Source organism: Pteronotus mesoamericanus, unplaced genomic scaffold (assembly GCF_021234165.1).
Source record: "Pteronotus mesoamericanus isolate MK-2021 breed Mesoamerican mustached bat unplaced genomic scaffold, CSHL_Meso_final contig_25, whole genome shotgun sequence".
Lineage (NCBI taxonomy): Eukaryota > Metazoa > Chordata > Mammalia > Chiroptera > Mormoopidae > Pteronotus > Pteronotus mesoamericanus.
This window is the reverse complement of record NW_026555105.1, coordinates 35,742,192-35,814,280: the sequence shown is the minus strand read 5'-3', so window position 1 is coordinate 35,814,280 and position 72,089 is coordinate 35,742,192. Positions and strand designations below refer to the sequence as shown.

Sequence of the window (72,089 nt, the reverse complement as noted above, 5' to 3'; positions counted from 1 at the left end):
GGTCCCACAGTGCTAATTCATTATAATGAAGTAGGGGTCAGGTAGCATCTTCTGCGCAGGTGCAGTCCTGATTAACTAGGATTCAATGCTTCTCCAGATGCAGAAACGACCAGACTTAGGGACAAGGTCTTTGCCCTTTATCCATGTTCTTTATCTCCTGGGGCACCTTTGGAGTTTCCTCCTTCCTATCTCCTGCCTCATTTTGGTTTTGCTTTTTTGTTTATTTTTATTAAACCTGTCTTTTTTTCCTTGAGCCACATGAAATCCCCTCTCCTTTTTTCTTTTTTTTAAAGAGGTAGGATTTTAATATATTTATTGATTTTAATGAAGAAAGAGAAATTACCTGTAAATTTTATATTTCATTTTGGAGAAAAAAAAAAGATGAGGTGCAGAAGCAGGTAGCAATTCTTTCCCAGGAATGTAAATACACAAAAAAATTACTTTTGCTCCTAGGCTTTGAGAGTATGAGATGTGATAAAGTGTCAGAAATGACTGTGAACGTTTGCATTTTCAAAGATTTTATATTTTGTTTGTAAATTCTGAGAAGAGCAGATTTTAGAAATCTGATATAGAAACAAGTGTCTGAAAGGATTTTTTCCTTAATATTAACTGAATATTGGAAAACCATAATATGGAGAACAAAGAGGAGTGCTCTTTTGAATTGGAATTCCTCAATGCCATAGTTTTCAAAGGAGAGGTATTATAAAGAAGCTGGGAATTAAAAATCCCAGGCTTTCTTCCTCCCCATTAATCTATTTACCCTGGGGTCCATGCTCTAGATTCAAGGTACATGAAAAGGAAAAAGCTAAACTAGCCAGGCACAAGGCAGGTATCTTGCAACACAATATAATTGACTGGCTTGTTTTATTATTGTATATTTATTATATTTATAAGCCTCCTTTAGATTTGCAATTTTCTGAAAGTGGATATGCTGAAAGCTAATTAAATTTTGAAGGAGCTGAAACTAGCATACAGAACTAATATGTATATTAGAAAACTAATATATATATGAATGCTAAATATATTAATATTTTCTATATTCCCTTTTATTTTTCTTTTTCCCATATTAATTAAAAGAGAAAATAGATAAATATAAAAAATTACACACATGAACAAATGCTATGAAAATGAAATCAATTTCTAAATTATCTACCCGTTTTCATTTTACCTAAATAAAATGTAAGTAGGTATTCTGTCATTAAAAAATTACTTTGCATTGATATATAACAAACTACACTGAAGTACAGTGGCATAAAACAGCCATTTTATTAGGCTCATGGGCTCTGTGGGCCAGGAATTTGGGAAGGGCATACTGGAGATGGCTTACATCTGTTCTAGAATGCCTCAGCTGAAATGACAAAGATGAGGTGTGTCTTGATGGCTGGGACAGGAATCATCTAAAGGTGTCTCCACTCATGTGTCTGATGGTGACACTGGCTCTTGGCTGCAATATCTACACAGGGCCACTCCATGTGATTTCCCTGATGGTGCTGGTTTTTTGGGTTTCCTCACAGCATGGTGTTTGGATTCTGGCAGGCGCTTTCCAGGAGAACCAACAAAACTATATCACGTTGTATGAGCTAGTCTTGTAAGGAACATAGTGGAACCTCTGCTGTGGTCACAAAACCTAGTGAGAATCTAGGAGAGGGCTATAGACCCTATCTCTCCATAAACAAAGTGTTAAAACATTTAAAAGGAGTATATGAAAGGGAAATACTGATGTGGCCTTTTTTGGAAAATGCTGTCTATGACACAGCTATATAGTTCATTGTGACATTTTTTTCAGTAGTTCTTTGGAACCAAACTAACTATTTAAGCTTTTATACTTTTTTGTTTGTTTTAAGGATAATCTACTCTGTAGGTAAGTGAAGTGGACAAGTAGGTCAGCCATAAAATCAATGTTTCCACAGCCCACAGAGTGTTGGAAACCAGAAAATAAGAAACACACACTTAACTGGGTTTTGTTGTTTTTTTGTTTGTTTCTTTTGTTTTTTTAATGAAAGATAACATTGTTCCTTCATTTTGACTTCTTCAATGTTGGTGTAAGAAATGCTTAAACCTGTAAGAATTGTATACAAACCTGAGAATATTTGTTGTAGGAAGGTTCCTGGTGTCTTGTAAGAGAATGAAAAATGGTGAGTTGAGGCTTGTGATCACTCTGAGTGAGTTAGCTATTATTCATCACAGTGTGAGGATACCGCAGAACATTAAGCCAAACCTGGGTTTGATGCTGGGAATAATGGCAGTATTTCTTAGAGAGTTTTTTTTGGAGGATGGGGTTAAATAATAGAATAAATATAAAATTCTCAATACAAGACAAGTATATGTTATCCAAAGGTGAAATGTTTTTGTTTCTATAGGATTATGCTGGGAGTGGGACACCTCTGGTTCACATTGGCTTTCTCAAGAGCAACCCAGTGACTTATATATAGTAAATGTTCAACAAATTCTTTTTAAATGTTCAAATTTCTGAGTGATTTCTGCTCTTGATTTGCTAAAAAGAATTGAATCACACATTTGTGCAAATCTTTTTGCTTGTTTGAAGCTTGATAATAAGCTCTAATTCAGTCATTCTAAGAGCTATATTAAGTTCAACATTTCTAATTTTTAGTGTGAAATTTAGATAGTCAATTTGCTCTTTGCATTCCTAAAGATTCTCTCTACAGATGGTTACTTTTTCTTCATCTCTCCTCCACACTAGGCCTCTCAGCTCATCAAGGAGGTGAATATTCACACTGTTGAAACCTGTTACCAAATAAGCTCTTTGCCCAGCACAGCATCTAGCTCTCAACCCTCGTGCTCTTTATAGAACCCCAGGAGCTGAGGTTGAGGGATCTGGGTAAGAATAACACAGGGCCTCCCTTCTCAAATGAATGTCTTTTTAGGCTTTTAAATTCTCTACAGGTGATTAAATATGTAGGGCACGTCCTGTGGGAATAATTCAGTTGTGATATGGGCTATTTGAAGGACTCTTAATCACAGACTAATGTAAGGGAAGAGAAGAGACTGGAGAAGCCTGGAGAACCACTCTGAGGACAGAAAACAAACAACATATTTTACCAGAAATTCACAGACAGGGTGCCTCAATGTAAACGTGCCTTATCAGGGTGCAATCTAACACATCGCCTTCCAGAGACGTGAATGTGGTTCTCAGCCTTGGGTACAGAGTGGAATCAACTGGAAATAAATCAAAATCCCTCAGGGTGAGACCCAGGCCTCACCATTTTTCAAGCTGTTGTGATTGCAAGTGTAGTGAAGGTTGAGAACCAATGCTAGAGGGGGGTTTCCTCATTTCATATTTTTTAAAACCTGGCTTTGCAAAGTGCTTGCCTTGTTAGCTTCAGCATCACCTGGGAGCTTGTAAGAAATGCAGAAGTTTATGCCTCACTGCAGACCTACTGAATTAGAATCTGTATTTCACAGTATTTGCAGGAGATGTTGTATATGCTAAAGTTTGAGAAATGCTGTTCTAGGGCAGTTGTCTTCAAATATGGCATAATATTAGAATTAGCTGGAGCAATTTTAAAAATTCAGAGGCTCATGTCTCACCAGGCATAGACCAACTAAATCAGAATCTTTGGGCATAAGATCTAAGAAGAATTCTACAAAGGGATCAGTCTACAATTGTCAGTGCTTACGACTGGTTAGTGTTTCTTGCATAAACTGTATCCTGACTCACCGATTAGTTATAATTTTTGATTTGTTTAAAGAAGAGCAAGAATTAAATTACAATGACAACAGAAGGAATAACAACAGGGAAATAATCTGAGAGTGGTCTCTTTCTACTTTTGACATTTTTTTCCCCCAATCTTTTATAGTCATACCACTTTCAATTTTTAAGTTATTTAACTTTTTGAGATTTTTCCAAAGTATTCACTTAGTTTTCTTTTTAAAAATAAATTTCTTTGCATTCGCATTTTATTGTTTTACAGTACTTTAAATAGATCACATAACTTCAGAAATTGGGAAATGGGACATAAGCAAGTTTAGGAATAAACAACTGGCTTTTGGTAAGGATAGGACTCAACTCTTGAAGCAAAAGGAAACAGGCTACTTAGAATTACTTATGTTGACCTACAAGAATAGAAAGAAAAACAATTCTCCAGGCAAATCAGCTCAGCATTTTTTTCTCCATCTATGAACTGCCTACAGACAAAGGCAGGAACTATCAGAAATGTTGCTGTCTATCATGTGAGGACAAATGATTGCCCGCTCACATTTTGTGTACAATTGTAACGGGATGCAGAAGAAGGGTCCCTGAAAAAAGAGCATAAACCCCCAGAAGCCTCAGTTGGGGGAAGGGGAAAGTGAATGATACAGCAGTTAAGATACTTTGCATAACAATGGCAAGTTAATAGTTGTGCTGCCCCCTGGGTAAAATGTGTACATGGCTTTAAGGGCATATTGTGACTGTGACATAGCCAGAGGAGGCAGATGACCACCCTGGATGTCCATGTGCCATGGGGAACTCTTGCCCTGACTAAAGATGGCAGCTGAAAAAAGGTAAAAGATGTGGGGGTACTACCAAAAGTAGGAGGGGCCAGATATGAAGTCAAATAGGAAGTTTTGGGCTGAGCATTTAAAATAAGGATGGGCTGAGAGAGAAGGTAAAAGAAGCCATGCAAGCTGAGAAATAGGAAACAGCCATGCAGTCTGTAGTGAAGCAGCAGGCATGTGGTCTGGGGTGTAGGGATTCCGTCATGCTGTCTGTAGTGAGAGAAGAGCTACTTCTCCTCTGAGGGATTCTGCCATGTGGCCTGGTGTAGTAAGGGAGGAGGCATATGATCTGCAGTGGAGGAAGAAGCCATGTGGGAGGAAAGGGTGTAAGGAGACAGCTGATGGAGCTGTGCAGGGACCTGCCTAACCAAGCAGATTTTTGGGATATGCTTGGAGTTGAACTAGAACTGGTGAGCAACAGACTTCTGATTCTCTGAAGGACGTACAGAGAAGCTGCCCTCTTGGGATGTGTGCCTCCCTGGACTCCACCATGACCCAGTGTAACATGGCGCATGTTTTCCTGAACTATTACATGGAAGCTGAAGACAACATACCCCAGATCCTGAAGGAGAGACCTGCTGCGAGAGGATGGCAACTCTGAAACCCACAAGAGCATTTTCCAGAGGGGATAGTGGCCTGTTTGCACAACTGGCTTAAGAACAGATAAGGATATGGGGAACTTCTGGGTATGGTTGTGGCTTATAGCCTTTTGGTGAGCAATGGAAGTGCTGGGCCTCACGGGAGAACAGGGCTCTGAGCAGGAGTGCCCTCAGCCCCACCAAGGTTGGAATCCTGTAAATAAAAACCTGTTTTCTTCAACACTAATTTTTGTGTCATGCATCAAGGTGCCACATGGACAAGCCCTGTTTTGCTTGGTTACATAAATATGTTGATGTTTTTGATCATTAGCTCTCCCAGAATACAAGGGCTCCAAATTCCCAGTTTTCTTATAAGCCACTTGCAAGAAAATGCACCTTTCAAATAATAAAAATGAGCATTTAGGTAGAAATGTGAGGAGTAAGAAAAGGAGTTGGGGAGGACTAATCAGGTGTTATTGGATACAGACTCCTTGGAATCTGGTTTAAATGTGCACTTGGATATTTTCAGGCCTAATTTGTTCCCCAAGCATAATTTAGGCAAAATTCTAAATTCCTCCCCAAGCTTCTTTGTAAAGAAAACATGAGCACATGTCCTTTTGTCTGCAGTCCAAACCAACAATGATGCTTCTGCCATTTGCTCAGGTTTAAGCTATTATAGTGAGCAAATGACATAGTGACAAAAATAGAAACTCCAATTAAAAGATACTGCTATCCAGATCATTCTTATTCCACATTTACTCTCCATCCATAAGCTCTGTGATACCCAAGGAACACTGAGTAAGAATGCACTGCACATATTAAGCCCTGCTGAGGCTCCCTCCTCTCTCATCAAATGCATCACATTAGCAGTTAAATTTCTTCCTTATGGGATTTAGGAAGAACTGATGTCAATGAAGCATATAGTTATATTGTAGTGACTCTAAAGTATATTTAAATAAGCATGCAGACTGGAAATCTATATGTATTATTGCAACTTGCAGCCACAATGTGTGTATCAAATATTGATAAGCAATCTATTTTAACAGAACTTCAAAAGAGAATAGTTAATAATTCACCAAATTCTTAAGCACATTTTCCTATTGTCTGAGAAAATGCTCACAAATTTTAATTTTATATCTAAATATTTGCCTGCATTCAGTGTATAATCACTGAATAAAAGGAACACATGTTAAATTTTGAGAATAAAAATAGGACCATTTGTAAATGGCCTGGCTCATCAGTATCTTTAAAACATTGTCATAAACATATCCACATGCAAAAACTGCCTAATTCAGAATTGAAAACAAATTATAGTTAATATAAAAATATTCTTGCTTAATTTTCTAGCAGTAAATGCAAGCACAGTTATGTGGATTTAAAAACCTCATATTTGTGAGAGAAGTATATTTCATTTTAATGAAAACATCATTTTTGTTAGGTAAAAATATTTAATGTAAAAAAATTAGAGCATATAGAAAAACATAAAGTAAAATGAAAATCACCTATAATGCTATCACTCAAAAATGATCCTCTTAATATGGAGTTGTTTATCATTTCACATAATTTTTTATGAGTACACACTTGCACATGCACACATATATACTTATTAAAGGATATCATACAATAAGAACTGTTTAATTTAAAAATATAATGGTATAGCAGGAACAAAATTTTTCAGTCAATAAATGTAGATCGAGATTATTTGTAGCTTAGAATACACTGTTTAAAACTTCAAAGAAGTACTTAAAATGGAACTGTTACTTTTTTTCTGAGTCATGATTTTTTTCATGTTTGTATAAGTCTTTTTTTTTTTACCATTATATATACAGAGAGAATCAGATCAGTATAGCATCAGAGAAAAACATTACATAGTGCTAGGTATGTTCAATTTCTGGCTTTTTTTCCTTAGAGTAAAGGTTTACTAGTATTTTTGCCTTCTGACTGTGTCTTATTCTAAGAGGATCTTAAAACTGAAGTTCCCAATGCAAACCAAGGTACAATAGAAATGAAATTCCAAAGTGAAGTACCAGATCAATGTAGCATCATTTACAAGGAAAATAGAAAAAAAATCACTTTCAAAACTTTTGGGCTCCTCATTCTAGAGGCTGAAGAGAGTGCAGGTGTACATAGAGGATTTTGGGATGAGAATTTTGTAGAGAAAACTGTGCTACTCGGAGGTACAGAGAGATTATTTCTTCCCTTATTTCAAGTCTAGTTGTTTGGTGAAAGGACTCAATGGGACCAACTCAGAGAACATAAGATGCATCCCCTGATCTTTGGAAGCCCAGAAGATGGAAATCTGTCTCCTACCTCAGGAAATCCAGAAGACAGGGGAAGGGCCAGTGAGATCCTTTGGTGGTGGTCTTGGAATGACTGTTGCATGTAAATGCACTCCCTGTTCTCCATGAGTTATATTATGTATGAGTGTCTCTCAGGGTCCCGCTGTTGACCCTGGAAGAAACAATGTTCCCTTGGAACCATTTCAGGTCCTGCGTAAGAGGACTGCCATAAATTAATGTTGAAACCCCCAACAGTAAGCATAGGAAACACGGACTAGATATGACATGGCATGGCATGGCTGACTGCTCAAAGGAGAATCAGGGTCTACATTCTAGAACCTGCATCCAGAAGAACCTGTAAAGGGGTATTGGCAATTGTACACCTACACCAGAGTCCTGACATAACGTGAAAAATACATGCAGTGTATCAGAACATGGCTTTTTCCTAAGCCCAGCTCTGCCTGGGCTAATCCCAAGCAGGGCCAACTCCACAGCACATTCAGGAGGCAGGAACCATGGGGAAAGAATGGACTGCCCTAACCTCAATTGCTGAAAGTGACAGGCCATAGTGGGCCTGGTTGGGAGGTAGAGGATCTGAATACTAAATCATATTCAGATATTTCATTACCACCAAAGACTGGTCATTGTAACGTTTAAGTTGAGGCTTTGTATGTTTAAAGTGGTCTATTAATAATGCTGTCTATTGCCTAACTCACTGGTCCTATCCAAGTTTTTAACCAGGGGCAGGAAATTTACATTAAAAGAAAGTGGTAGGAAAAAAATCAAATCATATTTTGAGTATCTCCTGTGAACATTAAATATTCACAGGAGCTGGTTACCTAGTTTTTAGTGATTTCTAACCAAAAATATTGCAGCTCTGTATCAAGATCTAGCTGGTAACAACACTGTCAAATGCAGGATGGGAGGAAATAGGTATTTGGAACCTTGCATGTATCATTAAAAAGGGTCTTAAAGGCAAATGTAGAACTTCAGAAAAAGCTAGAGTACATGGTATACCCCACTTGGATATTCATAGTGAAGTATAGTTTATGTAACAGGATTGAAAAATAATATTTCCCGTCAAAGGATAATTCAGAGACATTTGCTAGTTATTTTTGCATCAGACTTATTAGTTTATTTTGCAGGTAGATTGTTTACTCACATAAGAAGGAGTCAGTTGGCAGAACAAGCCAAGGAGTTAAGGCAAAAACAAAAGTCATAGGATAGAAAGGAGAAAAACTCTTGACTGTCTGGGAATAGTAAATCTTGTTTGCACAATTTTTGTATAAACTGATTATCTGGGAGCTAGCAGAGAGAGGTCTATCTGGGAAGACTGTTTCTGAGTAGGCCAACTGGAGTATCAAAAATAACAATTTCCATTATATTTTCCATTCTCCAGAAGGCCTTGGAAGTTAGACAAACAGACTTTCTGGAGGGTCAGCTGTTTTCCTTTTGTCAGCACCTCTTTCTTGTTTCAGCCACACCTACACTCCTTACCTCAGTATATTTCTCAGTATTTGCAACTTTCACTACCCTTCTTTTTTGTAGGGTAAATGGAGGCAGGCTGGCGTCCTCACCCAGGTGTCTGGGTAACTAAGGGAAGCAGTTTCACACAGCCTTGAAGGGGTCTGATAAAGTAGTGTTCTCACAGCCTTGAGACTGGGTCTCATAGCCTTGAGTCTTGGTCCCATAAACGGTTCCCATAGCAGGAAGTGGGCTTGCATTGCTGCTCATGCTACGTTACCTAACAATTTGGCCTGTAGCTGGCTTTGTTCCTTTTGGCAAAGAAGTTAGGGGCTTCCCACTAGGGGCAGACATAGACACAGGCTTGTGGCCTGCGTGGTTCCCTTGAATAAAGGCATGTCAAACATCCCAACAGCTCCATGAATATTCTTCCATATGCACGGATCACATGAACCTGTCTGGTCATGATTGGTTGCAACACACTTTTTGTACATTCTAAGATGGTTTGTATGTTTGCATTAGTGAGAAAGTTAGGGATGTTTCTAAACACTGAATTTTTCTACATTAGAAAGAGCAGTAGCCATCCAGCTCTCCCAAAACCATTTGTTGAAGAGGCTATTATTGCTCCATTTTATGCTTCTGCCCCCTTTGTCAAATATTAGATGCCCATATTGACCTGGGCTTATTTCTGGGCTTTCTATTCTGCTCCACTGGTCTATAGGTCTGTTCTCGTGCCAGTACCAGATTGTTTGAGAGACAAATGCATTTGAAAAATTAAATAAATTAATTTTTTTTAAAAAGCAGTGAATTTAAGAAGGTAGAAGGGGAGGAAGAAAGAAGAAACAAAAATGGCTCAAATTTTATTTTAGGGAAAAGGCTTGAGAAGGTTTATTTAATACAAGGTCCGTACACAAGTTATCCAGCCATGTAATATGAAAAATAGGGACATTTATTAGGGAGAATACAAGATGATACAAGAAACATTGTACATAAGACAATGATGCCTCAGTCCTCGTCAAGGTAGGCACCTTGGGACCTCATGCAGTTCTCCTAATCACCATCAGCTGTCCTGTCATATTTTACTGAATCTCACCAATAGTCTGAAATCACTTCTCTTTCAAAGGTGATTTTAGTTTTGGGAAAAGCCAGAAGTTGCAGGGTGCAAAATCTGGGCTGTAGTGTGGCTGAGTCACCTGGGTGATTTAACATTTTGCCAAAAATCTCTGCATGAGACGTGATGCATGAGATGTGATGCATGAGTTAGAGCATTGTCATGATGAAGCTGTCAATCATCAGTTGCCCATAGCTGCAACCTTCTGGATTATCCAAATAGTTTCTGTGGAGGAATGTTCAAGCTTATCACAAAATTTGATGCAGATTCATTGCTTTATTCAATCATTCATTTTGAATGTGACAGCCACACAGTTCACATGCTCACTCAATGGCATCTGCCACTTCCACTGGTACAGTGAAGTCTTCATTGGCTGCCAGGTTACACTGATGTTGCAAAAATTGTTCTCATTATATTAACAATGGCTGTACTTTTTCTGGAAAGACCTTGTAGAATGACTCTATAATTTGGGGACAGCTGCTATGAAGTGATCAGTAGGCTTTGGGGAAGTGAGTGAGGATTACGGGGACATTTTTTACTGTATATAATGCAGTACATTTCTCCTGCGGTGTTTTTCAAGATTTCTTCAATAAAGATTTAAATTATTATACAATTTTTTGCAACTCTTCTGAAAGTGATGCTGTGCTGAGAAAGACAATGAAAGGAGCCAAGTTTATTCTAGTTATACATGTTGAAGATTTGATAAGACTTCAATAAAGCACTTTTTTCCCTTAAAACCCAGCATTCACCAAACTTTTTTTTTACCACATTATCATGTTTTTAGAGAATGTGTTTTTGTATGTAATTATTTGGGAATCACTTTGAGAAATGTGATTCCCATCTCATGTTATCTCTGGATAGATCAAGAATCTTAAAAAAAATTTACTCTCTCTTCCTTATTTACTTTAACAGAATTATATAAAATTTAATGGTTGGATAGTGTCTCCCCCAAGTTCATGTCATTCTTGGAAACTCAGAATGTGAACTTATTTGGAAATAGAATCATTGCCATTGTGATTAGTTAAAATGAGATCATACTGGAGTAGGGTAAACCCTTAATCCAGTATGACTACTGTCCTTATAAGAAGAGAGGCACAAAGACGAATGGGAGGATGCCATGTGAAGACAGAGGCAGACATGGAAGTGATGTAACTAGAAGCCAAGGAACACCAAAGATTGTGGGCAACACCAAAAGTCTAAGAGAAGGGAATGGAATAAGAGCATAGCCCTGCTAACACTTTGATTTCAAATTCTAGCCTCCAGAACTTTGAGAAAATAGATTTCTATTGTTTAAAGCCAACCAGTGTGTAGTAATTTGTAAAGTGGCTAAGGAAACTAATACAATGAACATGTCTCAAAAATTAAAGAAATATCTAATTTTGCAAACTTGAAAACTTAAAGACCACTCATAAATAAAAAATAATGAATTACTGATACATTAAGAAGAACATAGAGATGAATCTCAAAATAATTATGGTGAATGAAAGAAGCCAGATAAAAAAGAATACATACTGCATATTTACATTAGTATAAAATCCTAACAACGATAACTAACCTGGAGTGGCAGAGAACAGGTGGTTGGTGCAGGCATGCCATTAGGGATAGGAGGAGACTCAGGGAGGAGTTTCAAAATGCACAAAGAACATTTTGGGTAATGGGTAGGTTCAGTTTCTTGGTCTTATAGTAGTGATTTCATCATGTATGTGTATATTGAAACTTATCAAAACTATATTTTAATTATGAGCAATTTACTGTATGTTAATTATATCTTAATAAAGCCATTTAAAACAAAACAGCTTAGGGATTCATTAGTTTAAATAATCAAGAAAATATCATGCAAGTTTGCATGAAGGAATGGGGTGACACAGAAAAGTATTCTTCCCTTGTGCACATGCACACTGTCTCTTTCACTATATTCTTGTCCTTAATTGAAAGTGGTAAAACAAACACATTAATGAAACAACTCTAATTATTTTCTCTGGTCCAGTCTACAGCAAATTAAGAAGGAGCTGAAAAAGTCATTTCAGCCCTGAAATAACACCCTTAGGACCCTTTCTCTGAGGCAATCTCAGCATTCAGCAAGCCCAAGCTCTTCAACAGCGTTCTTCACATGATCAGGGGACATCCCCAAGGCCATGTTTATAATGTACCTTCAGAGATGCCCCTTGCCCTCACATGTTGACACGTTCACTTTTCTCTTTCACTTTCCTCCTAGCTTTAATTAAACATCACAGCTGAAAGAGGTTACCAAAGCAAATTTTGAGTAGAATTCTGTTAATTCCTACCCATCTTTTAAAAAACAGCAAGATACCATCTTTCTCCATTTTAAAGGCTTTTCTCACTTCTACCTCTTCAACTCCCCACAACACTTACTCTCATTTATGTCACGTAAATGAGCTCTTCTTATATGCTGGTTTCTAATGCTGTTGTTTATGTGATAGCCTTGACTCCCTAGTTACAGTGAACCCTGTATCTTTCAACTTTAAGAACTTTTCTGCTTCTAAATTCATCCCTCTGCTGATTTTAAAAAATAATTTTTTCTCTAAAGAGATTAGGGCTCAAGAAAACCATGCATGCTTTTTTTCTAAGCTCCCCTTTCATTTTACCTGGGCCCCCATTTGTCTGGCTGAAACTCTACTTATGTCAGTGTGCAGCTGATGACTTAAAATGATTTCTCTTGCATCTCTGTGATGGGACATTTTAAATAGCTATTCTGCTCTCACAAACTATAAGTGCCTAGGTATTAAATGACCCCCAGGAGGACACTCAACAGATGAGTGACAGGAGAGGGTGTACAAATGCTCACTCCCTTGTACCTCAGGTGAGGTAGCTCTGAGGTGGATTCCAGTTTCCTCAGGCTGGCCCATGGCACGAAATTTCAGTTGCCCATTATATAGCTGACTTAACAACACATATTTTATAGGCTCGCTTCCCTTCTTTATATTGTGTCCCCATTTTCTTGCTAGTATTGAAGGAACTGTCCAGGTAATTAACTTGCCTTCAAATTCTCATCTCCCCTTCTGTGGAAGCCCAACTGAGACAAGATGTAGTCTTAGGCCTCATTGGGTACTTGACTTGCTGATTCCTCCACACTCTTAATTGCTGTCTCCAACTTTTCACAGAATCCCATTTCATACTGTTGAATCTCCAGTCAGACCTCCACCTACCACCATATGCTTGAGCCTTGAAAGCTGACTTCTTTTATTCCTTCCCATCATAGGCAGCTCAGAAAAGTGGAGAGAGTACAATGTTTCTCATGGACCAAGCAGGTCATGAGAGAAAGAGATCTGTGTGTGGCTGAAGTGGTAAGGAGATCTCAGCAGAAATATGCTGGACACACTCTGCTGAATGTCCACACACCAAAAGAGGGGTGCACTTGACCACCTTAATAAAGATGTACTTTCCTTTCTCTAGAGGGCTGTAGGAGAGAGAGATCCTATAGGGTATCACTAAAGAACCCATAAAAGAGCTCTTTAAATATTGGTCAGGTCAGTGAATGCAAAAACCCATAGCCCAGTAAAGAATACTCTATCTTTCTGGCTTTTCCTCAACCCAGGGTTTGGACCCCAAAGCTGGGGAGTGGGAGATAGAGAAAAAAGGAAAAGAGTGCGGAATAGAACCACGTTCCTACTTTTTTCCCAGAAGGGCTCCCAGATCAATAAAGGACTTTTCTGCAGTTTCAAGTGTCAATGTGGTCTCCAAATGGTGTGATCTAAAATGTGCTAGAACCATCCCTTTATCTTACTTTGGTTAGCAAAATAAAGGTCTTTCAAAGATGTCCCCACTTTAATCCCCAGAATTTGTGAATATGTTACCTTACCTGGATGGAAAAAGAAAATTTACAGGTATGATTAAGATTATGAATCCTGAGAAAGGAGAGAGCCCTAGATTATTGAGGTGGCCCCAATTTAGCCTCATAAGTTACTAAAGGTAGAGAACATTTTCCAGCTGGAGAGAGAGAGAGAGAAAATAGAAGGAGTAGAGATTTGTAGGCTCTGAAGATGGAGCAAGGAGACCATGTGCTAACAATCTGGGCACAGGTCTCAGCTGACAGGTAGCAAGAAATCTTAGTCCTACTATCAAAAGGAACTGAATTGTCAACCAAATGCTCAAGGAGAAGGAATGCTCCCTTGGAACCACCAGAAAGGAACACAGCACTTAATTCTAGCTGTGAACCCGTGTTGAACTTCTGACTAAAAAAAAGTTTAACCTAATAAATTTGTGTTCTATAAGAAGTTATTTCTTATGGAAAACTAATATACTGACCTCTGAAGAGTCTCCATGTTTGGAAGTCCTCTAAAAGAAGACAGCAAACCCTTTGTAAGTGGCTCACTGTTGGGTTGCAAAATGACTAATACTTTGCCAGATCTTCTATTGTGCTTTGCTTATTAGAGAAAAGAGGGAGAGAACCAGGGCATGTGATCTGAAACCAGTGGATCTGTTCTCACCTTGGCCTCTAAATGGACACTGGAACATACACCCCCCTCTCCATGTTATCTCATTTTTCTCTTTTACTTAAGTTTTTGACCTCTAACAGCCTCATGCATATCCAGACTTTTGCTCAAGGAGGGGTTTTGGAAAGTTCCAATTAATAAAAACAGTATTTGTTCAGTTATTATCCTGCTCTTAAATTCACCCTCTAATTAGATAGAAGAAAACCATCTCTTTATTGTATCCTGTAACCTTAGCTAATACATTGACCTGGCTTATTTCCTGTACAATTTCAAACCAGTGATTTTCCAGGCATCAAAGCAGAGTGGAGAGGTCTAATTAAATAATAGGTCTGTGGTCACCTGCACTGGGTTTGATAATGTATGTAATCTTTTCAATACAGACTTATTAAAAACACTTCCTGCCTTAGAGTCGAAATTAAGGAGTCTAAGGAAGAGCAAATGGCTAACAGTGCATTTACTATACCTTGTAATTTTATTTACACTTATTGCATTGATTTTGGAATCAGAAAAGAAATCCACAGGGTGTTTTAAAAAATTATTTATTTTTATTGTTGTTCAAGGATAGTTGTCTCCATTTTCCCACCACTGCCTTCCACCACCCCCTCCTCCCTCCCTCAATCCTACTGCTCTTTGGTTTTGTCCATGGGTCTTTTATAACTATTCCTTGATGACCCTTCCATTTCTTTCCTCCATTATCCTCCTCCCCTCTGCTACTGTCACTTTCTTCTTTTTTTTCAATGACTCTGGTTATATTTTGCTTACTTGTTTGTTTTGTTGATTAGGTTACACTTATAAGTGAGATCAGTAGTCAAGTGCTGGGAGCAACCTCAGTACCCATCAGTAAATGAGTGGATCAAAAAACTATGGTACATTTACACAGTGGAATACTACACACCAGAAAGAAAGAAGGAACTCCTACCCTTCACAACAGCATGGATGGAACTGGAAAGCATTATGCTAAGTGAAATAAATCAGGTGGATGAAAGACAAATACTATCTAATCTCACCTATAAGTGGTTTCTTTTGTTTTAAAAGACTATTCTAAACAAGTTCATCCAGAGATATCTAGGTGTTCTTGTTGTCTTCTCAGGTATAGAAATCATGTTTTAAAAAGGTTTTTGTTTCTTCCAAGGGTGGTATATTTTTTAAGAGGAAGTTTCTGTGCTTGCTGTTATTCAAACCTGTTTTATCCTATGCTTTCCACCCCTCTCTTCTTGACCATTAAATTATAGGGAAAAGAGAGTTAAACATCTTCCATTAGTATGGTAGATTTGCTCATTTCTTTCAGTCTTTTGACAAATGTATTTCTTTTAGAGCTATTTTATTAATATCATATAAATTTAGAAATCCTGTAATGCTTTTGTGAATTGATACTTTTACCAACTTCCAGTGCCCCATTTTTACCTCTGAATAATACTTTGTCAAGAAAGTCTATTTCATGTAATATTAATATATCTATACCAAGTTTCCTTTAGTTAGTAATTGCATATGTCATTTGTTTTAGGTATGTTTATAAATGCCATTGGCTTGACATTTTAAAAGATCATATGGTGGTCTGTAAATTTTTGTCTTTTAACAAAATTTATATTGATTATGATTATAGATATATTTGAATTCTCTTTTATTATACTGTTTTACATTTTCTTTTTAACTTTACCATTTCATGTTTCTTTTTATTTGGCTTTTCTTTTTACCTTGTCTTCTTTTGGATTGTGTGTATGTTCCTCTAATTCACTTTTCTCCTCTTTTGGTTGGGCAATTATATGTCCTATTAAATATATTTTATTTCTGTTACTTCCATGGTTACCCTAGATAGTTCCCTCCCTATAGTTTAAATTTTTAATGCTATATTATTTACATATAAGTTAATGCACGTATCACAAGAGCACATTTACTGGTTTTCCTCAAAATGAACACACTCATGTAACCAGAATCTAGATTCAGAAACAGAGTCTCCTCATGCCTGGAAGAGCTCTTCATGTAACCCAGAAAATCAAGTGTACTTATCTAATATAGCTTAATAAAGTTGAAAACTGAGCATAATCTTTTCATTTCTCCAAAACAAAATAAGACTTTCCTTTAGAATATTTTACATCCAATCTCTTCCTGATTTCTATACTATTGTTGCCAAGGATTTTCATTCAATTTTATTTTTTAACTTCAATAATATCCCATGACATGTTTATCATTTTCTTTGCTTACCATTCTTTCTTACATCTTAGATTTTTCAGTCATCACTTTTTTATTTTTAAAATTTATCTTTTGACATTTCTGTAGTTAAAGCCTATTGGTAGAAATTTCTTCATTTTGTTCGTAAATTTTTTTAGTTAATAACTTTTTTCTTTCAAATTTATTTTTACTGGCTGTATAATTCTATGCTGACAAATTTTTTTTAGCACTTTGAAAAACTTTATTTCACAGTGTGTACCTTCTATTGTCATTGATATAGCAGCTCTCTTTGTAATCATGATATATTTGTCTTTTTCCCTGGCTATTTAGATTTTTTAAAGAAAAATATAGAATTATATGGTTACTAGGATATATTTACATACAGGTTTCTTTTTATTTATCCTGCTCAGGATCAATGTACTTTCTAAATGTGAGAATTAATGTAATTTTTCATTAGTTCTAAAAATTTCTCAGGTATTATTTCTTCAGATGTTGGTTGTTAATTTTCTTTAAAGAAACTTGATCGCACATTAGACCTTTCACCTTATCCTTTATCAACTGTCTCTCTGTGCTACGTTTGCACATTGTTGGGTACCCTTGTTCAGATGCATTTTCCCATTCACAAAGTCTTAGCTCAGATGTGTCTATTCTGCTGTTTTCCGTTTCAAATGAATTCCTTATTTTAATTATGACAGTTTTCTTCAGAAGTTCATTTGATTCTTTTCTTACTCAGTTTTGAATGTCTTTTATTTTTTTTATCATATTTCCTTCTGTCTCATATCTGCACATTTATTAAACGTATTTATGTCATGTTCTGTTTCTGTTAATTCTATTATCTCAGGTCAGTATCAGTCTGATTATCTTGTTTATTGTTTTTCTTCATGCTCACTCATGATAGCTTGTGTCCCATATGTGCTTTGATATTTGATTTAACCTCATTTCTTTTTTCATTATTATTATTTTTAATCCTCACCCAAGGACATGCTTATTAATTTTAGAGAGAGAGGAAGGAAGAGAGAGAGGGAGAGAAACATTGATGTGAGACAGAAACATTGATTGATTGCCTCTCATATATGCTCTGACCCGGGACTGAACCCGCAATCTAGGTATGTGCCCTTACAGAGAATTGAACCCATGACTTTCAGTTTACAGGTCGATGCTCCAGCCAGCTGAACCACACTGGCCAGGGAAAGCTCATTTCTTTTAGAATTTCATCTCTGGGAGTGCTTTGGATATTTGAGTTAACAGTCCTCTGAAAAAGAGGTATCTTTGTTTCTACCAACTGATTAAGATACTATGAACCCAGAAACACTTTACATCAGGCTTTGGATTATTTCAGGACACATGGGTTACATAAATTCTGGCAAGTGATGGTGGCTTATGACCACATATTTCTAAGCAAGTTTCTTTTAAAAATTATTATTTTTAATCTATTTTTAATTATGTCTTTTATTATTATTCTATTATACTTGTTCCAATTTTTCCCCTTATGCCACTCTCAGCCCATTACACTACCTGCTCCCAAAGTCAATTCCCACACTGCTGTCCATGTCCATGGGTCATTCATACGTGTTCTTTGTCTAGTCCCTTCCCTTCTTTCTACCATTACTCCCCTCCCCCTTCCCTTCTTGTCACTGTCAGTCTGTTTTCGTTTCCATGCTTGTGGTTCTGTTTTGTTCATTAGTTTATTTTGTTCATTAGATTCCTTTTATAGGTGAGATTGTATGGAATTTATCTTTCACTGACTGGTTTATTTCACTTAGCATAATATTTTCCAGCTCCATCCATGTTGTTGCAAAAGGTAGGAATTTCTTTCTTTCTTTTTTCTTTCTTCTGTATAGTTATTATTAATGTTCCTTCACTGACAAGACCAAGACATGAGTAGATTACCACTCTCCCTTCTGTTAGCAAAGTTTTTTTTTGCCCCTAGTCTATACTCAAGAGTATTTGACATCAGAGATAACCACAGAGAAAATGTTGGCACAAACATTGCTTGCTTCTTAGATTTGACTCTTCAAAGAATTCTCTTATTTTTTCACCAGCTATGTTCTTCATGAATTTAAATTTCTTTTGTTTTTAAAAAAGATCCAGTATTAGATGATATGTACTATTAACTAGGATTATTCCTAGTACTATATCACATCACTGCTGCATTTGATCAAGCAAGTTACCTCTTTGGCCAACTGGAGTGTAGTGCAGCCAGGGAACTTACCTAAGGTATCACAAGGAAAGTTGAGAAAACTGAGATTTTAAGTGACCAGATCCCCATTCATCATTGGTTAAAGATGATTCCAGAGATATTGACTCTGGTGCTTTTGACTTTCTCTGAACATAGCTAAGAAATGAGCCTGCAGGAAGAGAATCACTGGTATTTGCTTTCATAGTATAGAGGTGAGTACTGAGAGGTTATGGAAGGGATCTTGACAGTATTTTCCATAAGACATCAGAAGGTTAAGGCAAATCTGAATCTTGAAGCACTTGGGCTTTGAGTTTCTTGCCCTTAGCAAGAAGGATAAAAAAATACGTTAAAGACCAAACAAGATAAACTTTAAGAACACTAAAGCTCTGAAAAGCTGGCTGAGCCATCTCATGGTGTTGTCTGTCTCTCCAGCTCTCCTAGTGGAATGTAGAAATATGCAGAAGACATTGCAGTCTGTGCACAAGAAGGATAATGTAAATGGAGGAAACAATGCTATAGTAATTGGAGGACAGTGGCAGGCCTGGGGCTCTAACTCAAGGGCCAGTCTTTTGCAGAACAGAGCTGATAGTAATTGGCTGTGGATGGTTGGACTCTCTTGTAACAGAAGACTATGGCTTTCCTCTTTAAAGGTCAGAGACATCTTGGAAAATGTGTGTGTGACCACAAAAGGCATCAGCGAAGTCACTTTCCTATTCTCTAAGGTAAAACCAGGTTTTAAGTCTAGGCTTCCCTGCCTCAGTTGCTCAGTCTCCATTTGTAGGATACCTCCTCTTTCTGAATCATTAATACCCAATAATGAGCAGCAGTTAAGATTCTGACAGTGCTTTCTGTTTATTTTCAACCTTTTTATTTGTTTAGAGACCTATGAGCTAATTTAGGACTCATGTCACAGAGTTTGTTTATAAAAGACCAAAGACAAGCATTGATTTAGAGAATCAAACTATTATCCTAATACAGAAACTACCTTTTTCTAGCCTTAAACACTATTAAATTTGCCCAGTCTCCTTGATGAGAAAAGCAGACATCTGTAGTAGTTCTTTTTCTTTTTTTTTCTTTCTGCTGAGTAGTATTACATTGTGTAAACGTACCGTAAGCCAGGGGGTGAAAGACAAATACCATATGATCTCACCTATAAGTGGAACCTAACCAACAAAACAAAGATGCAAGGAAAATATGACCAGCGACATTGAAAGAAAAATGAAACTAACAGAGTCAAGAGGGAAGGATGGAGGGGTGGGCAGGGAAAGGGAAGGGAAAGGTCAAATCAAGGAACATATATCAAGGACTCGTGGATAAAACCAAAGTGGGGAAAGATTGAGAGAGGGAGGTGGGTGGGGGGCCAGGGGAAAGTGGTGGTGGGAAGGTGGAGACAAATGTATTTGAACAATAAATAAATAAATAAATAAATAAATCAGACATCGGTAGGGAAAAAGTAAAAAACTAACTGGTGTGTAAACAACGCAGGTGACATGAGAAGCAGAACTTGTATGTTGCTAATTTATGGAGATTGCCACAACTTGGACCCAAGTTGCTATCTGTTCAAGGGTGTCAGTTTCCATGGCACTCAAGATTCTGAATGACAAAAGATCTCTAGTATTCTTGAGAAAGTCAATATATTTTTAACCTTACACAAATGGCAACACATTCTATGTATTATCCTGTTGTTTGCTTTTCTCATTTAACCAGAATTCTTGGAGCTTGCTCACATCAGTACACAGAAGGCTTCCTCATCTTCTTTGTGGCCACGTGGTTTGGTATTCAATGGATAAACCACCAATTCCCTCATTATGGATATTTAAGAGGTTTCCAGTATTTCTTGATTAGAAACTGTGCTGCAATTATTAAATGCAAGCACATATTGCATTTGGAAAGATAAAATATGAACACTATTTTCTAGAGTTAGAAAGGTATTGCTAAATTGAAAGATGTGTATACTTGTGATTTTAACAAATTTTGCCAAATTTCTTTATATTGAGCAACAGATGAGAGTTAAATTGATCTCTTCCAATTTAACAAATGAAAAGGGGTAATTATGATTTAATACACATTTCTCTTATAAACAACACTGAGCATCTTTCCTGATGTCTAAGAACTGTGACCTTTGGCTTCTTTTAATTACACTGTGACTAAGGTGGTTTTTTACTTTTTAGTCCAGAGACTCAGTAGAATTGTGTCTGGAGCAAATTGAGGCTGACCTATTAGGCAGGAAAAATTCAGGACAGAACAAATTTGAGAGTCAAGGTTATTGAGCCTCTGTGTACAAAAGCCACAGGGAGATAAGGATGCTGATAAGATGGTGCTGTAGGTGCACATTTAATGACACAGAACCTATATTTTCAATACAGTACTAAAAGGAAAAAAGAACCTATATTTTCAATACAGTACTAAAGGGAAAAAAGTACTAAAAGGGAGTTAAAAATAATACAGTGAAACCAACAGTAAAAAGAAGAAAGAAGGGAGAGGGGTAACAGGGAAAAGGGGAAGGGTCAACTCAAGGAACATGTGTAAAGGACCCATGAACAAAAAGGACCCATTTCCTGGTAGGAAAGTGGTGGTGGGAAAATGGAGACAAATGTATTTGAACAATAAAAAAAATTTAAAAAAATAAGTGTTATGTCTCTGTCTTTTAAAAATACAGTATATGCCTATAGAAAGGTGATTAGAAGGATATATATAAATTAGCAATGATCACTTCTGTATGAAAAGATTACATGATAATTTACCCTAATTTGTGCTTCACTATATTTTTGAATTGTTGTCAATTATTGATTGCTACCTTAAAAATTAAGAACATTATATTTTAAAAATACATTCTGGCAGATGGCTGTTAAAAATACACAGTGATGAAAAATTGGAATAGTACCAGAAAACCCAATTTTTAGTCCCTGTTCTGTCTTTAATAAGCTTTGAGACAGTGAACTGATAGTTTAATTTTTTCTGGGCCTCAGTTTTGTCATTTGTGAAATGAGGAACAGGACAAGCTTATTTTTCAAAACCTTTATACTAAATTCCTACCATATATTGAAATGAAACACTTTTAGCTAATGCTGACTAAGTATTTTTATAGATGTGTGTTTGTATTTTGAATAGTGTATTTGCACTTCAAAAAACAAGGGGATTCTATGTGTGCCTCTTGTTTCTTATATAAATGTATTATCTGTGAACTGTATTGGTGTGCAATGCAAAACAAGCATTCACACAAATTATCTTTTTAAGGCTTACTGAAAGAGGTTACATTGGTAACAAGAAACCAAACCCACCCACTTGATCTTAGGGGCCAGATTAAGGTTCTCCAAGTAATCATCATTTCTGTTCTTCAGATACAAACTAGGAAGAAGCCTCAGTGAGAATACTCAAATATTAGTAACAAGTACTTTTGCATTCAAAGTCACAGCATTTTGAATTATTCTTTCATAATTTCATATGAGGAGGGTTATTCACAAAATTGGAGTGTGGGTAAGTCCTAGTGGGCTCAGACATCATTTTTACTTCTTTAATAAGAGTGATCCACCTCACAGGATTATAATAGCTACCATCTATTGACTATTTTCTATATGCCGGTATAGTACTGAGTGCTTTATTTGTGGACCATCTCTCTAGTTTGTTTGTTTTTTGGGTTTTTTTTTTTTATAACAACATGAGGACTATCAGTTAGCACTTGCTGTGTAACAAACATTCCAAACTTGTTGATCTCATGATTCTGCATGTTAACAATTCAGGATAGGCTCAGTCAAAAATATATTCTGGTCTCAAAATGTGCTCACTTCTGTGTCTGAAATCAGCAGAGTCTGACTGTCCTAAAATGACCTAATCTGGAATAGATCTGTTCTGTGCTGTCTCTAATTATTCAGCAGGCTGACATGAGGTCATTTGCATCAGAACTGCAAAGTCCTAGAAGTGACAAGTTTGTGCCCTAATGTGTAAGCAATTTTCAATCTTCTGTCTGCAGTATGCTTGTTAATGTTCCATTGGCCAAAGCAAGTCACATGGCCTAGCTTAGAGTCAGTGTATGGGGAGACTAATTCAGGCTCAGATAAAGGAGCTATTGTTGCAGAAACAACCTGCTGCACAAATTGTTTGATTCTAGGTGCTTGATAAAGAGTAAACTAATAAGGGCCACAGGACTAACCCTGTAATGGTAGGGAGCAGGAAGAGGAGTGAAGCACTCACCAGGGTAAGCTTAGCCAAGGAGTGCGGATTTCTCTAAGTGACTGCTTGTTCCAGTTTAGGTCTGTTGTTCTGGTGGAAACATTAAGAGCACTTTCATTCATCTTTAGAAGTTTCCTACTTTGCATGAAAGATTACTCAAATCCCTCTATCTTCTCAGCACTTTGGATAGCTTCTATTTAAGATAGAAACATCTATCTATGTAGATGTTTCTTCCTTGGCCTATACTTGTTAACTCCACTGATCAAGAAAACTATTAGCTTAACAATTAGGGGAACACCTCAAGGAACCTCAGACCTGTAATATTCAATAGGATAAGATAACTCCCCTCCACAATTTCATAAATGAGAAAGCTATAAGATTAGAACCAGAGTTTCTGAGTCCAGGGGTCTTCTCTTGCTAGCATTTTTGCTGAGGGAAATTCAAGCCCAGAGTGCTCACTTAAATGTGATCTCTGCCTTCCCTTCACATAGTAATCAAGGATTGGCTTTAAAATCATTGGAGAACCATACAGGACCTCTTCTTTCTCTTTTCTTTCCTTTATACAAGGAGCCCACAGTGTTCACCGTGTAGCCTCCCACTCACTTCACAGAATTGACAAGGGAAAACAGTGTGCCAGAGCACAGCACAGGAAAGTGACTTAAGCAGGGGTAAAGCCTGGGACAAGATTTTACTGGGAATCTTCCTGCTTTCCCTTTAGGTTCTTTGCCCACAAACTCCCAAAGCTCAAGGCCAGAGCTAGCAACACTTGTCTTGGGGCACTCAAGCCACAGGCTCCCACCTGCACCAGGGAACCCTGATGAATCAAGCAATAGAATGCTAAACATTTGCAGGCTGTTGCTGAATAGCCCCATCAACAATCCAGGGATCCCCTCTAGGGGCCTGGGGAAAACAAAGCCAAGAGAAGCAGATTGTATTCAAGACACTGTGTAGGTGTCAAAGGTAGCATCAATTTAGCCAACTGAAAGAAATCTCAAATTTTATACCATCAGTAATGCTACTGTGGCAACAGAGGAGCCCCGGCCCCAAGTAAGGCTCGTTTTATTTTCCTCTCTACAGAGAATTTCAGAAATGAGGACTTCTAATACCTGAGAATAACAGAAATCAATCAATATAGCAGTCTCCTGCTAAGTCTTGAGTTTGGAGGAGTCCTGAAACATTTTTTGCCAGTCTTCTCACCTCTCAAGAATTCTGCCAGCATTCCCACAGAAGACAGTTCCAGCTTGTTCCCCCTGAAAACTGGCCTACTTGATGCATAAGAGCTGAAGACCTCAGCTAGGACCCTCATCCAGCCCACTCATTCTATAAGTGGAGAAAGAGATTCAAAAAAACTTATGAGATCCACCAAAGTTATATTATTTGCTATTTCACCATTTTATTACCTCTACCAGAGAATGATTAAGATGAGAGATAACTATCAGCTCAATTGACTCAGCAAGTAATTACTGAGCACCTATAACATATTCCATACCCACATCAGAGATGAGTTAAGGTCCTAGGGAGACTGATTTCTGCACTTCTGCCACAGCACCATCTTCATTTACTGTGACGTGAACTCACAAATGCTTTCTTTCTGCCTGTTCTATCCAACAAATGTGTCTGTAATCTGCCCCCTTCTCCTGTCCTATATCCTGGTATGTATTCCCTGACTTGGGCCATCAAACCTCAACAGCCTCTGCCCAGTCTTCCTGCCTCCATTATTGTTCCATCAAGACATTACCCACACTGCTGCTCAAGTGATCTCCCTGAAAACTTCATGGGACATGTCCCTTGACTGACCAAAGCACTTTCCTAGCTATTTCAACCCAAACTCCTGCCTGATTATGAATTTCTCCTGGAGGTGGATTTTGCCTACTTGTCCATCCTTACCTTTCAGTGTTGAGCCATAATGGACTAATTGAGTTTCCTGACATGTGACTCCATTTCTTGTTCCCATGCCAATGTGTTGTTGGTGCTTTGGCTGGGAATCTCTCTCCGTTCATCTACCTGGTGGACATTTACTTAACTTCACAGAGGTATCTCATCTCCTATGCAGCCTTGAAGGACAGGGAAGGCCAAGAGGCCAACCGAACCTGGGATGGGAAGCAAACATGAAAAGAGAGGTGAGACATATACTGGAAAAAATGTGCAGTGGTGTTGCTTGTCTTTGGGCCACTTACAGAGTAGGGTTGAGAAAGCTGTCAAGCCATCAAGAGGATTTTGATTAGCGAAATGTTCATTTAAATATGTATGGATTCTCTCTAATCCTTCTCCTTTCTCAGAGTGTGTCAATGTTCATCATAGACTACTCCAGGCTTTAAAGAAGTGATAGCACTGTATATGTGTGTGCATGAACACCAAATCCCATAGCTTTATGACCTACCTTCATCAACTAGAAGAACATCCCTTGAAATGTCCTGGCTTCAAAGAATATTGCATAACTATTTTCTAAAGGATTTTATTTGACAGTGTTTATCATCAGATTTTTTAAACAACTGTATCTTCCAGTTTTCTGGGTAGTTTTGTGCAAAGAGAAGAGCAGAAAAGTAATTAAAGTAGGTTCCTACTCAAGGGTTTAAAGAAAGGAATATTCTACTCATTGAGGTGAGGTTCTTCTTTCCAATTCTCTTCAAGAAATGCTCAGTGACACAGGGGTTCAGTCTTTAAAGAAATGCGAAACTTCCACAATATGAGCATATCTGAACCATTTCAGTAATTATTTTTGCAGTCAATGGGGGTTAGGGAAGGGAAAGACATATCCTCCAGAAACCTGTAATTAGAAATAAATCATCATATGTATAAATTAAATGTTTACTAAATCTCATTAGTAGTTTCAGAACTGACTTCTTCCCTAGTGCTCTCATTTCTTGGAAAAACATGCAGTGTAGCATGTGATAGAGAGGTTGTCCCAAATTCTCATTTTAGGAGGTGTTGAAGGTAGAGATTGCTCTCAGGGCACTGTAGGCAAGGTTTACTCTCTTTTTTCCCCACAAAAGGACAGGACTAGAGGTATATGCTGACTCTAGAGCTCATACCTGCCTAACTCTGAGGCTTTCTTCTTAGTGGTACTGACAGAAAGAATGCTTTAAATCAACAATTTAATGATGTTTAAGCATTAGAAAACCTCAGATCATCACTTAAAACTGAATAGGGCCTGGCTTCAGGAAGGAAGTGAGAATATATATTAAAACCAACAAAGTATGATAAGAACTGATGCTGTCTTAGAACAGGTTTCCTCAGAAGTAGACTCTGAGATAAAAATCCATGTGCAAGTATTTTATTAAGCAACTGATCCCAAGAGAAGCCAGGATGGGAGTGAAGGAGGTCTGAATTAAAGCAAGGGCTTCATACTCATGCACCATCAGTCAGTCATTGGCTCAGGAATACATTAGAAGAGGCAAATTCCAAGAAACGAATTGCTCTTTGTGTATGCTAACTCTGCTTCACTTGGGCACTGTGCTTCCAATAGCCCCAGGACATCTTCTGAAGACAGGTAGAGTGTAGACCACTAGAAACAAAGGCAGGAGTTTCCAGAACTTGTAACAGAAGGTTCAACGAAAATATTACACTTGCCATTTGTAGTGGTTAATTTTATGTGTCAACTTGATTGGGCCATGGGGTGCCCAGATATTTGGTCACATTATTCTGAGTGTTTCTGTGACAGTGTTTTTTGATAAGATTAACATTTTAAAAATTTGTAGATGGTATAATTTTTAACCACAAATTATAACAGAACTGAGAAATTATTGAAAATTAAAAACATTCAGTGAGGTGGCTAGTTTCACAAATATATAATTAAAATGACTTTCCTATATTAGAGAAATAACTAGGAAATATAACAAAAATCTATTTACATAACACAATTGTAAAGAACTTACATGAAGAAAATTAAAAAGTGTATTCAGGAATATTCCAAGAAATAAAAAGACACGTTTTGGATGGAGAATAAAATTTATAAGATTAAAAAATTTTTCCAAATAGTTTAGAGAATTAACTTATTTTAATCAAAATGCCAATGTAAAAATCTGAGAAACCTGAAAAGAGCAAAATTGATCCTTCAAATCACACATCACAGGGTAGGTCCCATGAAGGTATCACTGGTTTTGACTCTGGGAAGACAAGGCAGAAAAGTCAGGATATCAGGATGCCAAGAACAACAAATATCCACAACAATGAAGACACTGGAATCCTGTCTCTTAAGAGGGGCAATGAGAGCTGGTCAATGGAGACATAAGTTATAAAAATAAAACACTTTGTATGTGAGGTAGTGACCACTTGTTGCCAAAGGTCTGATAGCTGTTTATAAGTGAATTAAGCAAGTGGTAAAGTTATTGAACAGCCATGGATCCAAGCCAATGTCATCTTATTTTTCAGGCTCTTGAGGTTTCCTTTCTAGCAATTTTTCTTCTTGGTTCAGCAGAGGGACAGCACTCTGAAGAGCTTTTCCAGTAGTGAGGCTGGGTTGTGGGGCCTGAGCAATCTAAACTTCTTTCACATTAAGAAAAAGGCATGAGAAAATTGTTTGAGCAATTACCAGGTGAACAAGAAACAGTAAAAACAGTAGACATTTTCAAATTGTTATGAAAAAGATTTTTGTAAAACAGTCATTTTTCACCATAAATTGCAAATGTTCCTAAAACTGACTGCTAGTTTAAATCACATACCAATGACAGAGTAAGCCTTTGTTATTCAATTGCTGTATTTTCCTATATTCAAATGAGTAGTTTGGTTCTTCCAGGAGGAGCAGCAGTCTAGAAAAGTACCTTTGTGTTATTTCTATTTTCTCAAGTGTGAATTCATATGCAGGGGAAAAAAATAGATATATTTTCAGTACACAAGAGTCACTTTGTCTTGCAGGTAAGCATGCTCCAGATTCTTATTCAAAGCCTTTCTAAGGACAGGGATCTGTGACCTATATATTGTTGTATAAGTTCACAAAAGAAAGCTTGTTAGTCCAAAAAAGCCTGGAGTCTAACTGGGTATAGTCCTTGAGTTTTCGTCCTTGTGAATTTTCTAAAATGTTGAGGTTTCAGCCAAATGGATATTTAATCTGATTTTGCCTATTATAAGGTTTTCACATATCTGTATCTTTTCTGACAGCCTGTGAATTCAGAATTCCTTATGAAACATTTCAGTTTGAAGCAAGACCATCAGATGTTTCCCGATCTCACATCTGCCTTTTGTTCTTATATGCTGAATAGGTTTTCTCATGCCAGGTGCAGTTTGACAGCTACCAAATCTTCTTCCACATTTTTTTTGCAACTGTATGGTCTCTAAAACATGTGATTCTGTAGATGAAACACAAATTCTTTTTTCTCTGAGAAGGTTTTCCCACATTCTTGGCATTTCAATATCTTCTTCCTTATATGGATTCCTTCATGGAGACTCTGATTAGGATTTTGATGAAAATTATTTCCACACCCAGAATGTGAATATGGTTTCGCTTTTGTATGAATTTGCTCATGTTTATTAAGATTTGTTTTATGATTGAAGCTTTTCCCACAGTGACTATAGTCACAGGGGTTTTCTCCAGTGTAAGGCTTCTGGTGGGAAATAAGGGGAGAACCTTTGGTACATTGTTCTGCACACTGTGGATGAGTGGAACCATCTTCTTGTTTTCTGATTTTGAGTGAGGGCAATAACATTCACATACACAAATTTTGAGACTCCCTTTAGTGGAATATCATTCTCAATGGTAACTAAAAGATTTCTAATTTTCTTTTCCTTTGGAAGGGATGTATTTATTCTTTTTTCTTTTTGGCAATCCAGTGGTTGCTCAGAGACTGTGGAACAATCCATTTCATCACAATATGAAGACTTTTCTCTAAGGTTTTCACCCTCAGGATAACTGTCTTCAACCAATAACATCATTTTCCCAATGTTGGCTTCCTCCTTCTCTGAGATGGGCTGTTGAGTGGGATTCAGGCTCACACATTCTTCTTGAGAGTGAAATACGTTCAAATCTTCAAAGACCACCAGCTCTTCAGGTTCACCTTCCAAACACAGAGATACTGTTTCCTGTCTCTTCTGGTTTACTTCTCTGGTCAGAAGCTTCACTAAGGAACAAGGTTGCACTTGGTTCTGAAAGTTTGAGCTCACATCTTCCATGATAACCTAAGCCTCCTTGACTTTCTGATGGGACAAGAAGGTGAGGAAGTGCTACAGAATTAGTTGGTGGATGGTCTGGAGCCCACTAGTAGCATCTGGAAGCAGGTGCTGGTCTAGTTTGGAGTTTGGAGGACTGCTTTGCCTTTGGAACCATAGAAAACATTTTTTGTAACTATCAGGCCTTGAAATCAGTCACACACCACATTTATTTCTGCAGTTTTGGAAGTCACCTCTTACTGAAGGAAACCTGTCTGAAAGCTTTCGGAGGGTCCGCCACCCCTGGGCACTCTCTGAGGGTGGTCCAGAATACCACAGAATCTTGGGGCAGAGGCTGGGGAAACCACACGCCAGAGGACAAATCCTACCTTTGCCCTTCGGAGACTTCTCACAAGCCACCCGTGACTAGTGGTCTCCGCCTAGTTTCGTTGGGAGGCTGGGGTGCCTCAGCCTTTGTGACGTCACGCCAGCTGCCTGGGCTCTGGGATGGTAGCCTGGTGCCCTGCGGGGAGCAGGCAGTCTGCGGTCCCGAAGGCCAGGTTCCCAGCCTGAGGAGCCCTCAGGCGAAGGGAGGCCAGGCTGGAGGCTCTCTACCTGAAGACGAAAAGCAGAAGGCTGGTTGTGGTCCTCCCTGATGGGCTGGAACTACACCATCGCCTCTCCTGGTTCTCCAGCTTGCTGACTCACCTTACAGATCTTGTGATTTCCAAGCTTTCGTAATCACAGAATTCCTTTTAATAAGTATCTCTCACCTCTCTCCCTTCCAGCCACCCTTCCTCTCTCATTTTCAGTCTGAGCACACTGAATATATGTAATTGCCATTTACTGAGATGAGAAAGACTGAGAGGAACATTTTTGAGGTAGCAGGAGATCAGAAGGCTAGTTTGAAAATTAAGTTTGAGGTACCTATTACTTGTCCAAGTGTTTATATCAAGTGAGCTGTATTATTTAGAGTGCAGAATGAGATACAATCTGGCAATAAAATATTACAGTCTATAGTATAAAAATGGTACTAAAGCTATACAAAAAGTGAAATCATCAAAGAAGTAGGGTAGATAGAAAAGTTGTGCCCATAATTGTACATAAAATAATTCAAATGGAGCATGAGAATAGGAGCCAGATAAATTTACAGAAAATGTCAGCCTTTAAGAAATGGGCAGGGGAGCTACATGAATGAGTAGAGTCATCCAAGATCCCACTGAGCAGGTATGAATATTCCAATGTGACATAAGTAGAGTCCAAGGACCATAGAAACTATGGACATAAAGAATAAATAAAGGGATTCATGTAGCTGAATAGATGTTAGGCTGATATGGCATTTTAGGCAGGTTATCTCTTGTCTGGTTATCTACTGTCATGTAACAAGCCACTCTAAAACTTAGTGGCTTAAAATAAAACAGCATTTATTATTTTTTAAATGAATCTGCAATTTGACTATGGCTAGATTCAAGGGGAAGGGGAAAAGGTTGCAGGAAGGGAAATGGACTCCCACTTCTTGATGGGGGCATGACATGTTGGTGGAACCAAAGCTCTTGCTGTGGCCATTTATGGAAAATACCACCTGCCATACATCCTGGGGAATCTGCCACAGTCCAGGGTCTGACTGTCAGACTTCCAGGCTGGGAAATCTATAACTTTGTGGCTTTTTATATCAAGATATTGATGAATTACACTACAATGAGAAAAAATGTTATTGTTGTAAATCCACTCATATTCTTTATGCCTTCTGTCTACCTCATGAGCATGGAATCAGAGCAAAGGCATAAGGGATTTGGGTGAATGACATGAATGGTGGTAGGTTAAAATAGAATTGATTACCCTGGCTGGGTGGGCTCAGTTGGTTGGAGCATCGTCTGTATACCAAAAGGTTACATGTTAGGTTCCTGGTCAGGGCACATACCTAAGTTGTGGGTTCAGTCACTGGTTGGGGCACATACAGGAGGTAACTGAGTGATATTTCTCTCTCATATCAATGTTTCTCTCTCTCTCTCTCTCTTTCTCCCTCTCTCTCTCCTCCCCCCCATCCCGTAAGCATATCCTTGGATAAGGATTAAAGATAAATAAATAAAAATAAAAAATAGAATCGATCTTGTCAAGGGAATATGAATTGTGATATACACTGACTGAGAACTTCTGGGGTCTCTCTCAGTGCTTCTTTTTGTCATTCTTCTTTGTGTACGTTCCTTAACTGACCAGCTTCTCCCTTTATTGAAATATTCTTTCTTTGGGTATGCTGGTTCACTCAATCTCACCAGTCTAAGTTTGCTGAGGGGAGCCATTCTACTTCTGTAAATGCAATTTCCCTTTTTTTGGGGGATTGTCATGACTTGGTCTTATGGATTATCTTTCAGAAAACAATCTTAATTCTTTTATTTCCTATTTCTTGTGGAAGGGAGGAGTGCAATTACTGACAAGAGGATACAGTGTAGTCTGGGTGAGAGATGGTGGTTTAGACTAAGGTGTTGTTAAGATAGTGAGAAAATGATTGGGTTGGAATGTAACTTGGGGTACAGTTTTTAGGATTTAATGATTGATTGAATGTGGAGGAGGTAGTTCAGTGAAAGGAAGAAAGGAATTCAGGATGACATAGTAGATTCTCAGTGCTTTGTGCATACCCTTTCATCAGCTTGGTGCACCCATCCCCAACCTGTTGTGAGTGTTACTAATGGCTCTTAGCTGCCTTGTTTTCTAGAGACTTGACCTAGTCAATGCATCCCACTAATATAGAAATGTTGGGTAGGAGGGGAAGCTTGTTACTGATCCTGGGGCAACAAAGCCCAGACCCTGGCCTCACAGAAACAATTCTCATGCCATTCATTCTCCACAGCTTTCTGTGGCATTAGGCTAGGCTAGATTCCAGCAGAGCCTAAAATCTCTGCCAAGCTCTTTCTCCTGCCCTGAACAGCTTCCCTCACACCCTGACAGGTTGTTCCCGAGGGGGGTCTCATAATCCCTCACTTGCACAATAATTTTCATTTCAGGCTCTGCTTCTAAAAAACCCAACCTAAGACAGATGACTCTAAGGTTTTTGAATTAAGTAACTAGGTCAATTATGGTAAAATTTACTAAAACAAGGCATACCAGGTTTGAGGGAAACAAATAAAAAGTTCAGTTTATATTTGTTAAATTTAAGATGCTTATTGGACATCTATTGGAGATACCAAGGAGGTGGTTGGATATCAGTCTGAGGTTCAAAAGAGAGGTCCGTGTTGTCAACCAAATAAAAGGATTAAATAAAAGTATATAATTCAGTCTGGAGGATCAAGGGTCACTTTTATGAAGAGGTGATATCAATTCATGACTTGAACTATAAGTAGAAACTAATAAAACTATGAGTAGAAGAAAAAACCTCCTGGGCAGTGGACACAATAAGTGTGAAGTCTCAGTCATTTCTTATTGATATCAGAAGCAAGGAAGTTTTAAGTCATTGACACCAGATGCATTGCTTAACCTTTGTCACAATGGGTAAAATTTATTTGAAGCTGATGAATTTGAATGTGTTTTTCTCAGGCAGAGTCTATTTTCACCAGTAGGCAAAATTCATTAGATCATCTTATACCAAAAAAAAAAAAAAAATACAACCAAACATGCATGTCAAAGAGTTTGCTCTTTTGTGGAAATATGTGGAGGCATTGTTCACAGGAAGCAAAGAGGATTCAGAGTCAGGGCCAGCTTAAGAGACCCAGAGAGAAATAAATGGTAATTTTTATTTTAAAGTTACTATAAAAAGACATTCAACAGTGAGAGAATTAAAAGGGAGTGAAAGTGAGCGAGAAAGACAAATACAGCAATCAAGTAAACACCCAGAATGGGAAGCGTATTGATGCAGAAAGCAAATATTGACTGAGTTGGAGACAGAATTGAGTGCAGAGAGCAAACATTTCCAAGATAAAATCTGGACAGAACCAAACCCATAAGGAGAAAGATTCCAAATACAACAAATAGCTGGCCAGCACAAAATTGGAGTGTAAGGACATGGATCTAGCCAGGAGCCAGGGAGCATCATGACAAAGAAGCTGTCTGACTCTGATCCCACCTTAGGGGCAGTTAACATGGTCACAGGTTTACTATGGAGCCCAAGAGTTCTTCTGGTCTGCAGAGAAAAGGGAACTTGTTACATAAGCAGAAAGATTACACCAGGCCCTGCACCAAGGGAGAAGCTGTCTCCCTGCACAAAGAAGAAAAGCTCCAGGGAGAAAAAGTCCTTGCAGAGCTCAGGGCTGTGGCCTTTGCAAATGGGACTGATGAAGAGGTTTATAATCAAGTGTTCTTGCTGCATACACAAACATTAAGATCCTGGGTTATTTTTATGTTCACTGTAATGGCAATTAAATCACAAAGGAAAAACAACATGTGATGCAAAGCACAGCTTAACCGAAGAGAACACACCAAAATGAAAATTGACTCAAGCTTTTCTCAGACCCCTCTCTTGGCCAGCAAAATAAAACTAGAGAATCAGAAGTCCATTTAGCGTTCTGGTCTGCTAGTTTGCTGTTACAAAAGAAAGAAAGCAGCAAAGGAGAAATGGTAGGTGGCTTGTGTTTGCTCTAGATGTGTGATCTTGGGAAGATCATTGAAGCTCTTCAGAGCATAAACTTTCTCTTTTGAACGAGTAAGGAATATTTTATCTGTACGGTCTTTTCTAGATCTAAACTGGCTGGATTCCAAAAATACTTTTACATGGGTAATGACACATGCCTCAGGGTCCAACCAGGGAAATCTATAGGTTCATAATAGATGGAAGATAAAGAAAGGATGCCAGCAGAGAATGTCCATAGCAAGTTAATGTGGGCTCCATTTAAAGCCCAGAGTTCATGGAGTATCTTTTCCAACATCTATTCCTCACAGCCTGCTTTACTTTGCTTTTTGATTTCTATTTCTGCTGAGACAAGAGAGATTTAAAAAAATTACTCTACTCATGAAAACTTCTTGTCAGTGAACAAAACTCAATGCATAGAATAGAAAATAAAACAGCAATGTCAATACTTCTTTTTTTTTCCTTGAAATCTTGGGAAGTTGAGTCAATAAGATGTATAAACATAGACGGTTTCCAGGATATCCTTTCATGTGCATATACAGAATAACTCTAAAGTGCCTTTCTCATAATTAGATCCAAAGAAAAAGAAAAATTTTCAAAATGTAACAGGCTACTGTTTACCACTTTATATTCCACGTTATCATTTTTGTTTCTAATATTCAATGCAAAGTCAATTAAAGCACAATAAACTTAAATAAAGCTAGTTAAAGAAGGGGGGCAAATTTCCATAAGTACAAGTATGTTACTTTTCCTTTTACAATTCCTTTTACAATCCAGCTTCACAAATATTCAGGGAAGCCCATCAGATGTCATTTGATTTATAGGATTCCTGTGGGTTTTCTCAAGTGAAACTGTAATCAGGTTTTGATGAATAACAAAACTTCCTCTTTAAAGAATGTTCTGTCTGAGCACATTAGGGTTTAAATTCAAAACATGCCTATGCATTTTAATAAAAATTATGATTTCTTTCCTAAATTTCAAAAATAGTCTCTTAATAATTTCTCTTTTAGTGAAGAGAAAGAATTATTAGTACAGATTTGTTTTTAAGTTCACTGTATTGGTTGACATTGCAGATTCATATATTCACACTGCATTTATTTATTTTTTGTTATTTTTTTAATTGTTCTATTACAGATGTCCCAATTTTCCTCCATTGTTCTCCTCTGCTCCTTCCCCCTAGTCCCCTGCTCCTACAGTCAATCCCCAACTTGTTGTCCATGTCCACAGGTCATTTATACTTGTTCTTTAACTAGGCCCTTCCCCTTCCCTCTTCTTTTATTCCCTTCTCCCTTCCTCTCTAGCCATTGTCAGTCTGTTCCTTGTTTCCATGCCTGTGGTTATATTTTGTTTGCTTGTTTGTTTTGTTGATCAGGTTCCAATTATAGGTGAGATCATATGGTATTTATCTTTTGCTGCCTGGCTTATTTTACTTAGCAAAATACTCTCCAGTTCCATCCATGCTATTGTGAAGGATAGGAGTTCCTTCTTCCTTTCTGGTGCATAGTATTCCATTGTATAAATGTGCCACAGTTTTTTGGTCCACTCATTCACTGATGAGCACTTAGGCTGCTTCAGCACTTGGCTATTGTAAATAACAGTTATGAACATAGGGATACATAGGTTCTTTTGAACTGGTGTTTCAGGATTCTTAGGGTATAATCCCAGCAGTGGTATAATTCATCACTATACTCTGTAATGTCAGAGGTTTTTGGATGGCCATTCTCAGGCAAAGTCTGGGTTGTGTTTTCTGGGAGAAGTTGTGTTGAAAGGAAGTTCCATTTTTAGGTTTTTGAGGAAATTCCGTATCATTTTCCACAGTGGCTGCATCAGTCTGCGTTTTGACCAACAGTACACTAGGGTTCCCTTTTCTCCACAACCTCACTAGCATTTGTTGTTTGTTGATTGCTTAATGATGGCCATTCTGACTGGTGTGAAGTGGTATCTCATTGTGGTTTGCTCTCTTTGATGGTTAGTTATCCTGAGCATTCTTTCACATGCCTCTGAGCCCTGTGTATGTCCTCCTTGGAGAAGTGTCTGTGCAGGTCCTTAGCTCATTTTTTTAAATTGGAGTTTGTCTTCCTGGCATTGAGTCATATGAGTTCTTTATATATTTTGCAGATCAAACCCTTGTCCGAGGTATCATTAGAAAATATGTTTTCCATATGGTTGGTTCCCTTTTCATTTTACTGGTGTTTTCTTTAGCTGTGCAGAAGCCTTTTAATTTTATGTAGTCCCATTTGTTTATTCTTTCCTTTATTTCCCTCACCTTAGAGAATGTATTGGCAAAAATATTGCTTTGTGGGATATCTGAAATTTTACTGCCTATGTTTTCCTCCAGTATTTTCATGATGTCATGGCTTATGTTTAGGTCTTTTATCCATTTTGAGTTTATTCTGGTATATGGTATAAGCTAGTGGCCTAGTTTCATTGTTTTGCATATACCATTCCAGACTGCATTTAAAGTGTTTTTAAGAAGCTTATAGCACATTTTGGCTTAACGCAACCTTCCCAGAAAACACAACCCAGACTTTGCCTGAGAATGACCATCCTAAAACCTCTGACATTACCGAGTATAGAAGTTGTTACTCCCATTCTTACAACAATAAACAATGGGACAAGCTGAAATCAATTAATTTTATTAGATCCATAGAGCACTGAACTTGCCAAAAAACATTGGCCACCTAAAATCTGGAGAGATTCACAGCTAAGATTGGCTTACCTGGAGCAGATACCAAGAACATAAACTGGTTAAATGATAATTCTGATGACTTTCTAGAGGCTGAGTGTGGACTAGCATGAGAGAGAGAAACTCCTGGGGGCTACTGTCTTAATGGGACCTTTACATTTTTGTAGGCTACACCTATAGGAATCGCATCAGTTTCTTATGGTAAAGATATTAGAAAGACACTGTTGCAGCTCTGGAAGTGGTGTCAAAGAGAAATTCTTATGAAAGATGTCTAAAGCTTTCTTCATAAAAAGTGTCTACTTTACAGGGAAAAGTACTTGCAGGGAGCCTTGTCTCAGAACTGTGCAGGAAGGGCATTTCTCTCATACCATTTCCTGCTAGCCTTCCTGTCTTGCTTACGTAAGAGAAAATCTATAAGAAGAAACAAGTGTAAAGATCATAGGCCTGAAACATAGGCTTATGTGACAAAGATTTAATTGGAAGATTATAGAATGTTCCCCGCTCCTACACCTGACCACACACCAATTGGGCTCTAGTAGAATAGTGCGTTACAGCTGGAAGAATTGAAAGACAGACTTTCTCTGAGGAAGCACAGTTAGAGAAGTTCAAAGTCAAATAGGAAGACAAAACAAAACATAAACAGAGGAATTTGAAGCTACTGGCCTTAGAGCTATAAATAACATTAAACAGAGCTCAGCTCCTAGTTAGCGTAACATAAATCTTCACACTAGAGGCCTCAGTTTCTATTACTCAATACAAAATGTCCATTATTCAACAAAAAAACTACAAGCCTTGCCCAAACATTAGAAAGGTACAGTCTAAAAAGACAAGGTATGCTTTGGAATCAGATTTGGACATGATACAGAGTCTGGAATAATTGGATAGGGACTTTAAAATAACTATGATTAATATATAAAGGATTGTGTTGGAAATCATAGATAAGAATTGATACAAAAATAGGTTGATAATATAAACAGAGAGATGGGAATTCTAAAAGATATTCAAAAGAAAAATCTGGAAATAAAAATACTGTACACTTGACAAGGCTGAATGAACTGAAGGTAAGTCTATACACTCTTCCCAAACTGAAATTCAAAAAGAAAAAAAAAAGACTGATGAAAACAGAACAGAACATTCAAGAACTATTAGGAAATTTCAAAAGATGTAACGTATATAATTGAAATGTTACAAGGAAAAGAAATAGTAGAGCAGAAATATTTGAAATAACACTAACTGAGAACTTTCCAAAATTAATGACATATACCAGTCCACAAATATAAGAAGTTTAGAGATCACCAAGCAGATTAAATACAAAAAAAAAAAAACACCACAACTGTCTGCACTTAGATGTAAAAAAACAGTTGCATGCATGTTAAACCAAATATGTCAATAATCTCTTTAAATAAGTGGCCTAAATATACCAAGTAAATAAATGATAGAGATTGTCAGGTAAAATGTGGAACCGAAATATATGCTGTCTACACAAAACCTATTTTAAGTATAAGACTGAGAGGTTAAAATTAAAGAGTTGGAAAATATGTACTATGATAACACTAATCAGAAGAAACCTGGAGTAGCTATATTAATTTCAAACAAAGCAGTCTTCAGGACAAAAGACATTGTCAGGGATAATGATTGGCACTACATAATGATAAATGGGTAAATTCTCTAAGAAGACATAACAATCTGAAATGTGAATGTATCTAACAACAGGACATCAAAATACATGAATCAAAAAACTGGTACAAAAGAAAGTGAAAGAAACAAATCTACTATTGCATTTGGATACATTAACATCCCTGTCAATAATTGATAGATTAAGTAGGCAGGAAATCAATAAAGCTATAGCTTACTTGAATATCACTATCAATCAATTTGATCTAATTGACATTTATAGAATACTACATTCAACAATAGCAGAACGTATGTCCTCAAACTCATGGGGAAAATTCTCAAACATAAACCACATCTAAGCAATAAAATGCCTTACCAAATTAAGAACTAGGTTAATAATTCTGAAACCATTATATATGTATATTAAATTGAAAAATTAAGTAAATGGATGGCATGTGGTGGGATTCATGTTTTTCATTATTGGTGTAGGAGATTATAGATAAGCAAAGGGGAAAATCATGAATTAGTGTTGGTTATCAGTATGTAATTATTTTTAGCTTAATAGAGATACAGACGATTACAAGTAGAAATATTTATAGATATGTGTATATACATGGTTTGGCATGCACATGTATATCTCTGTCAGCTGAGTGTGCCTAGAAGCAATGACATCCCAGTAGCAATAAACAACAGTATCCAGATTTTGGTTTCTAATACCATTCTCCAGTAGAAATAATGAGAGCTTCATGGATAAATGGCTGATTCTAGGCCTGGTGCAAGAAATGTACAAAATGAGCCTGGAGCATTTTGTAGTGCAGAAAACAAGCAAGTGCTAAAAAGAAAAAGAAAATAAAAAAAAGAAAAAGCCCCCAAACAAAACTCAAACCGTGCAATGATGGGAGTATACTGACATTACCTTGTAGCCAATGGAAAGATCTCCCAATGGTCAAAACTGAAAAAATTTCAGCAACAAAATTAATAAGGTAGTATTATTGGATTGTAATCCAAAGTATGAAATAAATATCAACAGGCCATACTATTATAAATAAATAAATACATACATACATAAGAATAAATATATATCCTGTGAAGAAAAATTGTAACTAGTAATTTATGTAGATAATTTTCCTTTAGGAAGGTAAGACTTATGCCTTATAACATTATTTACAACAGCCAAGATATGGAAACAACCTAAGTGTCTGTCAATAAATGAATGCACAAAGCAGCTGCCCAGAAGGCATTTTATGCAGAGTGGAATAAGCCTGATAGTGAAAAGCAAATACTGTATTTTGCTTATATGTGGAATCTAACAGAAAAAGTCAAACTCAGAAACAGAGTAGTAGCATGGTGATTACCAGGATCTGTGGGTGGAGTGGAGGAATAGGAAAATGTTAATCAAAGGGTATAAGCCTTCAGTTATAAGGTAAATAAATCCTGGCAATATAATGTATAGCATGGTGCTATAGTTAATAATACTGTATTATACATTTGAAATTTGTTAAGAGAAAAGATCTTAAGCTTTTTCACCACACACACACGTAACTATGTAAGGTGATGCATATGTTAACTAACCTGATTATGGTAATCACTTCATAAGGTCTAAGTATGTCAAATCATCCCATTGTACACTGTAAATACATACAATTTTATTTGTCAATCAGGCATCAATAAAACTGGAAAGAAAAGAAAAATAGAGAATAATTCTGCATCCTTTAATTGTAGATTATGCATAGTGACTTTTGTCCAAAGACGAGATTATGGAAAGGTAGGAAAAAAAGGGTAATTTTACAGTGGAGAGTCCTGACAAAGGTACCTATAAAAACCTCAAAAGAGGGACACCTTACAAAACACACCAAAATTTTAAAGGTTATCTAAAACAAAGAAAGTCTGACAAAATGTCACAACGAAGTGGAGCCAAAGAAGACATGTAGACTAAATAATAATATGGCATCCTAGATGGAATTATTGAACAAAAAAGGGAAACTAGATGAATCTAGTCTAAAAAGAAATCTGAATGAAGTGTAGAGTTCAGTTAATAAGTATCAATATTGACTCATTAATTGTGACAAATGTACCATAATAATGTTAGATGTTCATAAGGAAAACTGAGTGTGAAGTATATGTAAATTTGGTACTGTCTTTGCAATAATTCTGTAAATCTGAAATAGTGTGATGCTGTAATGGTGGATACTTGTCATTATACATTTGTCAAAACCCACATAATGTACAACACAAGCAGTGAACCTTAATGTAAACTCCGGACTTTAGTTAATAATAATGTATGAGTATTGGCTCATTAATTGTAACAAATGTACTACCCCAACACAAGATGTTGATAATTGAGGAAATTGGTGGGGAGTAAGGGGTTCATGAGAACTCCATACTTTTCACTTAATTTTTTATCCGTAAACCTAAAACTGTACTCCAAAAATTCTATTCATTTTAAAAAGGATACAACCTTTCCACCAAAAATTAATAAAATGTAAAAGAAAAACAAACCCAAACTTGCAGGTAGGAGGATTTAGTGCTGAAAATTGAATAGAAAGGTAAATGCAGCATAGAAGGAACTTAAAAAATAATTAGAAAAGTTTCAAGCTGTTCAAACTTTCTCTAGCCCCAAAACTAAGGTTCTGGAGTTCTATGTGGCAAAAGAGAGTACATCAGAGGGCTTTACCTATGGTCATCTGGGATGCTGTATAGGTTATTTCTGCTGCTCAGATTTTGTTCTCAAGTGAAGTGGTGTCCTGCTGCTTCCTGCTTTTGTGATACCGCACAAAGGAGGTTACCCACGTTTCCATACAAACACATACCGCTGGGGATTTTAGATCTATTAAGCTCTTCCAAATGACTGGTAACAGAGAACCTCCATAGCTTCATTAGCAGAGGCAAATATCTGACTTCATAAAGGAGCAATGTCCTGTACATTTCAACTAAAAGAGACCTTAAGTCACAGGGTCAGCTGGTGATGCTCCACAGAAGGTCAGGGTCTGCCACTTAATACCACTCTTAACACTTTTGGATGAAAAGGACAACTGTCTCCTTTACTTTCTTCTCATTAGAGGTCCTAGTGGTTCATTTCAGGTACCTATTTATTTTTTTTCTTCTTGTATTTAATTGAGATGTAATTGACATATCACATTATAATAGTTTTAGATGTACAACATGATTCAATTTTTGTATATATTGTAAATGATCATCAAAATAAGTCTAGTTAACAACCATCACCACATGTAGTTACAATTTTTTTTTTGTAACAAGAACTCTTAAGATCTACTGTCCTAGCAAGTTTCAATTATATAATATAGTATTACTAACTATAGTCATCATGCTGTATATTATACCCCCAGGACTTATTTATTTTATAACTGGAAGTTTGTACCTTTTGACCACCTTCAACCATTTTACCCATTTCCCTACAATACCCCTTACCACCTCTGACAACTACCAATCTGTTCTATGTGTCTGTGAATTTGGCTTTTTGTTTGTTTGTTTTTCAGATTGCATATATAAATGAGATCATGTAGTATTTGTCTTTCTGTCTATTTCACTTAGCATTAATGCCTTCAAGTTCATTTATGTTATTGTAAACAACAAGATTTCACTCCTTTTTATGGGTGAACAATATTCCATTATAGATAATATGAAAGATGATATATATATATATATACACATACATACACACACATATATATATAGTAATATATGTCACCTTTTCTTTATCCATTCATCCATCAATTAATACTTAGGTTGTTTCTATATCTTGGCTATTCTAAATAATGCTGCTGTAATGAACGTGGTGGTACATATATATTTTGGGGGTTAGTGTTTTTGTTTACTTTGGATAAATACCCAGGAGTGGAATTGCAGGATCATATATAAGGCAGTTCTATTTTTAATTTTTTAGGGAATCTCCATACTGTTTTTTATAGTGGCTATACTAATTTTCAATCCCACTAACTGCACAAGAGTGCCCTTTTCTTTACATCCTTTCCAACATTTGTTATCGCTTGCATTTCCCTGATTATTAGTGTTGGTTACCTATTTCTACACATCAAGCTACCCTATATTTAGTGGTTAAAGCAAATATTTTATTTTTCTCAGGATTTTGAGTGTCATAGATTCAGGAAATGTTAACCAGATGTTTATTCTCTGATTCTTGTGGCATCATCTGGGACAGCAGGGGCTGGAAGACCTACGCCTAACATGTCTTCTTCACCCACATGTCAAGTGTCTTGGGGCTCCTGGCCTCCTTCTCTTTCTATAAGGCATCTCATCCTCCAGGGTCCCTTCATGTGGCTAGGGCTTCTCACAGCATGGTGATCTCAGGGGAGCGATACTCCTACTTCTTCCATGGTCCTGGCTTTCCTCGGGACAAGTAGTCTTAGAGTGAGTGTTCCATAAGACAGAAAGTAGAAGCTGCCAGTCTTTTATGGACTGGGCCTGGAGACATCTTGGGTCACTTCTGTTATATTCTATCAGTCAAAGCAGTCTCAGAGCCTGTCAGGACGGTGGGGGTATAGACCCCATCTCTTCATGGGAAAGATGTCAGAGGCGGTGCTATCGTTAATATACAGCACAACACCTATTCCTTAGATAGCTGTAAAGATGGTTGTGGCTACTCTAAGCTGGCACATATCCTATAAACTGGAATGAATATTTAAAAAACAAACCTCTAGGGAGATAAATTTTCTTTTAGGTACATCCTGTCAAGTAATCAATAAAGTGTGGACAAAAATATGTAACAATGAAAACTAACTAAAAGGATGATGGGAAAAATTTGCTGCTGTCCCATATGAGACCCATGTCCTGTTTTTGTTTTGTGTTTTGCTGTATCTATCCCTCAGTTAGTGGCAAGCAGTTAGGATGCCCTCATGATAATAAATCTGCAGAGTAAGCTGCCTTGTCATCAGTTTTGTTGCCATATCTATGACAAACAGTGAGGAAGATTTTCAAAATGTTCTAGAAAATTCCATTCACTGCTATGTAGAAATTTTAGGGATTTGAGCAATGTGAATACTATTCCCTTTCTCTATACTTGAAAAACTGTGGCCAGAGAACTAAGTCATCCTGTCCAGGGTCCCATAGTGATTTAGTGCATCACCCAGGACCAATATCAGACAACAGGTTCAGTGTTCTGTTGTCTCAGGCACTGTGTGAAAAGACAGGGTCAGTTTTAAATATAGGCATGTGGAGAGCTGCTAATCCTTCATTTCTCAAAAAACTACTATTTATGCCTGAAATTCTTCCCACTGGGACCCACCTGGTATTACTCCTTGTAAAAAGCAATTACATTGAATGAATGTTATTGTATGAGGATAATAGGAAGATATTGAAACATAAAATTACTAAGGTTTGGTGTAGACCTGTTTCTTAATCAATTCTTCCCCTTGTGTGGAAGAGCCCAGAACAATATGAAGAATGTGAGAGATATTAATAGGTCAAGGAATGTCAAAAGAGGACATTTACAGAATAGCAAGAAAGACTGGGAGAAAGGTGACACTTTTTTAGCTTTTCCATGTGGCTGAGGACCATATTTAAAAAGACATATCCCTCGAAGAAATGAGAAAGAAGTGCCTATCATTTTGGTTTCAGCTCAGAGTCTTAGAAGTGCCAATGGACACAAAGCTATGAATTAGAAAAACTGAGAGAAAGAAACAAAGTGATAAATGGTTAGTTGTCAAATAAAATTTAAAAATAATTCAGGCCTAGACGCAGCATAACTGTTATTGTATATGTTAGACTGTATCATGTGGTTTAAAAAATTAGCAGTGTCTTGTCTGTTTTTTTGCCTCTACAGAAAAGCTGCCTGCCACATATGTTCCCCATCGAAAGATGTCAAACCTGAGGAGACAGTGCTGGCAATCAAAGACATTATACCTCACAGAATAGAAAGTGCAGAAAATCTCCATATACCAACAGTAAATGCCCTCTGATTGTCATGCTTAGTCTGCTCCTTGCCAAACTGCTGAATCTTAAAGATATGACACTGTATCAGAGGTGACCCTATTTCCTGGCAGCAGGGTGCTAACCTGGGCCATGTGAAAGGCATAGCTAAGAAAGTCAGGTGATTCAGCTCACACAGCCATAAAGTAGATGAGTATCCACAAAAGGAAAACCTCCTTCTATGAAGTATCAGCTCAACCTCATTAACAAGAGTTCTAGTTTGAGTTTTGCCAGAGGGTTGTGGAGGTTACATATTACTTGCCTCTTGGTGATTGGGTTGTGGGTACCATTTAGATGACCCTACTTGCCTACTTTACTGCCCCATAAATACATTTGGGGAGACGTATCTGAGGACACCTGAGCAAAATGATGTCCAGAAACCTCCTGGGTCAAAAAATTTGAAAACTGTGGAACTAAGGAATACTAGAAATATATTGATTGAAATGACATGTTTAACATACTTAATTTGATTCAGTTTAATACAGATCTTCAGTGTACCAGTCAAGCTCCAGATACACAAAGATCAATAAAGTACAGCCCAATGCCCTCAAGACATTTCCAGTTTATTGGAAGAGAGAGACAAGTAAACAGATGGTTCAGATTTCATGTGATAATCTTTATACTTAAATGCACTTATGAGAGATGGAGTTTGGTTAGTGCAGATAATCAAAGAGACTTCATGCAGAGGTGTTATTGATTGGTTTTAAAGAATAAGTTAGAGTGAGCCAGGTGGATGGGATAAAGGGGTGTCAAGGATAGTTCTGTCAGAGGGAATGTACCAGCTCATGCATCACATGGCTCATATACAGAATTGCCAGTAAGGGGACAGGGCTGTTCCAGAGGATTGTGTCTATGGATGGGGATAGAGGACAAGCCAGAAAGGGAAGCATGCCGAAAAGTACAAACCACTGTTAAGAAGTTGGACTTTGGTGTGAGAGACAGAAAAGCAAACCCCATAGAGGTTAGTTCATGAAAGCAGTATCAGCCAGTTGAGGAAATGGCTATGGATCTGAGACTTCAATGTGACTAAAATTGTAATAGATGAGGAAGGGCATTCTAGGGATCATCTCCCCAAAACACATTTGTTTTTCCCTTTTGTAAAATCTATGGAGCCTGTAGAATATGAGTTTATTTTTTACATGACCTTCTAATTCCTCTTCCCTCTCACAGGCTCTTCTCATACAAGTGTCCTATATTTGCTTGACTATTTTCTCTCTTTTTTCTACTTACCTAATCAATTCCCTCCTACCTACTTCTTTTCATTATGCATTTCCACAGCTAGAAATACTCATTTTGTACTTTTAAACATGTGGCCTTATTTTTGTCTCAAGGACTTTAAAAATATGATATTTTAACACATGCTTCTGCTCTTGGACATCTACAATGACAGACTCCTCTCTCTTTAATAACATTTTCCTGTAATATTTTAAATGCATTTTTATTTCAATATGAAACAAAGAAATTCTGATTTTTCTAACAATGATCCAAGATGTACTTGCTTATCATATCCTACTAATTTTAATTCTTTTTAAACACTGGTTTCAATTATAACCACAGAGTGATTAGGAAAAAACTTAACCTATTACCTTTGGATTCCTCAGCCTCTGGCTCCCAAGTTGATTTTTCATCAGTTCTGTTGGCAGCTTTCCAGGGCAGAGAGGGGTGGGCAGTAGATCTTCAGGGGCACAGGAAAGACATGGGACACACTGCTTGCAGAATATTATGAAGCTAACTTGAAATTGAAGTTACCTTAATTGGGTAACTGTTTACAAATAACTTACAAAGTAACAACCAAACATGCTTTGTTTCCAATAAGACAGAACCAAAGGAAACATAAAAAAATGAAAATCAGTAAGAAAGAGCTTAAAAGTTCTAGATGCTTGTGTTTACAAAGCCATGTTTGTGTGCTAACTACATAGCAATTAGCTTTTTTGATTTTACAAAGCAGTGTGGGAAGGGTCAGATATATATGGGATTGAATCAAATTTTCTTATTTATTATAGGTACAAGCTTGGGCTAGTTATTTAATTACTCTAAGTCTTAATTTCCTTCTCTTTAAACTGGGAATGAAAATGGCTTATCAAAAGTGTGTGAAGATTCTCTCTCTCTCTCTCTCTCTTTTTGGTTTCTTCAGAAGGTCATGTTGAGATAAGAATTACTGGAAGGGTGATCCCAGGAAATTATTAGGGAAATGGGTAAGGGAAGGAAGTGAATACAGAATACACTAATGAGCCAGATATATTGAGAGCAATTGGGACCTAAATCCTGCTGGGACTTCCAGGAAACAGCAGAGAACATGCTTCAAAATTGTCTTACCTGAAGGGCAAGGAGCCTAGGGTATTTTTCCACCAAGTCCTGCTTGTCATTATCTGAGAGCTGATCTCATGACTTAAAATTTTCTTGCATACCCGTCCTGCCCATTTCACAAACTTATCATGCTCAAACCCCCACCAAATTAAAATGAAAAAAAAAAAAAAGCTCAGATAGAGAGATACAGATGATTGTGGTAGAAAGCTGGTGGTACCAAGGAATGATAGAGGCAGAGCACTAGATCATCAGCAGGGATAATTAGATGAGAGAACATAGGTAAAGCTATGAGGATGGTGCTTGGGGCCTGGAGGTGATAAAAAAAGTTATAGCTTTAACGCAATCAGAGAGAGCACAGAATCATGTAAAAAGTCAAGACTCAAGGGATCAGATCACTTTGGAGTCCATACCACTGTTAAATGACACTTCAGTTCTTTAAGAACCACCTTTCTACAAATACTGGCATTCCTCCATCACCCACTTGGAGTATTTCAAGTGATTCCAGTACCCCAGACACATCATAATCAATCATGCAAGCTTAGTTGTGCCTTTAAAAGTTATGCTGGCAGCTACCTTCTCACCAAGGTCCTTTAAGACATCAAGAGTGTATATTGCAGCTGAAATGTATCCAGAGACAATGCCTACTGTTATAAAGTTTCAGAAAACTTATTTATGCTGTTCTTTTTGAAGCCATTTTATAAGGAAAATAAAGCTAGAAGAGAGTAGGAAAGAAATTTAGGAAACATTTTCTCAGACACCTCAATTTTCTGAACTGTTTGTATAATTTTTTGGCTTTTGGGAAGCAGAGGGAAGTTCTGAGAAAACTATTTCCAACTTCTTGATATATTTCCGCTCAATTGATGATAACTGAATCTAGAAGGCTATACATTTGATTAGCACAATCATTTTTTTACAAGAATTAAGAGTTTGAGTTAATTATTTTGACCCATGGTGGTTGTTGGCAACTACCCTTTCATGTTCAATCAGCCAGATTTCAACAGTTCATGATGTTGTGAGCTAAACTAACTTATTGTTATTATTTACTGTTAATACATATGGATCTACCTTGAATCTAAACATCAGTATATAAACCTCCTATTGAAAAATAAAGCCTTGAACCCCCCACTAGTCATCTCTTTTTGAAAATGTTCTGAGAGAAGTGACATTTATGGAAGGAAGTTTAAGGGACAAAGTCCCAACACCCTCCAGGCTAAGTTCAATCCATATATTAAATTAGATAACAGTCAGGTTTAGTTCTTGAACTACCTCTGCTTAATTCCCTGCAGAATCATCTGAATTGTGTTGGATTTTAATTTTAGACCCCCAGCAAATATAAGGTCTATATAAGTAAGAATCACATGGAACTTCTGTATTTTTGAGGAACTGGTCTCAGGAAATCTAATATAAAATTTCACAAAAAATACATATTTTAGAATTTAATGCCAAGGCAAACTCATTTCTATTAAAACATTATATACTTCTTTGGAAAACTTTCTATGTTTTAATTGTTTTTCTGGCTTCCAGAGAACCCAGGGCCAAATATTAGCTATTAGAACTAAATTAGCTCTCCTCTTCTCTTCCTCTTCCCTTTCATAAGTCTTATTAATTGTTTTATTATTTTGTCTTGTATACATCTTTTATGTTAAAGTATGTTGAACTCTGTCCTTTGAAAAAGGTCAAGTGGGAACAGGAAGCTGATATTGACAGTTTTACTTTAGTTAATATCTTCTTTGTTGCAAGTTCCAAGTGGCTCTTTTTTTTTTTTTAATTTATTTACTTTTTAAATACATTTGTCTCTGCCTCCCCCCCACCTCTTTCCCTTGCCCCCTCCCTCCTTCCCTCCCTCAGCTCTTCCCCTTTGGTTTTGTCCATGAGTCCTTGCTATATGTTCCTTGACTTTCCCCTTCCCTTCCCTTTCCCTGCCCCCCCTTCCCTCTTGTCTCTGTTGATTTCTTTTCCTTTCAGTGTTGCTGGTCATATTTTCCTATATGATCTCACCTATAAGCGGAACCTAACCAACAATGCAAAGATGCAAGGAAAATATGACCAAGTGGCTCTTGATCTCCATTTTCTCACTGTGATGTAGATTCTATTTTCCTCCTCTTTTACAGCTGAAGATATTTTCTGCAAGTTACAGTTATTGTTAGTGACAGAGCCTAGCTATGACCCCTGGTCAGGGGGATCTGAATGCTGGTTTCTTTGACGCAGACTTGTTTGTGCCAGGTTGACAGCACAGTGATGTAAACAATAAATCATAGTAAAATCAACCAGTCTGTGACCCTTTTTATCAGGCTCAAGGATGAAGACTTTAGCACCTGTTCCTTTTGTATGGTTTCAGAAAATTTAGAGAATAAACAAGAACATGGAGCAGAAATGCCATGAAATGGATGATAATGAAGTAGAAGAGGAGAATGCTGATGACTGATGAGTGGTGTTGCATGTGAAAATGATGATAATGATAGGTTGGTGGAGTTGATGGTGATGACAAGTTGATAAGGATGATGGTGTGGATGTAAATGGTGATCTTGCAGCATCACTCCTAGTCAAAGGGATTTATGATGGATTCCAATCACTTTCCTCTACTCCCTCCATGTGCTTAAATTTACAAGAGATGCATAAGAAAAATATATAGCTATGTCCAGGAGAGGATCCAGGTTTTGTAGAGTCAAAAGCTCCTAAGTCTGGGGTGTTCTGTACAAGAAAAATAACACACTTGCTAACAAATTCAGTGAAGGACCCTGGAGCTTAAACCTCATTAGTTTATGGTAAATATGCCTTGTCTATTTCATGTCTTTGTTGCTGAATAAAGTGCCTGTTCTCACTTTAAAATGTACAGCTGGAAAGGTTTAGTGACTGTTCACTATAGGCCAGTTCCTATTTTAAATGCTTTCCATATTTTATTCATCTAATTCCATGTATTAATTTATTTAAATAATTCCTCAAAATAATTCCAGAAGGTAGATATGACAATTATCCTTATTTTAGACATGAGGAAAGTGAGCTACAGGGAGGTTAAGGACCTTACCAAAAGTCTCACTGATATTACAGTAAGGACAGACTGGGATTCAAATCCAGACATACTGCCTACAGACGCAAACTCCCAGCCACCACACGATTATACTTCTCAAACAGGGAGAGAACAGAATCACTGCATGCAGATAGATGGGTCCCTGAGAGAGAGCTCCATGCCTGATTCTTGCCACCTTCCTTTCCTCCCTGGTTTTGAGACTCTTAGAGACACTGGAAGGTAGAGGAGAACTAAGTCCCACTTTGGGGGTAAAACTCAGTGAATGACAAACTTATACCTTTTCCCACACCTAGCACAGTGCAGAGGCAAGAGAAGGAATGGCTCTGGGCTACCCCGTCCAGGTTGAGAGGGCACTGTTCCAAAGCTGAGAGGAGGAGGCCTCACAGAGAGATGGAGGTAAGGCCCTGCAGTGGACACTGTGCTCCACTCAGCTCCTATTGGGTCCCTTATACTCTGTTGGGGTAAACTCTTTCTGCAGCTTCAGTATGCTTTTGAGTCTGCTGGGGTTTTTCAGAGATCTACCCTGGCACTGGCGGAGCTGCATTCCCTGCATAAGACGTCAGAGTGCCTGAGAGTTCATGTTACCCAGAAGGGTGGTAGCCAATGGCTGACAGTGTGGGAATATGAAAGTCTAGCTTTTCTGGTCTCTATTTATTTATACAACAGAGTTCCCAGCAGGACCAGGGTCTCCTGCACAGCTCTCTTCCTTTCTCTGTCCTGCTTCCCTCATTCCCTTACCAGTTTCTCCCAGGAACTTTGCCTTAATAAATCACTTGCAAGAAATCTTCATTTCAGTTTCTGTTTGTAAGCAACTTAGTCTGAGGAAGCCTTGAAGCTTAAGGAAAGGGGTGCAACATAGGGCCTATGGTTAGTGAACACTGTGTTGTATACTTAAAAATGTGCTGAGGGAGATCTTATGTTAAATGCTCCTACCACAAAAGGGAAAAAAAAACAAAGTTGGTGGAAGAAAACTTTTTGAGTTGATGGATATGTTTATGACATGGATGGTGGTGATGGTTTCAGGGGTGTATACTTATTTCCAAACACATCAATCTGTATATATTATTTATCTACAGCTTTTCCTAGTTAAGCATACCTCAATGAAGCAGTTTTTTTAAATGAAGAAAAAAAGGGTGAGGAAAAATGCTTAAAACCTGCATAGGCTGTATATCATACCTATATGGAACTCTTACAAAATAGCACAGAAACAAATACTTGTGATGAATCAAACACAAACCAAATATGAATACATTGACACCAGGTAGATACAGTCACCTCTATCACATATAGCTGCAAGCATGGGGGACTTCCAAGATGAAGTGAGTTTATGTGCTTATAAAGTAAATGTCATAAACAGATTGGGGATATAAAACAGTTCATGCCAACTTATTTTAGAAGGGTCATGTTTGAGTGACTTCAAAGTAGGGTTCACACTTGGAAGATTTTTGTAATATTTAGATGTGGACATTTAAAACTTAAATAAGTGTATTGTGACAGTCTCCAAATATGTGAATTTTGTATGCAACAATTCTGCTTTAAGTTTACAAAGTGCTTCTCATTAAATACCATAGCCAATCAGCCTTATATTAGCCCAAAGATTAAAAACACTTACATAAATCTTGAAAAAACTTTTTGAAGGTGAGCACATACACAATAAAGTATATACTTAAATCTTAAGTATATGATTCAACACATTTTTATAAAACAGACTCACCCTATAATCATTATCCAGTTCATGAAATAGATCACTTCTACTGCCCCACTCAACCCCCAGCCCCAGTAAGTCCCCTTTTGCCTCCTTCCAGTTAACATCCCTTGCCGATGGCAATTCCCACGCTGACACCTATCAATGATAATATTTTTTCCTCTTTTTGAACTTTATGTTAATAGAAGCATGTATTTTGCACTTTGAGTCTGGCTTCTTTATTATTATATTAATGAGCTTTATCCATGTTCATTCTTTTTTGTTGCAATATTCTATTGTGTGACTATACTACCATTTATGCGTTCTTGCTACTATTAGTGAATGCATGGGTAGTTTCCAGTTTTGTACTTGCTTTCTGAAGCTTCTGTAATAAATTACCACAAACTTGGTCATTTTAAAAAAAACACCCCAGTAATTCTTTCACTCAGTTCTAGAGGCCAGAAGTCTGAAATCAAGGTTTCTGCAGGACTGTGCTACCTCTGAAAGCTCTAGAGAGAACCTCTTCCTGTCTCTTCAAGCTGGTGGTTCCAGGTGTTCCTTGGTTTGTGACTGCATCACTCCAATCTCTGCCCTCTGTTTTCACATGGCCTTCTCTTCCTCCTCTCAACTTTGTCTCCATCTTCTATCTTTCAGAAGGACACTTGTCATTGGATTTAGAGCCCATCAGCTAATCCAGGATGATCTCACCTCAAGATCCTTAACTACACCTTCAAAGACTCTTTTCCCAAATGAGGTCACATTCACACATTCTGGGAATTATGAAATGGACATATAGATGGCCAATATTAAACCAACTATAGAGCTATTATAAATAATGCTGTAGTGAATATTCTCACACGTGTCTTTTGGTTGGCATGAATGTGTATCTGTATTGGGTTTATACCTAGGAGTACAAGTGTAAACCATGGGACTTAGGTTGAGCCTTAGTATATCCCATCAAACAGTAGTTTAACGTGGTTATAGTATACCTTAGTGTCAAAACTAATCACAGCATGTTACAAATGCAAATTAAAAAAAAATTAAGCTCAGATATGTTAACCTATTATCCAAAGTTTTAAAGATGACTGGTGGCAGAGGAAGAATGAACATTTTTTTAAAATGGCACAGTTCTCTGCTTAGCAACTCTAATGTCCCCTAGTGTTTTCCTTGAATTTCACATTTCACATAAAACACGATTAGCAGATCTGTTTATTAGCCCAGATGCCAATATGCTGACATTTCTTTTCCACATGCACAATGTTTTCTCCCTGATGGGCTCGAGAAGAATGCCAAAGTAGGGGATCACAGCCTAACTTTCACATCTTTAAATATGAGAAACTAAAGTGCTGAGATGGAAAGTGTCTTTCTTCTTTTAAATTAAATTTATTGGAGTGACATTAGTTAATAAAATTATATAGGTTTCAAGTGTACAATTCTAGATACATCATCCATGTATTTCATTGTGTGTCAATCATCCAAAGTCAAATCTTTCATCACCATATATTTGACACCCTTTATCCTTTACTATCATCCAACTTCCTTTTCTCTGGTAACTACCATATTGTTGCTTGTGTCTATGAGTTTTTGCTTGCTTTTCTTGCTTGTTGTCTTCCTTAATGATTTCGTGAGGAGGCACAGTCTTACACTATTTTACCTTGCCATCATGGTTTTAGTTAGATACAGAACTAACTTTCTTTAGGGCTTTTTGCTTGTTAGAGTTTGACAGCAAAAGGAATTAGTAAAATGTTCTTTGAGATAAAATTGGGAAGGAGTTTTCAATTATTACTCTTCAAGTGTGGCTCTTCAGAAGAAAGGGAATGATGAGTAGAGGGTCCATCCTCATAACTGGAGGTGGCAACAGAGGGCAAGGAAGACTTGGGTGACAGTGTTTTCAGAAAGACTTTACAAAGTAAGAATGTCTGACATGTGTTTCGACACTGTTTGCTAAATAATGCATGGTGTTCTTTCTCTCCCAAATGCTCCATAAGAGTAGGCACATAATGTTGATATTGTAAGGAGACTGGGTTTTAACTCTGGGTTGAAAGGATTTAGAAGAGACAGCACATTTTGAAAGATGAACCCTGGTCCGAGGTACCACGGAAATATTTGCCCCACACCATAAATTTATGGGAAACTTGGGAAACTGGCAGCCTACAACATATGGCAAGGGCAAGTGAGGTAATTGTGTTGAGGTCTCAGTGAGTCAGGAACTCCAGTGCATACCAAGGTTCCGTTATATGAGCCCTTGAGTTGGTTTAGTATCAGAATTTTCTGACAGTCTAGTGATTCCTTCTGCAAATTAAACATGGCTGAAAATGCAAAACATGGCCCACAAAATAAATGAAACCCATGGAAAAATTATCTTTGCTGTTGTCCGACACTGAGATATGCATAATGTCTACGTACCCTCTGAACAAGAACTTGGCTGAATTGAAATGGAAGACTAGTCAATAACTAGCACTGCAGCTAGTACTTTGTGGTTTTACTGCTGCTTATAGTTTTTTTTCCTCTCTTTGTTCTAAATCATTCCTTGGCTTTTGAACATTTCTTTAACTTCCTGAAGGGGAAAGTTTAATCCATAATGCAGGTGCATCTTTGGCTGCCACTGGAATTCTACATTTCATCAAATGTTTTCTTCTTGTCCCCAGGACAAGCTAATCCTGAGAACAACCCTGTTTGGTGACCTGGGAGTTTAAAGGCTTGTATCTTTTTTCTGGTTTGTTTGCTTTCTCTGTCTTCTGGGGATTCAAATCAAACTGTCATCCCTGGGAGCAAGTATCTAGTTCCAAACAAGATGCATTTTCCTGATGGTCTGATATTGGAGGAAATTACAAATTGTCTGCCCCCTTCAACTTATGAATAAAGGAAATTGAAGAAGCCTTTGCCTTGTTTGGGTTGATAAAGGGCACTTGGGCATGATGTGGGCTTTGGGGCATGCTGTATGAGGAGAGGTTACTCTGATCTCCTGGATGTGAATGACACACTATGGTGTCTCTTTGGGAGCCACTAAGGAACTATCAGACTCAGAATAGTCTTGATGCATACAAAGAATAGTCTTGGGACATACATCAGTACTTTTACTCATGTGAGGATAGAGGAAGAAGGGAAGTAGTGACATTTTTCTTTTCCCTTTTCATATATTTGTAGAGACAAAGGTTCATATCAGTTATCTCACTCAAGAAGAGAGTATCAATGCCCTAGGAGAGAGGTGGATTTCTTTCTTGTGATAATTTAAGCAATAAAACTGTGAATGTTATGATTGGACTCCATGGCATTTAAAGCATTCAGTTAGTCTAAAATCTAAGTAAATCATGTTATATGAGTTTGAAGGAGAGCTTATTTTTCTGACAATGGGGGAAGTGACCTGGGGAGCATTAGGACAGGTTATCCTAAAGGTAGAGAAGATCCTGCAAATTTGTATAAGGAATTGAGGCTGCATCTCTCTTTTGAAGTTTTCTTCCAATGGAATACAATCCTTCAAGGTGCCAGGACTAAGAAACTGCTTTAAATAAATATAAAATATACTTAAAAAAAAACTTTGTTAGGAAGGGGGCAGGGGAAACTGGTGGGGGGAAGGTGGAGACAAATGTATTTGGAAAAATATATTAATTAATATAAATAAATGAATGAATGAATGAATAAACAAAACTTTGTTTAGAAGAGGGCCAAGTCTTTTTCTTGAGGCACTTGGAGTTTATCCATTTCCTCCATTTGGTTCCCACTGAAGCTTGCAACTTGTGGAAACTTGAGGGTTTTTCTGGGCTATGAAGTGACTTTGAGGATGGAATATGATTTTCTGCTTCAGAGCTTGTTAAGTTAATCAAGTCTAAGCTTTGACAGTTTTTCAGTTACAATTACTGCATAACAAACTATCCTAAAACTTAATGACATAAATAATCTTTTTATTATACCCATGGATTCTGTAGGTCAGGAATTTCGATGGGTCATAGTAGGAATGGCATGGTGCCTAGCCAAGGAGATTCAAAGAGAGTGACTAGGTGGCTGAAGCTGGGATCATCTAGAGGCATCATTATTCACATGTCTGGTAGATTTTGTTGACAGTTAGGTGGGATATTGTCTGGGATACCCACATACGGACTCTCCACATGGTTTCTTTGTGGGAGCTAATTTGGTTTTCCTGCACGGAGCTGTATTACAAGACCCAGTGCCCCAAAAGGACAAGCCAGGAGTACATAGCACTCCATCCTGGAAAGTCACATAGTAATATTTCTGCCAAACTTTATTGGCTGTGGCAATGATAAAGCCCTATCCATGTTCAAGAAAAGGGGACATGGGTTCCAACTTTCAATGGGTGGAGGGTCAAAGTCACATTGTAAGAAGACTATGTGAGATAGGAGATGTCATCTTTGAAAAATATAATCTGCCACTACCAATAATGATTTGTAGAATAATGTGGGAGATAAACAGATTGGTGATGGGTGGAAGGATAAATAAATCAGCCCACACAGAAATAGCTATGCTTGAGGTAGACCAAAGTCAGGGAATCAAAGCCTATGCCATAAACACTTTTATAAATGTGTGTATCTGGTCACACTCAAGATGATGGAGAAAAATTCAAGTAGCTCAATGAAAACTGATCTTCACTGCTGGCCAAAAAACTCAACAACATGCTCTTCTGCCTGTGAGTTGACAATGTGCTCCTCCTTCATATAGAGATACTAAGATTGTTTCAAAGATCTCAAGGTCAAAAAATCTCAATCTTCCTTTGCCTGTTGGTTAGCATGATAACAAAGTGAGCTGATTAGCTTGATTAACTGAGATGCTAAACAAAGAGAACACAGCTTCCTTAGGAAGCACAATTCTGCATTGTATTCATTTGCCCAGATTACTGGTTAGAAGCTGTTATTTTTTTATAAGCACTAATTTGGGTCTGCATCTCTGGAAGTTAAATTCACAAGTTGTATTTGGATCCTGTGTAAGAACAACAAATGAGGATCATCACCTTTGTAAAATAAAAGAGCAACTGATTATCCTTATTTTTATTAATATTATATATAATTTCATACCTATATAACCTCTTTAGAGAAGTTTTAAAGTAGGATGATTTATTTCAGACACTAAAAAGGTCCTGTTTAGGTTAACTTAGTACTTAAAAGAATCATTAGGTGTAAAAGGTCTGCTTCTCAGTAGTAATAAAGGTTTTCAAAGTGATAAAAGTCTCTTTCATATCCCAGGTCTCTCTTTTAAAAGTACTGCACTCCTGGGATACAGGAGGGTAGCTCCTTTACTTCCCAATATATTTGGGAACCAGCTTAGCATAATCTCACAGATGGATATGTCCTGCTTTACCAAGTACCGCAAACTTGACTCTGGCCAGTTACATCCAGATCCTGTGTTATCTTCATGTATACAAACATTAACACTGGATTTCTAATTTCCTATTAACTCTCAAACAAAACAGGTAAACAGGTATTGAGATTAATTGAAGCTTGCTGCCAGTCTACTTGGCAATCACATTTGTGTTCTGGGAAAAATTGGGATGAGTTATCAACCAAGTAACTCTTGAATATCTAACACAATTTTAATTTTTTCCCATTAAAAAAAAAATTTATTGTTGACACTATTACAGATGTCTCCATTTCCCTCCCCTTTGCCTACCTCCACATACCTCCTTCCAGCTTCCTTCTGGCCATCACCACACTGTTGTTATATTTACGAGTTATGCATCTATGTTCTTTGGCTAATACCTTCACCTTATTTCACCTGGCCTCCCTTGCCCTGCCCTCTGACAGCTGTCAGTTTATTCCATGTATCCATGTCTCTGTTTCTTTTATGTTCATCAGTTTATTTTGTTCATTAGATTCTCCATATAAATGAAATCATATGGTATTTGTCTTTTTCAGATTGGCTTATTTAACTTAGCACAATAATCTCCAGTTCCATCCATGCTGTCACAAAAGGTAAGATTTCCTTGCTTTTGGGGTTTTTTTTAAGGCTGCATAGTATTCTATTGTGTATGCCTGAAAAAATAGAAATGGTGATACTGTGAATGTAGAAAATGGGTGAGAGAGCTAGCAGATCCATAATGCCACAAAACCAAGTCTTAATGCTTAGATAAGCCTTTAACTGGAGAGTTGTAAGAATGAAACACATAACATTGTTGACCTTCTTGTGGCCAGGAAAGTGGTATGGAAGTGCCATGCATGACTGGCCCAATGTGAATCCATACCTTTCTCCAGGTGCTTTTATAACAAAGGAAATTGAAGGGAGGAGTAAGAAAGGAAGATTCTATCTGAGAAAGAAGAGTTTTAGAGGTCTCAGAATTGAGCCATTCAAATAACAAATATTTGGGTTCTTCTTGGAAAGTATTTCTTTTTTAAAAAATATTTTCTAGTATTTTTAAAAATATTTTATTTATTTTTTAGGGGGGGGAGAAAGAGAGGGAGAGAAACATCAATGTGTAGTTGCCTCTCATGCGCCCCCTACTGAGGACCTGGCCCACAACTCAGGTATGTGCCCTGACTGGGAATCCAACTGGTGACACTTTAATTCACAGGCTGGCACTCAATCCATTGAGCCGCACCAGCCAGAGCAGGAAAGTATTTCTTTAATTTTGCTTATCTTTGAATGTTCTTCAAAATGGTGTTTCCAGCCTAATTTATTATATTATCTTTGAGGAAAGCAAAACTAGTTATACACATATATGCATGTTTACACATATTTCTTGAAGATTTCTGGGACATCTCCAGTAGGACCTTTCAGTAGGAAACTGAACTTTTCGGTAGGAAAGCAAAGGGCAATGCCAGAGAAAGAAAGAGACTTCTAAAGGAAACAGGAACAACTCACAACCTCAACCTGTGCTTTTTGAGATAGCTTCTCTATCTTCTCTCAAGTCCAGGAGGTAGTAGCAATGAATTATGACAGCATCATCCCACCTGCATGCAGAATGCTTCAAGTTTTCCAGGTGCACAGCAAACCAGGAATTTTATAGCAAACACCACTACTCCAGTAGTGTGCACATACAAAGAGACACTTCTTGTCATTGTATGCACATTCAGTCTATGGGCTAAAAACATCCTAAGGAGCCTGTGGCCAGGAGCTTGTATTCTAAACATTTAAATACATGAGGTCAGCTCACTCATCCTTTTTGTAAAATAAGTACATTTCAAAAAGTAACTTTGATTCAGACAAGACTAGTTCTTATGACAGATAAGCTCAAAGAACATTTCTTTCCTTCAAATAATTCCTAAGACAGCTTACTATTACTCCTTTGTTAGATTCTGGAAAGTTGCATAGTATATGACTTTCCGAAACTAAACAGATTTTAATGACTTACACATCTATATCTTCAGCTTCAGTGATCCCACAAACTCATTGGCAAAATGTAATTGAAAGAATTATATCAAATTACATATGTAAATGATCTTTACAAATTGCATTGATCGTCACAACTTAAATATGAGGCAGTTCCAATGTTATTACTCTGTAAAAGCTCACAATCTGCATTTGTAGAGAATATAAAAAGAGTCAGAAATTTTTTGCTTCGCCAAGTGGCAAGACAGCTCAAAAATATTCCAACATGATTTCACATGTTTCCAAGTTTCCAATCATAGGTTGGTTCTTCTAGTGATCAACCCTCATCCAGAGCCGACTAAGTGTTGCTCTTATCACTGAGGAAATTCCAAGGGATTTAGGACCTCTATGTCAAGAGCCAGAATCAAAAAGAAAATGCTAGAACAAGGAATGCTCCTCGTATTTTTAACACTTAGGAAGTAACAAAGGTTTTAGGAACTGTATGACTCTATGCCAGGAACCATGCACATACGCATACACACACATATATACATACATATGCATATATATGTGTATATACATATATACAGGAAAAAGTCCAGCCATTGTTAATATAATGAGAACAGTTTGTGTGATATTGATGTAAACTGGCAGCCAAGGAGAGTGGATTAGAATGTGCACGTGTGAACAATGATGACTTCACTGTTCTAGTCAGTGGGGGTGGTAGACACCATTGAGAGAGCATGTGTACTGTATGGCCATCGCTTTCAAAATGACTGAGCAAGTAGAGCAATGAATCTGCATCAAATTTTGTCATAGGATGGAACATTCCTTCGCAGACACTATTTAGATAAATCGGAAGGCTGCAGCTATGGGAAACTGGTAATTAGCAGCTTCATCACAACAATGTGCCCACACATGCATCACATCTCGTGCATAGTTTTTTGGCAAAACATCAAATCACCCAGGTGACTCAACTCTCTTCAGCCTATATTTGGCACCCTGCAACTTCTGGCTTCTTCCAAAACTAAAATCTCTTTTGAAAGGGAAGAGATTTCTGACGATCAATGAGATTCAGGAAAATACTATTGGGTAGCTGTTGGAGATTGGAAGAACTGTGTGAGTTCCCAAGGTGCCTGCTTTGAAGGGGACTGAGGCATCATTATCCTATGTACAGTGTTTCTTGTATCTTGTATCTTTAATAAATGTCTCTATTTTTCATATTATGTGGCTGGATACATTCTGGACAGACTATATATACCATATATATTATATTTGTATAAAATTTCACAGCTACAAGTTATATTCATAGAAAATATAACTTTGTTAACCATATAAGACAAAACAAAATAAACTTTATTCAACCATTAATGAAATCCATTTGTATACCTCAGAAGTTCCTTTCAATCTTGAAAGACACTGATTTAGAATCTTAGCAAATTTCTACAATGTTCATGCTCATCCAAGCCTCTCTACCCTTGATTACACAGTAGCAGTCCCACATCTTTATATACTCCATCTCCCTGAACTCTTCTCCCACTCTAAAAATAGGGCAGCTAATTATGTTATAGAATAGGACCATCCCCTGTCTATGTGCTAAAAGTTTCTAGATTTGCATGATGCAAGAAGAGAAAAACTCAGACCCAGAATTTAGTTCTTCCATTGTACTGGTGAGCACCTTAGAATTACATATAGCATCACTGTTTAAAAAAAAACTAGAAAATGACTTAAAAGTCAGTTTTTCCTTTAATCTCTAACTCTACAAATGAAGAAGCCATACCACAAAAAGATGACAAGATAAGTCAAAGGTCAAATGTCTAGGGACTAGAACCCAGACTTCCTGACTCTCTATCCAGAGTTCTTTTTACTATAGCACAATCTTCTCTATATCCTTACTTATATGATATTTTTTTAAAAAAATCAATAAAACAACGTTTGGAAAACCAAACATTGTTTTATTTAAGAAGTAGGAAGATTGATTGAAAAATTTTTTACTGTTTCTAGGCAGGTCTGAGTGGTAGCCATAATGTTTTGTCTACTTCCTTCTGACAATGCATAGTCTAAGCTCTTAGGTGGCTCACTGATAAACTTTTCTAAGCCCTGATGAGAAAACAATGACCTTCTCCCTACCCCAATTTAATGCTTACAACATTTTTCCCTACTAAAAAGCTTGCTGCTATTAGAAAACACAAAAGTTAGACACCAGTGCCTGAAAGTCTGATAAAATTTTGAAGGTTAATATTGCATTCATAATTTAGAGCTCTCTGCCAGTAGGAAAGATACTAAGGAGACAGTAAGAGATAAGAAGGAATCTCAAAGGGAAAAAATAGTACAATTAATGTGATCTGAAACCAAAATAAGAAAATCTACTTTGAATAAGCAACATCACAAGATATAGGAAATATTTCTTTGGCTAAAGACGGACTGTTTTGCATCTTATTTCTCTGACAATAAAGTTTTCAAGTTGAAAAAATGCTGAGGGTTAAGAGAAAAAGCTTGTTCTTTGGAATCTTATGTTTATGCATGTTTTAAGATATTTTTAGGAATCTGAAGGTAGACAAAGATTGGGAGGAACAAATTTAGATGTTTTGTTTCACACAAGGAATAAAGTGATTAGAACTAAAATAATTTAGTATGGAGGTGGAAGAGGGGGTGTTTATCTAGCCATAGAAATTTCCCAATATGTTTTACTGTAATCTATTAGCTGTAGGAAAATGATGAATATGCAGGCAGCTCTGAGGTGACAAACAAGACACAAAGACCAAAGCTGGAATGCATTAGGGTAAGACTGGTTCAAAGAAGTGTGCCTTAGACATGAGGAACAGACACCAAAAATGTCATTAGAATAGTTACTGTGCTTTCATTGTACTTGAGAAAAAAATTGCTCTGAAAGGAATCACATGTACTGTCTCTCTAAATGTGTACATTCTAAGGGAGCTGTATGTATGCAAGCAAAGGGAATGCAAAATGTTGAACACTGTACAGTGGATTTAACCAAACTATTTTTTTTTTGCCTCCACTTCCATCCCTCACCAGCTTTCTTGGATGGTACCAATTCAGATAAATGCCTCTTTCCCCTCTACATATGTCTGTATGGAGAATATCCATGGTTCCAAGAAATAAGCTTGATTCAGGGTTGTGATATCTTTTATAATACATGACACCACACAGAGCCTTAAAGAAGTGGAATCTTACTATAAATTCTGCCAAATGAATGCAAGTCTGTGAATGGGTTCAAGTTATTACAGTTGGTTCAGCTTTATAAGGTAGGATTCTGTGCCTTTTGTTAGCTGCATATTTTCAGCAGGGATCAAGGAAAACAGGCTTTATGCTATTTCATGTTAAAAAGATTGTTTTATCAAAAGACCCTATTATGATTTTGAGATCAAAGGATGGCTAAATCACAAAACAATAGAGTATTCTAGTTACAGGATCCTCTATGGATATAAGAAAGAAGTGTGGAATTTCCTCAAAAAGCTGAAAACGGAACTGCCTTTTGATCCAGTGATTCCCCAGCTAGGACTATACCCTAAGAATCCCCAAATGCCAATTCCAAAGAACCTATGCACCCCAATGTTCATAGCAGCACAATTTACAATAGCCAAGTGTTGGAAGCAACATAAATGCCCATCAGTAGATGACTGGATCAAAAAACTATGGTACATTTACACAATGGAATACTATGCAGCAGAAAGAAAAAAGAACTACTACACTTTGCGAGAGCATGGATGGAACTGGAGAGCATTATGCTAAGCGAAATAAGCTAGGGGGCAAAAGACAAATACCATATGATCTCACCTATAAGCAGAACCTAACCAACAAAACAAATATGCAAGGAAAGTAAGACCAACAACATTGAAAGAAAAAGAAACCAACAGAAAGAAGAGGGAAGGAGGGAAGGGCGGGCGGGGAAAAGGCAGGGAAGGGGCAAGTCAAGGAACATATAGCAAGGACTCATGAATAAAGCCAAAGTGGGGAAGGATTGAGGGAGGGAAAAGGAGGAAGTGGGTAGGGGAAAGTGGAGGGGGGAAGGTGGAGACAAGTGTATTTGGAAAAATAAATTAATTTTAAAAAATAAATAGATAAAGGATAAAAAATTAAAGAAAAGAAAAGAAAAAATATTACATAGCAGATGTTTCTGAAGGTCTGAATGATACTACAGCATTGGTAGAATATTGATTTTTGATTTTCTTTTCTTTATCTGATGATACTCATGTAGACTCTTACATTTCATTATTGATCATTGTCCTCATAAACAAATTTGTAATAAACGAGTTTTGCCAGAAATGCATAATCAATACAAATACTCTGTCATCCTTAGATACCTCTTGGAATAATTTCAGTGCTCCTTTCTGCCAATCAGGGTTTTTCTCTTCAAAGTTTAACTCCTTTCTTCTCAAGAACACACCAAGCCCAACAAGAAACTTCCTGCCCTGAGCTCTCAGTGCCTCCAATTATCTTTCATGAACTGATTGTTCAAAGGATGGCCTTGTAGCTTGTTACATGTTTGTCTTGGAGAGCTATTCAACTTTCCCTATCTCTTTGTCTCATCTTCCCAGCTAAATACTAGGTCAAGTTCTCCATCAAAAAGTAGTTATTTTTCCCCATCTTTCAGTCATTTTTTGGGGGGCACACACCAAGTTTATTTACATATTTTAAAAATATACCAAGAGAAAGCTAAGCATGCAGAAAACCTTCCATACTGTATAAGCTTGGTCCTGCCCACTGCTCAATGAGTTCACAAGGGGGAAAATACCCTAAATCAACATCATACATGACGTTCACACAGCAAGAAAACCTATTTATTCTCTCCAAAAAAAATTGCAGAAGGTAGGTGTTACATAAATCTAAGAGATTTCTGGTATTGCAATGTGGTCTAATGTAATTCTTAACTGTTAAGTACCTTTATTGATTCCAAAGAATTCTTCAGAGAGAAATGGAATAATAAGGAATGTTAACACTTCCATGATGCATAATCCTCTTCAGGAAGCTTTGATGCCCTAAAGGACCCAGAGCTCAGAAAAATAATTTGTTCTTCAGTCTCCTGTGACTTTTCTCCAAGCAGGAAGGCAATTTTTCTTAGTAAGGTTTGCATTTTACTGACTGCTTTTCATATCCAAGATGTTATTATTGTATTAATCTTCTTCTTGCAAATGAATGTGCAATATTTACAAGGGTTTCATTTTGTTGTTGCTCTTTAAATAATGCATGCTGTTTCTTCACAAAGCCTGAGATTAAAAGTAACTGCTGAGTTCTAACTGGATAAATGATAAGTCATAAATTAATACAATCCCCACAAGTTTTCCTAGCACTGGGTTTAACCAGTTGTTCTTTACCTGGAAGTTTAGGTCATAGACATCAGTGGATATCAGAGGCTGGGTAGCTTATAACTCCCTGTGACAAGATAGAATTACTGGATTGAAAACTGAACAAGGAAGCTCTTCATTTACTTATTCAATCATACAAATTATATTTATTTGTTGTCTACCATGAACCAATGTGCCAGGCATACTGCCATAGCCATAGATATAAAGCCAAGAACACAGGCCTGGTCCTTGCTTTCAGGAGAGTGCACCAGGGGGGAATGTGCCCTTGGCCATTCCTTTTCTCTCTATGGCTTCCAACCTAAGCTTTAGACACTTTGATCTTCTAAGACATCATGGCAAAAATCACAATGAAAGTTAGGCAGGAACATACTTAGAAAAAAACACTTTGATATTAATGTCTATGGGGTTAGAGAGACACTGAGTCCCAAATGCCCGGTTTTTCATCCTACCTCTGGCATCTTGGATAATTCAGTCCCTAACTTAGGGACTTGGATTTTGTCTTCTGTATAATTAGGAGGTCTGGATAGGTGATTAGTGAGGTCCCTTCCAAAGCCCATATTCTGTATTCCAAACTGCAATTTTTATATTTTTGAATTTTATCCCTACATCCACCATCCAGGCAAATGTAATGGGTGACAGACCAAACAAGTAAGCCCTTTGAAACATCATTGTGACCTCCAGTGACAAGTGTGAGGAACCATACCAAAGAGTGAGTAAAACATGGCTAAGATAGGAGACATCTTAGTCCTCATCCTAAGATAGGAGATAGTTCTCCTTCTTAACTAGCTTCAGCCTAGCTGGGAAGACAGAGACACATAGAAAGGACACTTCATTACAAAATGTCACAAAGGAGATATGTTCAAGGTCAATGGAGTGCAGAAGAGGCATGCCAGCTGTCCCTCTGGGCTCCCACCCAGGGTTACCAGGGGACTACCTGGACCTGGGACATCTACCAACTTGTGTCTTTATTTTGACTCCAAAGGAGTAACAGAATGGCCAGATCCACACTACAGTATAAGGACATCCAGGGTTGATGCTTGGTCTGCTCTCCAAGTGGCACAACGAACACTGGGCTGGAAACCCCTGGGTTTAAGTTAGTTAACATCCTACCCACACCCATGACCTCCTGCCCCACCTGCCTCAAGTACAGGTACTGGTTTCTCCATTTGACTTTTCTTTTCATCTTTTCACTGTGGTTCATCTCTCTTAGTCAGTCACTCAGACAGCTCCTTGGAGATATCCCAGACTTATTACTTTCCTTTGATCTTCCATCTCCTGCCCTCATCTATAGTCAGTTGCCAAATTCCAGTCAGGCTTTCTTCACAATCCCTCTTTTCATCACCTTTCTTAGCATTCTCACTTCCCCCAGCCCTGCATATTGCAACAGTTTACTCTCTGCCCGCTCCAGTTTTCTCCCTTTTCAATCCATCGTTTTTGATGCATGTAGCATTCCTTTTGGATTGTAACTGTGAACTAGTGCATTATTAAAAATCTCTGGATAAAATGTTGCTTGCATCTCTTCCAATGCTGGGCCAAAAAGTGTCCCCTAGGGCCTGGAAGAGGCCTCAGTGAGTTAAGCTGTGCCATAAACATTTTTCTACCACATACCCCTCTCCTCAAAAAGAAAATATGGGTGATTTCCCAAGTCTTGTGGCATTCTTGGATACTAAAATAGAAGGCTCATTGATTTTTTGGCTTTAGACAAATGTTTCAACCTCATAAAGCCAAATCAGTAAAATTTGGATAATTCAATTAAAAGAGATAATGTTTAGAAGTGCTTTATATGGAACCTAATCTGAAGTCTGTATTCAATACATGTCAGCCACTCTGTTTGGGTGATCTGATATTCTTTCAGATCCTCCCATGTCTTTTCCTACCTCCTGACCTTTTCACAGGCCATTCCTTCTGCCTGGAATGAATAAATTCCAGGCAGAAAAAAATATTGCATAGCAGATGTTTCTGAAGGTCTGAATGATACTACAGCATTGGTAGAATATTGATTTTTGATTTTCTTTTCTTTATCTGATGATACTCATGTAGACTCTTACATTTCATTATTGATCATTGTCCTCATAAACAAATTTGTAATAAACGAGTTTTGCCAGAAATGCATAATCAATACAAATACTCTGTCATCCTTAGATACCTCTTGGAATAATTTCAGTGCTCCTTTCTGCCAATCAGGGTTTTTCTCTTCAAAGTTTAACTCCTTTCTTCTCAAGAACACACCAAGCCCAACAAGAAACTTCCTGCCCTGAGCTCTCAGTGCCTCCAATTATCTTTCATGAACTGATTGTTCAAAGGATTGTATCAAAGGAAGATATCAAAAGATATCTTCCACCTGGCTAACTCTCCCATTATTCACGTCTCCCTTTAAGGTTTATTCTGCTGACCTCTTTGTCTTAACTTATGTCATTCTATTTCATGCCATCATGTCTGCCCTCACATCCACTCCCTCTTCTCTTAATACAGCAACTTTATACTTATCTATGTATGTATTTGTCTAATGACAGTCTCCCCAACAAGGCTGAAAGCTTCATGAAGGCAGGGACCATGGCCATGGACCTTAACACTGTCTTTCTAGAACTCAGTACATAGCCACTGCTCAATAAATCCTTGGCAATAGAATGGATACATGAACTAAAACGATCAATCTTTTCCTTTCAACTCATCTTTATATTATGTTCTACACCTGACAGTTACTATAAATTGAATGTAGTCACCTATAATGGGTTGGCCAAAAAGTTCACTTGTTATTTTTCCATAAGATGGCTCTAGTAGCACTGAGTTTTATTTAACTTCATTTTAAACAAGTTTGTTAAATTGTATTGTAACTGCTGTCATATCGGTGTGCATTAAAAACACTTACCAAAATTGGTTAATTTTTGTGTAGCCATTTTAATATTGAAAATGGAAGAAAATGTGCAACATTATTTCAAGAAAAGTAAAAATGCAACTGAAACTCAAAAAAAAATTGTGCAGTGTGTGGGGGAGGAGCAGTGATTGATGGAATGTGTCAAAAGTGGTTTGCAAAGTTTTGTGCTGGAGACTTCTCACTGGACAATGTTTCATGGTCTGGTAGACCAGTTGAAGTTGATAGTGATCAAATAGAGACATTAATGGAGAATAATCAACATTATACCACATGGGAGATAGCTGATGTACTCAAAATATCCAAGTTATTGATGGAAATGAAAAATGTGTCTTTTATTTTATGGAAAAAACTAAATGAACTTTTTGGCCAATCCAATATTTCCATTCTAAAGTGAAATGCTTTGTTTTAAAAAAACCTTTCCCATTCATTTTTTCTCCCCATGGCTTGCAGTGTTCAACTGTTGCTTGGAGCAGTGTTTTTCACCTTTCTCCCAACCTTGACAAATTAGTCACTCAGGAAGCTCTTCTCTATGCTTTTGCCCAACTACTTTATAAAAGGTTAAACTCAACCTTTTTAAAAGATGAGCTTTTGTTGGCAATTCATTTCTCTAATTGATGGAATTAAAGTAAGGGTGGCAAATTTGAGTCGAGTTTGATCTCAGGTAGAGAGATCAACATGAGTAATCCCTATAATGCAGGCCTAATTGCTATCTGCATGACTCTGTGATTAGAAACATTACATTATTTATTTAGCCTTTGATGCTAATCTTAGAACCAGAACCAACCAATAGCTCTTTAAATTTCCCCTCTTAGATGCTGTCTGCTTCTTCTGTACATTCAGGCTGTAGACCCAGGAAGTGCCAATGATGTTTACAAAGTCTAATGAGGGATACCATTTCTGCCTCCGAGGAGTCTGAGAAGCAAGAGTCCTGGGTTCTGGAATGTACAAGTGACCAGAATGACAATGAAGGTCAATGGGACTTTACACAGCTGCTCTACAAACCCTTGGGAAGATAAAACAAGCAAGCAAACAAACAAAACAAAACAATGCCTGGCAATTCTGTAAAATGAACAAATTTAGTTGTAGGAATAGCCGTAGATCACATTGTGAAGTGAGCTTGTTTTTCCCCTGGCACCCTGCTCCCCCATTGGAGCCTAAACATACTGCAGATTCCACCATCCACAATGAGGGTCTCTCTGGTTTGGTCTGTTCCTCACTCCTCATCAAAGTTGCTCTGCAGAGCACTAGTTTCTGTGACTTTCCTGTTCTCAATTACTCTGATAACAAACGCAGCACTCATACTATGGTAGAAAGTCCAAGGGATTTGCTGTCCCTGTAACCTAGATTTAAATCCCAGCTGACAACTGTAAGACCTTTAGCAACATATGTATTTTTCATCCTCACCCAAAGATATGTTTATTGATTTTAGAAAGACAGGAAGGAAGAAATAAAGTGAGGGAAAAAGAGAGAGAAAGAAAGAGGGGGAGAGAGAGCCAGAGAGAGAGAGCGAGAGAGAGAGAGAGAGAGAGAGAGAGAGAAATTGATGTGAGAACCTAAAAACTTTTGGTGAATGGGATGATGTTCCCATCAACTGAGCTACCTAGCCAGGGCATCTTTAGCAATATTTATTTACTTTCTTGCTAAACTACAGTTTCCTCATAAAATACATGGGGATAACAAGAGCTCCCTAACTGAGTTTTATATGATGCAGGCTAGGATCAATAAAGTATTATTTTCTTTCATTTTTAATGATTAAAGACCTCATTTGTTAATGTCCAGCTAATATATTTGCATTTCAACAAGAGTTTTATCAGAAATAGTATCTCAGTCCAAAGAAATTACTATGTGTTTGTATAATTTCAGATGTTGGAAATGTGTGTGTGCGTTTTTTGAGGAATGGGGTACTTTGGGCACAACATGGTAGATTTAGCTATTTGTATATGCTCTTTATTCCTCCGAAGTCAAATTTTCTATCTTGTCAAACCCCTGGGAGCCATTAACTGAGCTCCTGGTTTTTTCATGAAACTGAATACCCTTAATCCTGTACCTACAACTTCATCAAAAGACCCCCTTCTCTTGGTTGCCCCAAGCCAAGATCTGTGCCTGGATTTCTGCTGCCCAAGCTCACCTGCTTGGTCCACTTGATTATTTGCATATAGACCACCCCCTACCACCAAGTGGGATATACTTATTCTTGAATTCCTATCATTGATGATCTGTTCCCCTCTACTCCTGACTTGAAGATAGGTTGTTTCAAGTGGCCAGTTGTCTTTTTGTACAAACTTTAGATGGTACGAGCTGTGTGATCAGCACAGACATTTAGTAGATGGACCACTTTGGGCACTGCATTTACAATCAACTATGTTTCCAGTAGCCAAATGAAGTTCCCATTTTGACAGCACCTGCCCTGAACCCAAAAGTGTATACTTGAGAAGGGGTGACAATGAAACAGTGTCCTAATCACTACCATTTAGCTCTGCATTTCCTACAGGCTGCAGATTAGTGCTGTAGAGTAGGCTTAACTCATCTGATAAAACAGTATCGGTGAGGCACACATCTCTTCTTAACAGTTGGCACACAGCTCCCTGTGTCTACATTAGAGTGCCTGATACTTACTATACTGGAAGGTCCTATTCCAGAGTTGGGCAAGTGAACACAGGAGGAGAGACAATATTCAAAATGGCAACATACCAACATTTGCCAACTATTTATGATAATAAGTTAATGGAAGAACAAGGATGGGTAATCTGTAGATGTCTGTTTTTAATTTTATTTATTTTTTTATTGTTGTTCAATTGCAGTTGTCTCCATTTTTCCTCCATTACTTTCCCCTGCCCTGCCCACACCCGACCTCCCACATTCAATCCTCCCCACTGTTGTCTTTGTCCATGGGTCATTTATACATGTTCTCTGTCCCCTTTCTTTCCTCTGTTATCCCCCTCCCCCTCCCCTCTGGTCACTGTCATTAATTTTAAATAAACTTTCTTTAGATTTCTTATGTTGCTCACTTTAAGTGAGGTTCCTGAGAATAGGAAAAAAATCTTCACAATTGCAATAGTGAATAAATTTATTTAATATTCCTGATTTATACATCCTGAGAGCCAGCTGACAGCTCCTAGAAAATCCCAGGCTAGTCAATGTACTTTTTCAGAGTATTATTTTGAGGAGAACCACTAAGTTTTGAGAAGAAAGAACATGACAGACCTCTCCACATGCTGTTTTTTCTTGAACCTGACGTTAGGATCAAGGTTATCAGTGTGGGAGCTCTGATCTGACCCTGCACTCTTTCCCTGTAGGAGGGCAAGTGCTAGAATACAAGAGTGAGTTCAGAACTGCCCTGGGAGATCCTTAGTGGGATCACAACCCACCAGAACAGTGTGATAAAGTCCCAAACACTCTTTATATAGTTTTGCACATAGGCAACTGTTCAGGAAGCCTCAATAAAATGGATACATCTTGCCCCCATTAACCATAGTTAGTTTTATTGATTGGACTATTGGATGGCACCCAACACAGAGCAGGTAGGTTTCCTAGAGGGTAATACCTACATAGTGGCTGAATAATTTAATTAAAAAGAAAACATAAGGGACACATACACAGGCAATAGAAGAGGATAGGACATAGAGAAGGTGTCATAGAAAAGATAATAGAGCATGGGTTTTAATATCTACTGGCTCTTCATTTATGTCCTTACTTAGCAACTTATTAGCTGTGTGGTCTTGGGCACATTTCTCAACCTCTCTGAGCCTCCATTTCCTCATTCACAAAATGAGTGAGAGAATGTTAATACCCATCTTCAGAAACTGAGTAAGCATTAAAGAACAAACAACTCCCATCTCTGCAAATGACAGGAGACAGCACTTCAGAGTCTTTCTTAACACCCCCTCTCTTCTCTTCTCACATCCATGAACTCATCAAATCCTACACTTTTACTTTCTTGAGATATTCCCATTCCACTCATCTCCCCATTTCTTTTCCTGCTATGCCTCCCAGGGTACTTTTGCCTCATTGGTAAGTTCCTCAAGTTGTCTGTACACCAGCCTCCCAAACCATAACTGACTTATTCTAAATATTTTGAACTCTGGAACTAGAGCAACCTTTTAAAATGAATTAGACTTTCCCTCTCTCTACCTGTTTGGTATAGCTTGAACTTGTCAGTGATTTCCAGTTGTACTTACCATTAATGCATCCTTCACAGTCTGAAAGGTTCCTCTTCATAATTCTCACCTAATATCTGCCTTGTTCACCATGTTCAAGGCACATTAGTATACTCCCAGATTTTCCAGTTATCCACATTCTATCTTCTCTCAGGGCCTTTGCACATGCTATTACCCCTACCTATGCTCTGATCCTACTTATTTCTTAGGTTTTCTCCTACTCTTTCTGTATATCTCAGCTTAAATGCCATTCTTCTGTGTGTTCTGCTATACCCCTAGACTAGTCATATCTTCAGGAAGTAAGGTTTATCTATTCGTTTATCCTCATCCCAGCACATGCATTTATTGATATTATTGTTTGACTCATGCTTGTGCCTCTCCTTGTCTATTCTCCCTGAAAAAGCAGAGAGGGTTCCTGTTTTGCTCATCATTTTATCCCCCAAGCCTACTCCATCTCCTGGTTGTGGGAAATATTCAGTAAATTGCTTAAATAGTTGAATAAAGGAATAACTGATGAATGGATAAAGCTGAGCACAATTCCTAGTACACTGGAAACAGCATTCTATACCTGTGATGGATCGTTAGATGGGTCAGTGAAAAAAGGCTGATTAAAATAGACAAATGATGGGAACTCAGAAGCAATATTATAATGTGCCCAATACTTTACAAAAGCCAAAGCATTTCTTTTTGTTCAGTCCCATACACTACAGGAGATGCCAACAGTGTCCCACCCATATTCCCTCAGTCATCACTTCCACACACTAAAGTCTTTTCTTGCAAACACCTGAGACTTTCTGCCTGAGAAGTTTCTTGTTTGTATGTGTCATCTCTGGCTACAGTAACCCTTTCTACAATCACTTAGGACAAGCCAGGAGTGCCAGAGAACCGGTGCCCCGGAAGCAACATTCAATCACTCATGACAGAGTTTTTTGGGGAAATGTGGCAGCTTCCTCTCCCTGGTTTGGTAACTTTCATGGTCCACATTGTTTCTCAGAGTCCCTCAGTGAAGTTAAGCTCCACTTGCCCGCAGTAGTACCTTGTTTAATACTCCATCATTTTGGTTTCTTCACCTTCTCTGCATTACTTTCTCACTTCCCTACTGGTGTTTCCTGGGACCACCCCACAAGTAAACTGCTTGCACTCAACTTTTTCTGGACTCATGCTCTGAAAAGCCCATAATAATGGCCACAGTTTCACTGTAAGAAAGGCAAACTTCAAATCTATTGTGAATTGGTTAACAACGGTCCAGAGCTAAGCTTAGTCTTCACACATTTTTCTTTGAAAAACATAGCTGGGATCCTGGAATGAGACCTGTAATTCCTGCTTGGGCTTCAGACCCAGGTCCGAGGTAGAACATGAATCTCTGAAAGACACTGTTCCAGCAGGAGCTGCAGAATGTCCCTGAGTGTCAGGTACAGGTGACTCCCTGAGTCACCGCTCAAACCCTTGGTTTTGAGGTGATGTAGTCAGTGCATCAGACTATAAAATCACTACTTAAATAGAATAGAGTTTATAAAATTGTCTAGCTTGGTCCCAATCTCTCTCAAGTTCCTTATCTTTATTTTGCTCCCAATACATCCATGGAAAATAGTGACTTTTATAGGGATTTGGTGATTCTCAGATGAATGAGTTGTTGTCATGCACACAAACCCAGATGGAAAGAAAGGACAGAGC

General features: G+C 37.6%; 1 pseudogene; it reads right to left on the bottom strand.

The window, feature by feature from the left end:
* Positions 1–28,029: 28,029 nt before the first annotated feature.
* LOC129070977 (zinc finger protein 200-like) lies at positions 28,030–30,548 on the bottom strand (annotated as a pseudogene).
* Between the last annotated feature and the right edge of the window lie 41,541 nt (positions 30,549–72,089).